Source organism: Oreochromis aureus, linkage group 17 (genome assembly GCF_013358895.1).
Source record: "Oreochromis aureus strain Israel breed Guangdong linkage group 17, ZZ_aureus, whole genome shotgun sequence".
Classification (NCBI taxonomy): Eukaryota; Metazoa; Chordata; class Actinopteri; order Cichliformes; family Cichlidae; genus Oreochromis; species Oreochromis aureus.
The window spans coordinates 24,404,188-24,476,082 of record NC_052958.1 but is presented as its reverse complement, the minus strand read 5'-3'; the positions used below and the strand labels follow the sequence as shown (position 1 = coordinate 24,476,082).

The following is a 71,895-nucleotide window of genomic DNA, read 5'->3' as shown; positions in this document are numbered from 1 at the left end:
AAAACAGACAAACTCCACAGAGAAAAGCCCCAGAACCTTCCTGTTGAGTGCTAACCACCACACCAACATGCCACCCCACTGTATAAATAAATCAAAAGCTGTCTGAACTTCACTAACTGGAGTGCATGTGTATAGCCACTTCAGTTTCTGCTCAGTGAACCAAATATAAATAAGATATGTTTGATATATAGATCTATTACATAAAATATATATCAGTATGTTTGTTGTTTCTCTAGGCAGACGGCTGCCCCTCACTGAACCTGGTTATGCTGAAGGTTCTTATAAAGTGTTTGCTCACAGGAGATCATCAGATTGTTGTTGGGGTGCTATCTGTTTTAATTCAGTGTTCTTATATAAATGTATAAAGCACATTGAGATGAATGGTGCTGTGAATTGGAGCTATATAAATAAAACCAAATTGAATTGTATATCCCAGCTATGCTGATTATATATAAGTATTGTGTTTAATGTGAATCATAAGATTACATTTTGTTGGACAGCGATCACGAATGCAAGAAAGTAGAGCAGATTTTGAAGTCAAGAAAAGAGAGGCTTGTTCTGCTCTGTCATTCAGTAAGTGTGAGGTCTGTTCCGGGGTTTGGGTACTGGACTGTGTGTGTGTTTGTGTGTGTGTATGTGTGTGTGTGTGCTTATTCTGACCTGTAATTTACTCCCTTTATGTCCTGTTGTTTTTGTGGACCAACAGTGCTGTGTTTATGCCTGATTTGCTGCATGTTTACACCTCTGAGGGAGGTTAATTGTCTAATTAAGTGAGGGGGTGGGAACCTTAGAGATGATTGATTGAACTAGTAATTACAAGATTGTGTTTTAAATTTATGTGCATGTGTGCGGTGGGAGGTGGGCTGTTTCATACTGCTAAACCCTCAGTAAGTTTTCATCCTCTCTAGTATTTGAGGTAGTATTTAGGTATTTAAAGGGAAAAACTACTAAAAAGACCAGGGAAGAACAATAGTACCCTAAATAATAATGCCAGTTTAAGACAAGCCTAAAACAGCAGTTTGACATTTGGTGGAGGAGTATTGACCTTCTCGTCAGTGGGCTGTGGTTGGCCTGATCTGGAGACCTCAAGCCCTCAGCTGTAAGGCTATAACTCTATGGGCTGACATAGACACTAAGTCAACCGCACTGTCACCACACCCTGAAAAACCACCCGTCCTCTAGACAAGGCAGCTCAGCAAAGGGCAGAGGTAGTACTGTAAATTGGTTAATTTACTTTAAAAGAAAATTGCAACATCTTTCGAATACCCTGTGAAGGAAGTATGATTTGAAATGACACAAAGATGTCCACTAACATGTCAGGCAGACTGTGCATACACTGAAATTAAACTTATCAGTAATATTTTCATGTGTTACATACTTTTTTCTACAATACATGTGTTTGCGTATCTATCTATCTATCTATCTATCTATCTATCTATCTATCTATCTATCTATCTATCTATCTATCTATCTATCTATCTATCTATCTATCTATCTATCTATCTATCTATCTATCTATCTATCTATCTATCTATCTATCTATCTATCTATCTATCTATCTATCTATTGAGACTGTGTGTGTGGTTGTAGGTGGGTGGGTGAGTGGCTGTGTACATAAAACTGGTCTCTAGAATGATTAGGCCCCATGCTCCTGGGAAGCCAGAAGCATTCGGTTCAGGTACAATACTGAGCAGTTCAGTTTGGCTCATTTATTTTTAATTGACATAACATTAGTTCATCAACAGTCATCTCAAGATCTGCTATAAAGTAAGATAAAGAAAATGCCAATAACTAAATAAACTTTTATGAGGATGAAGTTCCTTTAACAGGAAGAAGACCTGTAACGGGCTTTACCAAAACTGGTTGGACTTGGTGGACAGATAAAAAAAAAAAGACAAATATATAGACATTACAACTAACAAGCATGGCAACACAAAGGCCCAGGGGAGAGCAGATCAAGACTATTAACACCTAAATGCACATAATTTCCTAAAGGGACAAAAATGCATGGGTGATGAAAAGAAGGGAGTGGAGTAGGAAAACTAATAGTATGGTTTGAATGAACGCTTCAGAACTGGCCCACGTACACTGGCCTCGGTGTGCTGGAATCAAAGCTTCAAAGTCTGAGGGTCTGCTGACTCACCTGGCTACTTAGGTATTGGCCAAAGCTATGTCCATCTGGCTCGATACACACGTTCTCTTTCTTATCAGGGTTGCAGCCCATCCCAGCTATGATAGGGCGAGGGATGGGGTACACCCTGTCACGGGGCTAACACAGAGAGGCAGACAAGCATTCACACCTATGGTTATTTAGAATCACCAGTTAACCTAACCTCACCAATTACATGTCTTTGGACTGTGGGAGGAAACCAGAGCACCTGGATAGCCTACACAAACACGGGGAGAACACGCAAACTCCACAGCAAGGTGGTGGAATCAAACTCAGGACCTTTTAGCTGTGAGGCACCAGATTCTTCCCGTGGTCCTGGCATATAATTTTAACACGTTTTGTCATGCTGACAGAGGAGACACAGAGCAGAATGGGCAGGTGTGAGTTTCCAGCACAACAAACATAACAGAAAACTCACATACTACAAAACAATAGAATCAGAACAAATTTAGGAGTAATTATATAGTTGTGAATTACCCAAATATTTAGGGTATTAACAATCTCAGTATTAGCAGTATTAGTATCCATTTTTTCTTGGGCTTCTCAGAGTCACGCATCATCTTTTCTTCTCACCTTGAGTTTTATCATTTGACTGTGGAATAACTTGAAAGTGGCTCTTCCTAACATAAGAGAGATTTGAAATGATAGGACATTAGAGGATTTCATGTTTCCGTGAACCACTGAAGACGTTAGATTTGAGGATCCTTGTACCAGCCCGTGCTGCTGTGGGGGTGTTGGATAAAAAGAGAGCGAGCGAGTGAGAGACAGAGAAAGGTCAGTGCATTTTTTCAAAATGAGCACTGAGTCACAGTGGACATCTCGACCAAAAGGGTTTTTGGCTCATTTTTCTTTTATTTGCACATTAGTGTTTTTTTAAAGCAATGTGTGTATGTTTTTGTACATGTATGTGATTAGACAGCTGGCAACAAGCATCTGATGTATGTGTGTACCCGCATGTGTGTCTAGTAGTTCTTAATCCGCCTCTTCAAAGTGACAGCCCACTCAGTGGAATAAAGAAAGGGGGTGGCTGGCTTGTCGGTTTGGTTGTTGGCTGCTGTTTTTCCTCCACTTTAAAATTGTCAGAAAGAATGGAGCTTGATTGAACTTTTTGAATGGGACTCTCTGTAGAGATACTGCTGATTTGGACAGGTGCTGAAAGGACCTGGGAAAGCAATACAGGAATATATTCAGTACTTACAAATAACTAATGCCTATTTATTTTTGATTTTCCAAAATGAAGAGACTGTCAGGAGCCACATGAGGGAATGATCAGGGGAAGCATAACTGACAAGAGCACAATATCACGTTGAGTTTTGTTTGGAGTTCAAATTTTGAGGTTTTCCCCGAAGCTGTGGGGGACAGAACGTGACAGGTAAGCAGCTCGGCTTTTGTATGAAGAAAGAAATGCAAGAAGCTGACGACTGGAAATGGACCATGGAGGAGTGGGACTTTTGACATTCTCTGCCTGATAGTTTTTGGATTTAGTAGGAGTCCAGTGGGACAGAGAGGAGAAACGGTGCTGGATCAGGGTTCCTATATAGTTCAAGGCTGTTTTTTTTTTGTGCTTTTATAATGTAGGCTTTATTTAAAACTGCACTAAATATAACTAACTTTTTGTTTTTCTGAGGCTTGACTGATTTGTTGAGCAAGGAGAATATATCATACACAAGCAATACAAAGTGTCGACACATGTCAGAGGATTCTTGAATATGTCAAATGTACATTAATCTTCGTTGCACTGGAAACCAAACATCGAAGCCCTTCATTTTAGATACTGGACGGTTTGGGCATTAGTTTGCCACTTGCTTCTTGCTCTGTTCTTCTCAGGAACTTTGTATAAAGACCCAGAGCTGAACTACAACAACACAGGACTGCATCCGAAAAAGGCTGAGAAATACAGATAAAAGCACGGGAAGCGCAGCTCATCACTTATCATCGAGTCCTCTGTTTTCCTCAAAAGCCATGAACTGATGGTTTGATTGCTCCTTTCTGTTGTCATGGCAATGTCATCTGCACCAGGAGGATGCAGTGAAGCAGACAGCTCGGTGAAGTGGCAGTTGTGTTATGATGTCAGTGCCAAGACATGGTGGATGGTGAGTACAATAATAATGAGCAGTATGGTGCTAATCTGTTTTTATTTTATTTGTCAGATTTATGACTTTGGCATTTTAATTTTAATATGAAATAAAGTTGGAGTTTTTTTCCACGGAAAAAACAACAACGCTAACAGCTTGCAGAGGATTCATTCCTCCTTAAACAAACTTTGGATCTTAATTATGAATTATGAGGGATGAACGTGCAGCGGATTGCTGTTCGGCTCTGCCATTCAGCGAGTGTGAGGTCTACGCTAGAGTTTGGGTGCTGAACTATGTGTGTGTGTGAGAAAGAGAGCGAGAGACAGAGGGCTTGTTGTTCTCTAATCCCTTTTCTGTTTCCACATTGTTTATGAGATGAGTCAGAATAAGAGCTCATGTTTTATGATGAATCATGTTATAATCATATGGCATTAAATTTGCATGTCATTCTGTCCTCATGTTTATATTCAGTCAAATGTGCTGAACACACCATATATTATAAAGAATGACTAAGATCATTTTTTGTCCATTATCTTGGTACTTTAATGTTACTTAATGTCACTTATTTTGATATATTTTTGTAGTTTGAAGCTTTTTTTAAAATAATGTTTCGCTTCATGTGCCTTTTGGATTTGTTCAAATTAGATCAGGAATTATTAAAGACATGGCTAGCATTCAGTCTTTCTACACTTTAATACTGCAGAGATGTGGATATTGTATTGTTTTTACTGTGTGAGATGACAAAACAAAACAAAAGCATGATAATTGTAGTATTTACTCTGCTTCCAGTGTTTTCTTATGCCTCCATCTTATTTGTATTTAAACAACTTACTGGGTGGCAAGTGGTGTGTAGGAGGTCAGCTGGCAGTAATAATCTTTGTAAGAAGGGAAGAAGAGGAGTGGTCGCGGAGCAAGGGCGATAGCATGAGAAGCCTCGAAAACAGACCCAGACAGACAGATGAGAACTATTAAAGAGTGTTCTTTCATGTCTGTCACATACTGCAACTTATATTGTACCGACAGTGTATAAAATAGTAAATGGAAGGAACAGATTTAAAAAAAAAATTTTTTTTGTTTATCTTAAGCACATGCCCACAGATTTGCACATGCATTGAAGGTAACTGTGCTCTAAATGCAGAAATGCAACAAAATATAAATCCCACGCAAATATGTATCAATCACTTAGAGAGTAAGGTTCAAAGCTGTTCTCGTTTACCTCTAAGCAGTGCTCTTGTCAGTTTATCGTAAGTTAAAGTTGTCCCCGTTTCTTCCTTGAAAGATGCCAGGATTATTTCTGATGGAAATGAAAATCTTCCTGTCAGCCAGTTGATTTCTGACTCTCTTATACATTGGGAAGCACCTTTTTCAGTTTCTTAATATCCTCGATACATGTCACAGTCAGTTTGGGATTTATACTTTTCAAGAAATTGTTTGTAGGATTTGGGGTTTTGCGCAGGATAGTCAGACACAGTTATTTCAAAGTGGAATTACAGAACCCTGCTGAGTTGGACCCAAATGGGCCAACTTCAAATTTGGCTTATGCTGTATGAAGAGAGACCCAGATACAGTGTGTCTATCAAATATATCATAAATAAGAGAGTCAGTTGTTTTCTATTTCTATCATTCACATCACAGCAGTAGTTTTTCAGCTATGCCATGTTAATCTGGAGTTTGCTTATTAACGAAATTTAAAAAGTTTGCTTTTTTCAGGTAAAATGTGAATAGATGAAAATTTTATAGCTAACAGAATCTGTTGCAATTGCTTTTGAAAAACTGAGAAATCTCAAGGTTGAGAAATTTCAAATTTCTTTTTGCCTATGATGGTCTGCTCCTGGGCTGAATTTGCTGAGCCGATCAGTTCTTGAAAGAACAGACGTTTGTTTGAAATGTACACAACTTGTAGATAATTTTAAGTTTTATTTTAAATAATTTTTCAGTCCATTGCAGATTCATAGGCAACCAAAACCTTTTTCCTAAAGTCTGAAAGAGATTTTTTACACCTTGTCATGACATTAAATGCTTCAATGCAGGCTCAAAGTCAGGGCTTTAAGTATAATAGGTTTCACTTTACACTGTCTAAGAAAATTCACCTAGTATCCTTGATCCTAATTGAATAGAACTGCTGATTCTATAAAATTCTATATAAAAACTACAAACCAAATTCAAAAAAAGTTAAGTGCTGTATAAAAATAAGAGAATGTAATGATTCCCAAATCTCACAATTTAATATTTTATTCACAATAAATCATACAAAATAACAATAAAATATTTGAAATGAGGAACTCTAAAAAGAAAACTCATTTTGAATTTGATGCACAGTGGCGTCTTAAAAAATTAAGAAGAGTGACAAAAGGCAGAGTTTCTTAGAAGTAAAGACGGGCAGAGGTGCATCAGTCAGTAAAAAGACTGGATCTGTGGTCCACAACGTAAAATTGAGAATTCTTTGAATTCCTTAGTATAACTTATAGTACATAACACCATTGAAAGAGTGAAAGAATCTGAGGAAATCTCTGTGCCCATGGGACACTGATGAAAATAATTGTTGGACAAACGCGCTCACCAGGTCCTCAGGCAGCACTGCTATAAGACCAGGTATGATAATGTAATGGAAAGCAGTGCATGGTCTCAGAAATACTTCCAGAAATCAGTATGTGAACACAGCTCACAGTGCAGGTCAGAGCTGTGTCATACAAAGAAGCTGAACACAATTCACCACTGAGTGCTGCATCATCCAGTGCTGAAAGGAATACACAACATGTGCTTCACTGCAGAAAATATCTTTTTCAGGGAAGGCCTTGCATATTTAGAGACTCTGTCTTCACCGACACTACCAAAAAACAAACCAAACATCAGAGAAAAATGATTTAAACATCAAAAATCACAAAGAAAAAACAGCATAGTATCCACAACTTCATCAAAGAGTAAAAATGTGAAATGTGGATTATTAACCTTAAATTGTCATGATTTCATAAATTTCTTCAAAAATGCAAAATAAACATTAGAGAAAAAATTACTTATAATCATCTCAAGGACGTATTATTACCTACAGCTACTTTCAGTTCTATTGATAAAATTTTTAGACTGTTTCTCTCTGATTGATTTTTCAGTGTTAACTTCAGTAATTACTTCCTCCAAATCATTAACATGTCTTTTAGACCCCATTCCTACAAGACTGCTCAAAGAAGTCCTACCATTAATTAATACTATAATTTGAAATATGATCAGTCTATTCCTATTACTGGGCTACGTACCACATGCCTATAAGGTGGCAGTGATTAAACCATTACTTAAAAACTCAGCTGTAGTAGTTGTATGCAGTAGTATCACTTAAAAGTGAGTTTTTCCCTCCCACTGGCACTAAAGTGCTTGCTCGGGACTGCTGAGCAACTAGAATCCTAAACCAGATAAGAACGGGAAAGCAAGTGCAGCAGCAGGTCTGTTAAGCACCCAGGTGTTTATGGACTGGTGTTAAAATAAGATGTAAATAAGACTTTCACTAAATGTTACACTTTCTCTGTTTAAAATTTGGTATGTTTTTTTCTCATTGTGAATAAAGTATTGGTGTATAAGATTTGCAAATAGTTGCACTCTGTAAAATTGGATGTATTTGGCAGTTAGACTCCAATGACCCATCGTGGCAGAATGAAATCCCAGCGGTGATAGGATTTAGGACAGGACCCGCCAGATTCTAGACACTGGTGGTGGTGAAGATGACAACTGAGGCTTGGATGGAGCTATGACTGAGGTGACTGTGAGGTGGAGATGGGGAGGAGGTGAGCTGCATGAATGAGTCTGAAAGGGAAAATGACAGAGAGCAAAGATTTACACCATGCAAAGTGAAGGCTGATTGGCTCAAAGAAGGCAGTTGATTGGACTAGAGTAACAATGACAGTACTAGGACTGACACATGGCAAAGTGGTTGAGCAGAAAGTGGCTGAAGACCTGAAAAGCAACCTAACAGAGGAAAGCAGGCAGATGAGGGATTACAGATCCTTCTTATTGAACTGACACTGAAGCTTTGCAATATTGAGATGTATACATGGGACGTATCTTTGTTGACTTAAAATGCTGTTTTGGGTTTTTTTTGTTACTGTTTTGTTAAATAAAAATTCTAAGTATTGAAAGTTTGAATTGAAATCAGTTCATTTGGAGACTCATAAAAGTCTAACAAATGTCTTGTACTTGTGTAGTTAAACTCTCTCACAGTGATCAAATTGAATGGAAGCCATTGGTGCTTAGCACTTAGAACATCCCCTCTTAATCCTCTGAGCTGCTCCCATTTCTGCAGGAAGTCTTTTTGCTTGCCAGAACTAATTTCTTTTCATTCTTTAAAAGAGCATTAGGAACGCACATATCACTCAAATGGCATCTTAAAGCTTGGGTAGAGATAGCTTGTAGTAGATGAACAATTCTGATTTTCCATCTACGTTAAAGCAAAATTACAATGTAAATTATACACATTAAAAAATGGATCTCTGGTTATATATATCTTTTATATTACTTCATCAGATTGGTATTGATAAAACATAGGGAATTAATGTGTGTAAGGTTTAGTTAGAATTTTGCTATCCTTTAAAACTATATCATTCATTTAAAAACCCCCAACCTCATATTGCTGGTTTATTTGCTCATCTTACGTGCTGCATCTCTGTGAACTAGCATGAGTGCATGTGTGTTTGTGTATAATGCTCACTGATGTACAGATTAACAGAACAGTTAATTGATGATTCTAAATTGGCCATAGGTGTGAATGTGATGTGTTAGCCCTGCGATAAACTAGTGACCTGTCCTGGGTGTACTTCACCTCTCGTAAGCCAAACCCTACTGGCCTAAAAGTCTTTGTTCTCCTTGTGTACCAAGGGGAAAATGCATTCAGAGGAAAAAGATTAGGAGTTGTCTTGCAATTGGTTAAATCTATCTATTCTAGTTCAGACAGGAACTTGCATATTCTTTGCTCGATACTGCACAACAATTAATATCGTGGATACTTTGTTCGCAAAAGGTCTTCTAACAATTGGAACTACATTGAAGAACCAAGTACCAAAGCCATGCTAGCTAAGAGGAGATAAGCAGCTACGAAAAGAGGGTAGGGGAGCATCTCTAATGATTGTCTGGAGGAGGCCTGAACCATCATTCACCAAATAGTTTGATGGCTTGCTCACGGCAACCAAGTTGCTCTCTGATGCATCCATCAGAGTATGAATGCGTGTGAATGCTAGATAGAAAGCACTTGTGCTGGTGTACATGTGTAAAAGTGCTTTGAGTGCTCAGATAGAGTAGAAAAGCGCTATACAAGAACCAGCCCATTTACCATTACACTATACCAGTACTGGTGGCTTCGACTGTGTCTGGGAAAGCTCCAGAAGATATTTGTAGCAGAAGGCTCATGTCAAGGTTTCTGTGTGACCGAATGCTGAACAAAGAAATGAATGATAGGTGTCATGAGTCATTTGGTTGATGTTGCCATCACAAATGCTCAGATCCAATACAAGTCTGATAGTAAAGTGCTCCATTGACCAGCTAAGAACACCCAATAGTTCCTGGACTTCAAAACTGAACCTGACTAAAGAGCAGTTGGATAGCCCTTTACTAGAGGACAGCAGTGAAGAGGAGTATTAGCTGCAAGTCAAAACAAGACTAGTAGCCAGAGACATGCCACAGATGGTGGATATCAAAGATGCAGGAACAAGGGCTACAATGACAAGACATACATAAGGTCCAACAAACAGATGTTTCTATTAATAAGTAGTAAGATGTTTCTCTGCATCAGAGGAAAACATGCTTCCAGGATTATCACTGGGAAATATCCAACACACACACACACACACACACACACACACACACACACACACACACACACACACACACACACACACACACACATTCATCACCCTGTGGAGAATAAGCAGTTATAGCTAATAGACAGTTTGCGTTACGGTCTACGTTAGTTTACCTTTCGTCACTGATAAACAGACATTTTATGATTGTGGGTCTTAAAAAAGAGTGTCATTATAGCTTGCATTTACAAACCCAACTCTAATTTTATTTACTTTTTACATAGTGTCCCAACCTTTTTAGAATACAGTGATTTTCTAATACTAATCAGTGTCAGATTGCAGATAACTTTGAAGCTGATGGCGAGTCAGCAGACTTTACAGGCTGCAGTTGCCTTGGTTGACCCTCTAACATATTTACTACTATGTCACATGTATTCTTCACTCTTTTTAGTAGTCTCATTATCTCACATCCTGCCCACTTCATCCCAGTAGGTCCAAGGATTTCATGTCAATACCTAATGACAGTCAGGGTGCCATTGTCTAGCCTGTGGAGGTCTTTTTGTCCATCCACTGGATATTTCCTCCCCAGACCATCACTGACCCATCACCAAATCGCTCATACTGAACGATGTTACAGGCAACATAACATTCTCCACAGCTACTCTATACCCCTTTCATGTCTGTCACATGTATGCCTGTGTCCCAGAATATCCTCCATGCTCTTGAGACTGTGCTGAAAGACACAGCAAACCTTCTGTCAGTGGTACATACAGCCAACCTGGAGGAGTTGGACAGGCAGTGCAACTCCTTTAGGGTCATGGTATGATCCTACCAGTGGTGACAATGACCTTTAACCCCAAACCACCACTGTCAACCAAGCTTGTTTGCTTAAAAGTCGAACTCTAACAACACTTGTCTTTTCATTGTTGTGGTTGTGGTTTGTATTTTGAGCCAGTCACCCAGGATTTCTACATGTTTATAGCTTACCTGACATTTACAGAAAAAAAGTGCTGAGAGTAGCTGTCCAACATGCTGGACTAAAACTGAGGTTCTGGGCGCTGAAAGTCCAGCTGAGCGGTCTTAAAGCAGATAATGAATTCCCCAGCATCTGTCCCCTGGATGCTAAGAGAGGCATTAGATAGCCTTCCTAAACACAGCTCCAGAAGGTTAGATGGAGAGTGTGCCCACTAAAAAGCACAGCTGCTTTGATTTACAGTGAAAAGGTAAACACTGCCCTCTAGCAGCAACACAAACACACAAAAAAGATGGGGGGGGGGAGCGTAATGATGATTCACATGACTTTGCAGACAGCAGTTAACAATTTCAGCATGTTTCAGTAAGTCCGGTTAATGTGTCTGAAATCAGTCGCCGCTTTGAGGTGAAAGTGGCCATGGCATATATTGCTTTCTGTTAGCAATCCCAGAGTGCAATACATAACATTTCAGAAATGTAAAAATGACAACTGCTACTTGAATAAGTCATCTGTCATGGAACTGTAGGTGGTCAAATTTCGGAGGACTTCTATCCATGATGAAAACTTTGACTTTAAGCTTTTCATCCATTAGTCATGGGATAGAATAATATCACTCAATACAAGGTGGGGGGCATATGAGATGTACAGCAAGAAAAGATACTGGGCATCAAGTGTGATAGTGGGCAGACAATTAAAACAAGTCCAATCAAACCCATTTGCAATCCTGTTCCTGCTCACTCTGCAGTCATGCAGATCCAGCCTGGGGCCAAAACATCTCATTTGGTCTGCTGACTCCATGAAATTATAAACTGCTGGGGATTATGCAAAGATTACCTTTCCTCTCTGCTTTGTGTTACTACTATTCATATTTCAGCACTATGACCAACTTTTAAGTTGTGTATGTAAAAAGACCTTCAGGCAGTGAGTTTATGCATCTGTGTTAGTGAACGTGTATGCCTCCAGCAGGGGGCACTATGCAGATTGGAGTAAGCTGAGTCAGCAACTACTCTTTTTTTTTTTCTAGGACACGTTCACATATAATGATACTCGTTTGGTCAAATAGTCAGTTATGTGGGAGGATCAGTTATTTAAACACAAAGCAGATCCCAACGTGGATGCTGTTTGAAGCTAACAGAGTCTCTACTGACAACTGAAGACACTTCTAAAAGGAAATTGTCTTCATGTTTTGGTGCATATCAATCATAATTTCCTTGGAGATTAATAAAGTATTCTGTTTCTGATTCTGAATAATAATGCAAAAAACATGAAAAACAGGAAAGTGAGAGCAACCATTGTCAAAGAACAAATTAGAAAAGATATATAGTAAAGCTACAGGAGAAAAAAATCTGCAAAGATTATTTTAAATATGCTTTAAATTATGTAGTTCAACAGTTTGTAAAGAGATGACGAAAATAAGAACCATGAAATATGCATAGGATGTGCAAAGACAACACTTCACAAAAATATGTGTTAATGTGATGTACTAAAATGTATGCATACACCTTAGCAGTACAGGGTATTAGGAGTATAGCAGTACAAGATGCTATAGGTCGGCATAATAATTCATAGTGTTGCAGTTTTACAGTTTACAAAGTGTTGTCTCACCATGTGCCACCATAGATGAGACTCATTAGACTCAAATAGGATCAAAATGCATGTATCCATTATAGACGGCTGCATTGACTAGAACTCTGAGTCCTATACATAAGCAGTCTGTGTGGGCCGTGTTTCCTTCTTGTAATGTACACAACAATCTGTAGTGGCCATTAGAGTAGCCAGTAATTACTGGTCATATACCACATGTAATAAAAAATGTATATATCTACAAGTCTGCATGGTTTAAAATCTTATGACATTTTAACCTTCATTTCTCAGCCTTACTCTATGCATTTGCAGTGTGGGAGAAAGCAAGAGAACACGTAGGCATGGGGAGAACATACGAACTCCACACAGAAAGGCCTCAGTCAGCCAGAGGATTCAAATCCAACACACTGGCTTCTTCAAAAAGCCTTGCCCTGCTGTTGATTCAAATGATTGCTCGGGATTATCTTTAGTTGCCACTATCTAAGCTCACCTTGTGTCATATGGTTTGGAGATGGAACTAATGCTGTTTCACTCTCTGTGAGTGATGAGTTTAATGGTATTCATTTGTGCTGGGTTATTCTGATGGATACGTTTCGCATGTGACACTGGCTCATTGTATTTAACTTCTGTTCATACCTAAACTTGTTAGTTGCATTTTGTTTTAACAGCTGATTTGACTCACTTCACTTTCTCTCCATCTCCTTTCTTTCTTTTCTTTACTGATAACACAGTTTGCTTCCCTGACGAAAGACACGAGTCACACTGTCAGTCACCTAGATAAAATAAATTAGTTGTGCTGTAAAAGGTCAGCCTAAACAGTTTTCTCTCATTTGTAAGGGGCAAAAATAATATCAGAGAGCCAGTCACCCAGCCAATTTATGTTGGGGAATTTATTTATGATACCACTTACTCAAATAAAAAACTGCAAACCAAAAACCAACTTTTCATTGCAGGCTTCCAAGGTCACCTCCCAGCCCACGTTTTGTGCTTAGAGGAAGCTTCATAAAGATAAAACCTCTAGAGATCCAAGTTTTAAGGGTTACGTTGTAACAGGGAAGCTGGAAGAAGAACCTGAATGCTGATGAAACAGGCAAATCACATGATGTGGCATGATGTGCATGACACGTTTCTAATTTTCCTGACCATTTAGAGCACCTTACACAAGAAGCCAGACTAATTGGTAACAAATTAACCTAACATGCATTCCTTTGGACTGTGGGAGGAAACCAGAGGAAACTGGAGAAAACCCATACAGACACAGGAAGAGCCTAAGAGGGCTAGGATCCACAACCATTCTGCAAACCAGCAAAATGTCTCTTTAAAGGCAGTTATACGCCTCTAAGTTTATTTACGTAAATTCATGTTTCCATCACATAACACATATTAGCACAGCATATATAAAAAATATTAATTCATGTGTGCAACAAATGTGTTGTAAACTTGAGAAATATGCATGGTAGTGGAAGTTTAGCATTAGTGCATTGTATCATAAATTGCATTCATGACTGAATGAATGAACTGAAATCATTATGCATGCTTTTCACAAGATACATGAAAGATGCTTTGAATTAATAATAAAGATAAAAGAAATACTTTATTCATCCCACTTTGGGAAATGCTTTGGTTTTGCTGTTAGTGGTTATTCAGTTCACACAGACTGCTTAATGTGAAGTCATAGACTGACTATTAATAACTGGTCTGTATTGTTGATCATCTAGAAAGGCACACTGTCAGGACCCAGATGGGAAATCCGACATCTGGTGACCAGCAGCAGATCTATCAGTACTTTGATGCTTTCAATATGTATATATCCTCAGTCTGCATAAAGATTTCACAAAGCAACACCTTACTATGTGCATTATTACTAATTTATTATTTTTAGTGAACGCTAAACAAAGGCAAACAAAAACAGGAATAAAATATGGCACGTTTTACCAAAAGATTCAGATTTTTGCGTTTTTTAGTACCAGCAATAGATTGACCGAATCCATGGAGGTCAAAAACATAAGATACCATAGCACAGGCACAAGAGCCTTGTCTGATCACGGTTAAATCTTCACACGCTTACATTGTTACCACTGTTTATGTAGTTTAGTTGGAACTGCAGAACAGCAGCAACAGCAGATGGATTCATTAATTGTTCAGCTTTTAATTTAATAATAAAATCACAGCTCTGGTCTCAAAAGCACTGCATTTCACTTTATGGAGTGTGCCCCAAGGAAAAAAAGACAAATGAAGCTCAAAACATGGCAGAAAGTGAATATTTAAACTTTATAAAGCAAAGGATTTCTGACTACTGTAGATGAAGCCTCACCCTTAATTCTCTCTAAGGACGGAATCTGCTCATTTATGATCTTAGAAAAGGGGACATGAGGAGTGAAGAGACATGAAGACAAAGCAGTCCAACAAAGTGAGAAAGGAAAAAGTGAAAAAATAAAGGAAGGAATAAAACGGTCCACAGTATCAGGAAGAAGAGCCAACATGAGGAAGACAGAAGCGAGGAGAACGCTGAACAGAAGAGAGGTGGAAGGTTAATGTAACACTGTTCTGTTCTGCCGCAGCCTTCCAGGCGGTGTGTGTGTGTGTATATAAATGTGTGTGTGTGTGCGCGCGCGCGCGCGTGCGGTGGGGGGGTTATTGCCGTGGAGCTCGAAGCTTGACGCGGGACGTTTCTGGTCTCGAGCACCGCGGTTTTACTCCAGCTGGCACGCGCACAATGGTAGAAATGAATATGGAATGGTAACGAACGACAGCGCGAGATGGGCAGGCACTGATATCAGCTTTAACTTTCCCCGGTGGCGGCTCAGCTTCGACATGGTAGGACAAAACCTGTTCCGGTACAACAATGTAGCAGTGTGTCCCTTCCCACTGGTGTGCTGTTTCGTGTTTTCCGAAAAAGACGCAATGCGAGGAGTTGACTGAGTAACGCAGGCTACGCAGCTGAAAGTGGAGCAGAAAGCGGTGCGATAGTTCCGTCCAAATGTCAGGAAGCCTGCGTCTGTATTTCTCATTTTCTCTTTTAGTTTGTTTCAGCATCTGAACACAGTCCGATCCCTGACGTTTTCCTGGAGAGATTCTGCCCGCTAAATCACATTCAAAATATGGCAAAATGAAATGTCCTGCGCATGACAACAAATATACACGCAGTCAAAACATAAGTGGGAACAAGGTTGAACTGTCAGGGCCCACCCTTGAATTCGGCACACATATGATACACACAAAAGCCCATCCTTCAATAAAATCTTAACTTTGCCTGTCGGGTTGCCCTTTTATCCAGCTGACGTTTTCCGTCAAACGCTGAGTGCAAGGCGGAAGCCAGCAGCTATTACGATTATGAAAGTGGATATTTCGTTGCCGTAAAGCTATTTCTGAGTATTTTATGCGCACCGAATTTGCCAAAAATGTATTTAGACACGAAAAGATTTCATGTTACACACGGAATGTTAGGCAGGCCCGCGATAAAACAAAAAATATTTTAACTGTTGTAATTTTGAATGAAGTTTTGAACGTGGCGTATTAGCGTTACACAGGCTTCTTCCCACAGGCGGTGGGTTACGGGCCCTGACTTCGACCGATTAAGCGGAAAATATGCCCTGCTGTGTGCGTATCGGGTGTGGAGTCGGGGGTGAAAGTTGTTGAGCTAGGGGCTTTGTTGAAGCGCGTGCAGCAGCAGGCCCTCCGCCACCGCTCCGCTCGTCACGCGGGACGGTGGAAGGCCAAGTTGAAGTTCAGCTCAAGCCTCCTCCTACTCCTCCTCCTCCTCTCGGTCTGTGGATGTGTGGATGTTTCTGGGCATTTGTGTTAGTCAGCAGAAAATGGCCGCAGTTAGAGCCAGCGGGCTGAGTTAGAATGACAGGCCGACAGAGGGCCTCCTGCCCCGGCTTAAAGCCCAGTCAGAGAGCTGCCTGAAAGAGAGAGGAAAAATGTAGTTAGTGGAGGCAGTCCTCCTGAACCACATCAGGTGGAAACACTCAAAGAGTCATGTTCAACTTGCAAGGTGAGCAAACATCCGAGAATCCGCTCAAGAGTAGAAAAGAGTCAGATGTTGCCCCTCATCAATCCCTCTAAATGCGCTACATGACCCAGAGGAATGTCTGCCTGAGGAAAAGCTTTAGTCTATTCAACCGACTGAGCTGGCATGCCCCTGCTCACACAGTACGTGACTCTTGTGTCTTGGGACTTTATGTGAAGGTATTCACATCTTGTAAATCCAGTGTTGAAAACGACTACTGTAAACTGTGCACCGCTCTAAACGACTAAAACCAATCATTATGGAAGCACATGCGTGTTATACAAATATATTATGAAAGTACAAATGTATGATTTTAGGCTATAAGTGGAACTTATTGTTGGTTGAATGTGTTTCAACCAACAGATATTTTATAAACGTATATAAAAACATTTGTAAATACCCTGACTTATAATTATGACTATCGATATAATTCAATAAAAAGTACTTAGTAATTGCAGGAAATATGGGATAAAGTTTAATAGTAGGCACAACAATGTGTCTCAGTGTGGAGAAATGGACAATAACTTTTTAATGTGCTTTGTTTAACCACTAAGGTTAAAGGTGCTATGGTGATGCAGACAAATGCAACATTTAAAGCAGAATGGAACAGAAATAGGCTTATCTACCCTGAGAGTACTCAGTCTTGCTGCCATGGTTTGGAAAGTTTGGTCAACCGTCACCTTAGAGGGTCGAGTAAAGCCAAACAAACTTATTCTGAGTAATCACTTTTACTGTGATGAAATATTTCCAAGTGTCCCCATCCACAGGATAGGATGACTCACATGGTTTGAGAAGCAGGAAAATACTGTGAAACACATGTCGTGCCTGTTGATGATATTGCTGAACACCTATTAAGGTTCTGGGTGCACATGGTTGGATACTAACACATTAATAGGACACTTATTGGTGTTGGTGTCTCTAAATGACCATTTGCCTGCATATCGCGGACCCACTGTGCCGATTTGTGTATGAGATATCCATTTATAATATAAACGTGTAACCTTGGTCAGGTTTTTGATGCTTCGTCATTTTACTAGAGTGTAGTCGGTCAGGACTTTGAACATCTAGTTTGAATCCATGATTTTTAAGACTGCAGGACGGAGGTGCAGCTGTTATTGAGATAAAGTGCTGTGCGTGTTATAGGGCAGCTGGGCAGTGAGAGCGCAGCTGCAGCTTTAAGCTCATAGTTTGGGATGGGCTGAATTCATAACGTCATTTCAGCTCTCTGTCTTTTATTCTTCGCCCCCTCATCTCCTTCCCTCTCTAAATGACACAACTCCCATGTTCCGTTAAACCTCTGGCCATATTTTCCGAACAACTTTCTTTTTTCCCCCCGCGGGACATTTTTCTGGGGCCGAAACTTTTCTGGCGTGTGTTCGTTTCTGGAGTTGACACAGCAGTCGTTCGCTCTCATATGTGGATTCTTTGAAAAAGCCCATTTTAACAGCCCAGGAAATGCAGCGTTTTCTCCCGCCCAGAGGGATCGCTGCTTAACTGAATCCCGACATGGAAGAACATACAGATATCTCCAAAAACAAATAAGTACGCTATGAGGATTTAAATGTTTGTGTTAACGCACAGCCTGCTGTGATTCAGCTCCATCTCGTCAAAATGATGTTTTCGTCCCTCTCGCTGTCTCAGGTAAAACTACACCACAGTTGTTACACTTCAGCTGTTAAAGGAAAGCTTTCCCACTTTGAAAGGAGGCTTTAGTCTAGACAGCCTCTGTTGATTTGACAGTCCTGGTTATATGTGACCTAACACTGTTTGGTGACTGACATTATTAATCAAACAGTGTCGTAATATCAATTCGGATTTGTTAAAAAGCAGGCACATATGTGGAGGCTGAGACAAATCCTGCAGACTGCAGCAAACCTGCTGATCAGGGGCTGGAATTAACATGGGGTTTGTAGCTGGAATGCATTGAAGTTACTCGTTAACAGACTTCAGTTTCTCTACAGTAACTTTTTGAGATTTGTTTGTCTACATATACTTGTGTGTGCATCTGCAAATGCGTATCTGTACTCAAGTGTGCTCCCAGTATCTGTGGACAAGACTAGTGGTATCATTTCTGGAAAAAAACCTTTTTTAACAACCAAGTTTAAAAATTGTATTTTAATTGCTGCTTCCTGATTCTTAGTGTTTTCCATATTTTTCACACTTGCATCTTCCAGATTATCAAAGATAACTTGAGTAAATACACAATGCATTTTTTAAACAAGGATTTCATTTATTAAGCAAACAGAGTTATCCCAAACTATCTGGGTTTGTGTGAAAGAGAAATTGTGTCCTAAATCTAATAACTGGTTGTGGCACCTTTGGCAGCAATAAGTGCAAAGGTTTTTCATCATGAACGGCCTGTTTAAACTCCCAAAGCATCGCAATCAGGTTTGATTCTGGACTTTAACTAGACAACTTCAAAACCTTCATTTTTTTCATCTTTTTTGAGCTATTCACAGGTGGGCTTGTTGATGTGTTTTGGATTATTCTCCTGCTGCATAACCCAAACGCAGTTGAGCTTCAGCGCACAAACCTACACCATGTCTGGCCACGGTATGATGTCTTTATGAAATGCTGTGTTAGTTTTATGGCAGATGTAATAGGAATCAAACTTTCCCTGAAGTTCAGCATTTGTCCCATCAGGCCACAGAATATTTTCCCAAAGGTCTTGGAGATCAGCAGGATGTTTTGTGTGTGTTTTTTTTTTTCATGTTTAAGCTTTAGAAATGGCTTTGCAACTCTTTCTAGACTATTAGATGTCAACGACCTCGTTTCTCATCTGTTTATTTAGATTGTGGCATGATGTGTTGCTTTCTGAACTCTTTTAGCCTACTACACTTTTTCAGAAAGGTTCTATTTAAGTGACTTATTGATTCAGCAGGCCTGGAAGAATCAGCCCTGAGTGTGGTTAGTGAAATTGAACTTAGCTTTCCAAATTAAAAAAAAAAATTAAATTAAAAGATTCATCACAGTTAACCTCAGTTAAGGTCAGGTTTCGTGGTAAGAAACGTAAGTAAGAAAGAGACTTGACAAAAACGGCATGGAGGAGTTTCAAGGGGAAATCCACTGCTGACCAAAAAGAGCACAAAGACTCATCTCACATTTGCCAAAAACCTTGATGATCCCCAAGACCTTTGGAAAACTATTCGGCATAAAACTAACAGCCTTTCATAAAAAGAACCTCATATCAGCAGAAGCCTGTTGGTATGGTGATGGTAGTATGATGGCCTTCGGTTGCTTTGCTGCTTGCTGCAGTTGATGAAACCGCAAATTCTGCTCTCTACCAGAAAACCATGTAGGAGAATGTCTGGCCAGTAGTTCAAACCTTAAAACTCAGGCACACTCAGTTTGGGTTTGGGTCATTGTCCCAAAACACACAGGCAAGTTCACTTCTGAATGCCGCCACAACCACTTACTAGGTTTAGGGGGCAATTACTTTTTTGTGTAGCATAGGATAACTTTTTTGTTTAATAAATGAAAATTTGTATTTACTCAGGTTATCTTTGTCTAATATTCAAATTTGTTTGATGATGTGAAATATGTGACTGTGACAAATATGCAAAAACAAAACAAATCAGGAAGGATTGTGATACTTTTTTACATTGCATCTTTCTAGTTTTACGGTCCAGTCAATGCACTCTACAAACACAGCAGGTGTTTTTAACTCTTCAAAAATGCTATATTTCCATAAAACTGCGCTGTCTAATGCTGCCTGCTATGTGTGGAAATCAGACAGAGATTCAGTTTTATTTTATTTACATAGCACTAAAAACAGCAGCTGTCGCATCAAGGTACTTAATATTGCCAGGTAAAGATCCTACAATAATACAGAGAAAACACCAACAATAAAGCAACCCCCTATGAACAAGCACTTAATGAAAGTGCTTCTGCCAGAACCCTGCTCAGGGAAGAGCAGCCAACTGCCATGACCGGTTGGAAGGGAAGGGGAAGAAGACAGGACAAAAGATATAGTGTGGAAGAGATCCAGAGATTAATAATAATAATGATTAAATACAAAGTGACTTAAAAACACATAGTGAGTGTCAAAAGAAGAAGAAACACTCAGTGAGGATTCAGGGTCACCTGATCCCTAACTATATGCTTTAACAAAAAGGAAAGTTTTAAGCCTAATCTTACAAGTAGAGAGGTTGTCTGAGGGGCCTCGGAGTTGAAGGCTCTGCCTCCCATTCTACTTTTATATACTCTAGGAACCACAAGTAAGCCTGCAGTCTGAGAGTGAAGTGCTCTCATGGGGTGATATGGTACTATGAGGTCTTTAAGATGAGATACGATCTAATTATTCAAGACCTTGTATATGAGGAGAATGATTTTAAATTTAATTTCAGATTTAACAGTAAAACTATGGAACGATGCAACTATTGGAGAAATATGAAGAAATACAGAACTTTTCCTGCAGCATTTTGGATCAACTGAGGGCTTTTCAGGTGTTGTTATGACAGCCTTATAATAACGAATTCCAATAATCCAGCCTAGGTAAGCATGTTTTTCAGTTTTATAAATAGTTTCAAGAATTTTTGAGATGAAAGGATAATAGGAGATTGGCCTAGAGTTTGCCAAGACAGCTGCGTTAAGTGATGGATTAAGTTTTTATAATTTTTTAACTCATAATATGAATTCATTTTTATTTCTTGCAAGCAGCCAACATTAAGTTAAATTATTACAATACACACACACGCACGCATGCACACTGACACACACACACTGTATATTGAGTCAGGAAATCATTTCACAGTAAACTTGTAAACAGCTCTCTAAGACAGTTTTTTGATATTTTGTTAATTATATAGAGAGATGGAGAGTGGATTTAATTTGATGTCTGTCTGACATCTACTGATAAAGCTGTGGCTGCTGCTCTGAATTAGGAACATTCAAAAAAGTACTCAGACCCATGCTAACTGTATCCTGACACATGCTGCACTTCCTCAGAGAATGATGCTGTATTTCAGCGGCCCCCAACCTTTTTTGCGCCACGGACCGGTTTAATGTCCGACAATATTTTGCACGTCCTCCTGAAATGCACCAACAACATTGAGAGTAGCATCTTCCTTTCTGTCCCTTAATGCTCTCTGGTTGCTATGGTAATGTGTAAATATTTCTTTCAAAATAAGACACACAACTACAACACGGGAAAAGACCAAGTTAACAATAAAAACCCTGAAAACCATAAATTTCATACCCGAGCCTCAGCTTCTCGAGGACCGGTACCAAATGACTCACGGACCAGTACCGGTCCATGACCCGGGGGTTGGGGACCACTGCTGATGAACACAGAGGAACTTCAAACACAATTGCTTAACACCAGCTTCATCATAAGCTGTTCAGTAGGGCAGACTTAAAACAAAATCATTTATAAAACTGCAAATTTGTCATAATAGATTGTAGACATCATAGTAGTGGTGTCATCAATCATGCTACACATAATAAAGGAAATTGTTAATTAAGCTCAGAGTATCCAACCCTGAAGGTAAAACATCCAAGGAAACTAACCCCATTTTTGTTCAGTCAACTAACAGCATCCAACTAATACAGTGCATTTACATAAGAACATCATACCAACAGTCAAAGATGGTGGTGGTAGTGTGATGGTCTGGGGTTGCTTTGCTTCGTCACGACCTTTACGACTTGCTGTACTTGATGAAACCATAAATTCTGCTCTCTACCAGGAAATCTTGAAGGAGCAGCCATTAGTTCAGGCCCCGATCGTCAAGCACAATTATGCAACAGAACAATGATCCAAAACACACACACGAGTGAGTTCACTTCTAAGTTGCTCAAAAAACAAAATGAAATGGAGTGAAAATAAAGTGGCCTAGTCAAAGTCCAGGCTTAAATCAGATTGAGATGGTATTAGCCTAAGCGGGCCTTTCGTACTGGAAAACCTTCTAATGTGCCTGAATTAAAACACTTGACCCACTCGTCTTTGCAGAAGAAGAGTGGGTCAAATTCTTCCATAGTGACGTGGAAGAGTCATTGCGAGTCATTGCAATGCTTATTTGCAGTTTTTGTTATCAAGGGTGACATAGCCAGTTATTAGGTTTAGCGGGCAATTATTTTTTTACATGGGGCCAGGTAGGTTTACATAACTTTTGTTTCGTTAGTCAATTCAATAATAATTTTAAAACTGCCTTTCAAATTTAATATCATCACATCAGAAACTCTGACTTCACCATCAAGGTCCAGAAACTTACACTGGATCTGGATGAAACCATAGTGTCCTTTGATGTGGTCTCACGCTTTCCTTGCATACCTACAACTGAGGCAGTGGAAACTGTCAGGAAATGACTACAGCAAAAAAACAGAACAGACTCCGTAGAAAACAGAACCGGCTTTACCCCCAAACAAATTTGCAAGCTCTTAGATCTCGGCCTTACCACAGCATATTTTAAATACAACAAGGGTTTCTACAGACAAAAACATCGATGTGTCATGTGCTTCCCAGTGTCATCCATTGTAGTCAACCTTCACATGGAGAAAGTAGAAAGTAAAGCTCTTGACTCTTTCAAAAAGGACAGCATCTAGCCACTGCCCAAGAAGTTGAGTCCTTCACTGCTCGCATCAGCTCAGTGGAAAAAAACATAAAGTTCACCAGGGAGGACACAAAGGTAATAGTTTGCCATTTCTGGACTGTGCTGTGTGCAGAAGGGAAAGAAAAGAACATACATGTAAAGAAAGCTCTTAAAACATTTGGTTATCCTAAATGGGCTTTCATCAAATCAGCAAAGATGAACTGGAAAGAAGGTCACACACAAACTAGGGAGAATCAGAAGGACAAACAGAACAACATGGTCATCCCTTATGTAGCAGGTTTATCAGAGAAACTCAGGAGAATTTTCTACAAGCATGACCTCCTAAGTTACTTCATACAAAAACTGGTTCATCCTGAGGACAAAACTTCAGTGCAGTGAGGAGAAACCAAACAGCCACTCCATACACGCATGGCAAAACATAGAAGAGCCACCTTGGCAGGACAAGACTCAGCTTTACACCTGCATCTAAAGGTTAAAGGTCATTTATTCGAGGATTCACATTTTGGACAGAGGAGACAGTCGGTTTGAAAGAGGAGTGAAAGAAGCCATCTCTGTCCACTGTGAACGACCATCCTTGAAAAGAGGGGGTGGCTAAGGACACGAACTGTCTGCCACCTGCAATCCAGTTTTCAGATCCCTTCTCAGGCACCATAACGCCCACTCACATCTCATAAGTTCGCACAATGGTTTCACCTGAAACCTCTTCTAATAATGATCCACACCCTTTTTGACACCTTGGCTCATGTGATGAGGGACATGATCAATAGTTGGTTTAATGACCCTCTTAAGGGACACTACCACTAGGTTTTAAATACCTGTGACTCGGCACCATTTGGTTTTAGAACTGAAGAAGCTTCTTAGATGGGAGGTGAAACGTCTTCAAGAAAGTCCAGTCGCCATTCTTTCCAAACTCCTTAGATTACCATGACCTGGATGATTGAGAACTTACGTGGACATGGAATAATGTAACTTTTGTCGAATTAAAGTGAGCTTGAATGTGTCCAAAATCTCATGGACCTAACTATAAATTTGAATTTAATAATAGCAATAACTTTGCAACTTTGTGTTGTCTTTTAGCAATCTGGATTAACTACAGCAAACCATTTGGCTCGCTAGAAGACCATGTGAACCAACTGTGGTAGGAATGTAGGAATGCCTTGGTATCAAGGTATCACTGAGAACTTTCACAGACATGATACCTTGGTATCAAGTCACTTTGGTATCCAAAAAAAAGCAAAAAAAAGATAAAATGATTTATGCAAACTACAGTCATGGTTAAATGTAGACACAGTTATAAAAGTGCAAAAATATCTGCCTTATAGGCAAAGCAGGAGGCAGACAACAAAGACATTTTCTCTAAGTACTGAAGTAAATCAATGAAATCACCACACATTAGGGACAGCTCTTTGTGAGTGCACAAAATCCTCAACATATTTCCATTTGTTTTTTTAGTTTTTTATTGGTGTCATGCTTTGAAATTAGCCGCACAAGATTAAATGACCTCCTTTTAGTTTCATAGAGACATGCTGGTACTGTGCAAACTGTGCACATTAGGGTCAACTGCTTAGTGTTCTCCTCAGTCATGCTGGTTACTACGATTGGTGCAGAAGGACTAAACTACTGTGAATTATACAATTAAACTGAGGTTGCACTGCAGTAACTTATTGGCAGTAGTAGTGTTTAAGTCTTTCATGATCAAATTGTATGAATTAATAAGCAGAATTCAGCTGGGTGGAAGCAGTGACCTTGCTGGCAGCCCTGGACCCCCAAGACCTGACCATATTGTTGATGCTGTATAGTTATAAAGGCCTAATACTCACTGAGTACTTGGTCGAGAACTTGCTGTTGGCAAGGACACCAGTACGAAGTTTCTTGGTCATCAGGTTTACACACATCTCAGGAGGGATTTTGACCGACTCCACTTTACAGAATCTCTCTAAATCTTTCAGGTTTCTTGGCTGCTGCTTGGAAATTTGAAACTTCAGCTTCCTCCACAGATTTTCTATAGGACTGAGGTGTAGAGACAGGCTATGCCTGGCTGAGGTATGACTTTAGTGTGCTTCATCTTTCGCCCTTTGTGTGTTTTTTGTAATTGTCAAGACTGGTCCATAACCCATCTTAACTATTCTGACTGAGGGAAGAAGGTTCTTGTCCCAAAATTTATGGTACATGGTCTTGTTCAAAGGTCTCTCCCGCTGGTCTTCTCGTACTCTTAGCACAAAAATGGTTAGTGTTCCTTGGGTCATGCTTAGCATTTCTCTTCCTCTAAAAGTGGCGGGTCAAGTTAAGGTCAAAGAGTTCGATTTTGGTTTTATCTGACTGGAGTGCTTTCTTCCATGCCTGAAGATCATCCTCACTCATGAGGCCAGATCTTCCATGAAACTCCAAATTGATTGATTTGATATTTTTCCAATTTTCAAGAATTGCACCAGCAGCTGCCATCTTTTCACCACATTTCTTGTAGTTGCTCTTTTAGCTCATTCCAGCCTTGTGCACATCAACAGTTTTCTTCCTGATGTCCTTTGACAGCCTTTGTCTTGCTCATAGTGGTGAATCGTTTGGAATAGAAGAAATTGATTCTGCGGACAGGTGTGCTTTATGCACATAATGAGTTGAAACTAGGAGTATTTGTTATTGATACAAGGTCTTGAATAATCAGGCCTTATCTTATCTTAAAGACCTTATAGTACCGTATTACCCCATTAGAGCACTTCTCTCATAGACTGAAGGCTTACTTGTTCCTAGAGTATTTAAAAGTAGAATGGGAGGCAGAGCCTTCAGTTTTCAGGCACCTCTTCCATGGAACCAGCTCCCAGTTTGGATTTGGGAGACCGACACTATCTCTACTTTTAAGATTAGGCTTCAAACTTTCCTTTTTGCTAAATTATATAGTTAGGGTAGGATCAGGTGACTCTGAGTCCTCCCTTAGTTATGCTGCAATAGATGTAGGCTGCTGAGGGATTCCCATGAATAATTGAGTTTTTCTTCTTCAGTCACCTTTTTTCACTCACTGTGTGTTCATACACCTCTCTGCATTTAATTATTAGTTATTATTAAAATCTGGCTCTCTTTCATCGCATGTTTTTGGCCTGTCTTCATCTGCTCACTTCCAGATCCCTGAGCCTGTTTCTGCTGAAAGTTTCTTCCTGTTTAAAGGGAGTTTTTCTTTCCCACAAAGAGCTTGTTGGGGTTTTCTCTCTTTTTCTTGTATTACTGTAGGGTCATTACCTTACAATATAAAGCACTTTGAGGCAAGTGTTGTTTTTATTTGGCGCTATATAAGTAAAATTTAATTGACTGCATGTGGCACACAGACAATCTTTGGATGCCAGAATGCTGGCTGGGTTGTAAGGGAAAAATACTTTTTTCACTCAATGATGTGAAACTCAACTTATAATTTTTATTGAATGTGTTTGTTTTCTGAATTTTTGGTAGAAATTCTGTCTCTTTCCATTAAAATGAAATGTTTACTTGTGGAAGACTGTCACCTAGTGTGAGTGTTCTGCTTGCTGAGTTGTATTATTTGTGTTCATGATGGTAGCATGGCTTGCTGCTGTCTTAGCAATTTGTGATGATCATAATGATCTGCATCATAGCCACACAGAGGCAGAGTAACTCCAAAGGAGTATGTAGGCCAATAACTTCCGTGCAGTCCAGATCTGAGCAAGCACATTTTACATTTAGCAGTGAGACGTACACTTGGTGGAAATTTACTAGTAATTACAGTGCCAGCTTTTGTTCCAAAATTTGGAATGAATGGCCACTTTTACCGTTGTGTGCATTCCAAGAGTTACATGGTTACCCTTACAGGTCTGTATTAGTTTAGAGTGAATAGCTTTGAAATGTGTAGATATGCAAAAGATTCTTTTTCTAAGTATTTAAATTGAAGTGGAGCTATTAAATTGCCATAAACACACTGTTACAATGAAACATGACCAAAGTTTCAAATAAAATGGTTAGTGTATTTAAAAGAGATCATTTTGAGTCAAAAGCTCAGGCTTGAGACGGTTCTAAACACTATGGAACATTTTTTAAATTCTTAATTCTTGATGCTGTAGTTTGGTGGGGACAATGCCATCTTTGCTGTTTCTGAATAGGAATTTGGTGTCCCATTATTTTTATTCACTTTTATTTTTATTCAGTATTTTTATTCTGGTTACATTCGAAACAGTGGAGCTGTTTCACACAAGTCTCATGCATGCTCTTTTTTGACCCTGTTTTTTTCACTGTTTTAAGATTTAGAACAGTTGTCCTGAAAACATCTATTTCTTTACCTTTTAAAAAAAGCAAAACACAATTACTACTCTCCGATGCATTGAACAGAAAGCAGTAAGGGTATTAAAGAAGAATCAGACCTGTAGGCTTGGTCATCTGTGGTACTGGTATCAGTACAATCTTATCATCCGTAGCCATCCTTTGACTTGACCTGACATGACTTGGAGAGTGCAGAGTCTTCTACTGTGAAGTGTGCTGCTTGTGCTCTGGGATATTGCGGTAGAATGACTGTTGCAACTGCCACATTCTGTTCATGTGAAATAGGATCTCTTAACTTTTTAATAGCACTTAGTATATGTCTGCATCTGATACACTTAATTTCTCAGAAAACAATATTATCTTCCTTCTTTTTTCATATAAAATTAGCTTATATATCATAGAGACTGTTAGTATGTGTGTCTTATCCAGATGTGTAAAATGTCAGTGTTCTGTCTTGCTGCTGATGCCCAAGTCAAATTTAAACAGTGTAGGCAAAATATTCAAGAACCAGATTCATTGTTAAAGGTTTCATTACCAGTATATCGTTAGTCTCTAAAGCTACATGTCCTACTCTTTGTGTTTGAGTTTTAGTGGTTTAGTTACTGATTACTGAGTCTGTACTGTGTGTCTCTATCATCCAGGATGAGTTCCATCCGTTCATTGAGGCTCTGCTGCCCCAGGTTCGTGCCTTTGCCTACACGTGGTTTAACCTCCAGGCCAGGAAAAGGAAGTACTTCAAAAAACATGAGAAGAGGATGACTAAAGAAGAAGAGAGAGCTGTCAAAGATGAACTACTTGGGGAGAAGGCAGAGGTGGTATAACTATGAAGTATATTGGATAACTGAAATGAGCATTACTTTTTTATTTTAAAAAGTTTTTAAAAAATTCTAATAATTTTAATTCCAAATCACACAACAGTTGCCTCAAGGTGTTTTATATTGAAAGGTAAAGACCCTGCAATAACACAAAGAAAACAGAAAACAAAAGTCACAACAATCAGACGACCCCCTATGAGCAAGCACTTACTGGTGACAGGGGGGAGTTTGGACACACTGATAATAATGAATTACAGTGGTCTGATTTTTATATTTAGCAATCAGTGTTTTATATCATACCCATATTATATTGCATTTTCCCAAATTACAGTAGGAATATGCTAGAACAAGGCTGTACTTATTCAGTTAGACTTTCTGTTTCTTATTCTGTTCCTAGGTGAAACAAAAGTGGGCCAGTCGTCTTTTGGCTAAGCTAAGAAAGGATATTAGACCTGAATGCAGGGAAGACTTTGTCCTATCAATCACCGGGAAGAAAGCTGCATGTTGTGTCTTGTCAAACCCTGACCAGAAAGGCAAAATGAGACGCATAGACTGTCTCCGACAAGCTGACAAGGTAAAGTTAAAAGTTGGTTTGTATTTTCTTTTGGCTGAAGAGATAGAAATGCAGATAGTTTTTCTAACCCCAGATTAAAATTGCTGTCAAAGATGTGAAATATCAAGCAGTTTTTAATTAATTAAACTAATTCAGTCTGACTCAGACTAGCAGTGACATCAACTTTGCAGTCGAAGGTAAGTTTATTTACCTGCTGTTTGTACTCGTAGCCGGCTTGTTTCTGCCTGAACGGCACAATCGCTGCTGGGAGTGGGTTTAACAGCTGATTTCCTTGTCTTATGAATGCTATTTTCCATGACTTTTTCATAAAAAAGTTTTTGTGACTATACAAGCTTGTATCAGGTTTTTGTTTTTCAGGAATTTACATCAAACATGAGGCTAGCAAGAAAAATATATGAACTAACAACAGTGACCTTCAGCAGAACCAGGCTTAGACAGGGAGATTTGCTTCATGTGTTAATTAAAGGAGGTCAAACAACTCACAGTAGCTGAAAATTGGTGCTTAAACATTATAACCTTTCTACTTTTTAAAGAATCTGATTTTCAGTTGAGAAAATGTCTTATAAAGTCAATATACCATCACCATATTGTCCGTGGCCCTGAACCCTCTGTTCCACCTCTGCCCGTACGTCCTTAAATTTAGTTACAGCTTTTTTTTGTTTATTTGTATATTGTAATGAATTGTATCACCCGTGTGTAATCATTTATCTTAAACGTAAACGTTGTTAAGAAATGATCATGCAAAAGAGGGTTTTCAGGGAATACTCTTAAATGTACAGTTTCTATAACATGTGTCAGAACAAGATGCAGAGTGGGATTAAAGTGGTGGGTGGGTTTATTTCCATTTTCAAAGAAGCCAGTTGAGTTTAATAACAGATGAAGTCAGAGCAAGTCAGTGTGTTAAAAAGTTAGATTGCCAGTTGTTGATCATCGTTATTTTAATGGTAGGAAAAGCTAGTGAAGTTTTTAGGCTCTGATCTTTAACTGTTTTTGTGATCTTCCTGTTCAAACATTGCCTCAAAAAAAAGCCTGAAAGTGGGTTCATGGACCATTTTATATCTTGAAAAGTATTTGATATATGAAGCTAAAATCAGAGACAGTCAAGCAGAATAGCGAATTAAAATCATAGCCTTTAAGAAACTTGTAATACAATTTTAGTTAACCCTGAAGTTGGCTTAATAAAATTAGGAAATGCTAAATTTATTAAGCCAACTGTTTGCTTCATTGCCTGTGGCTGTATTGGTTCTCTCTGGGTATTATGGCTTCCTTACACAATCCAAAGACATGCTTGTAAAGTTAATTAGTGATTCTAAATTGGTTACAATTCTGAATCTGTTCGCCCTGTGATACAATGGGGACCTGTATGTACCCTGCCTGTCAGTCTCTGATAGTCCGTAACTCTGTGTCTTAAGCGGTCAAGGAAATGGATGGATGCTTGGCCCATTCAGGGGACCGGTATCACACTAAACATAGCAAGAGTGAGACTCATGTTTTTAGTCAGACATAAGTGGGTTTTTTTTTGTTTTGTTTTTCCAAGGTGTGGAGATTAGACCTGGTGATGGTTATCCTTTTTAAAGGAATCCCACTGGAGAGCACAGATGGCGAACGGCTGGTGAAAGGAGGCCAGTGCTCCAATCCAGTCCTCTGTGTCCAGCCTCGACACATCTCTGTCTCTGTCAAGGAGCTCGACCTCTACCTTGCTTACTATGTGCAAGAGAGAGGTATGCACTACATGCTACTTACTTCAACATTGCTGTTCATTTATACACTTTCATGTATAAATTTAAATATAGTAGACCTCTGGTAAAATTAGATCAAATATGAGATTGCTACATGGCGATGGTGCATCTTGCATCTTGTTGTAAAGAAAAAAAACATCTTTCTTTCAAGATTCTCTGTTCTAGATTTCTATTATATCAAAATGTGTTCTTGTGATTTCAGGATATCCTGGAAAGTTTAACTTTTCTCACTTTAAAATGCCGTTCTGTATTCTCTATGTGTGCGTTTGATATTAGCGTCAGAACATTGTTCACCTGTTAGGCCACAGGTGTTGAATAATTTGTGTTAAATACAAACACATGTTAACCATTGTCAGAGCCTGTACCGCTGTGGAATTTAACATTAGTCCCCAAATGGGAAAAAAACCCTTAAATTAACATTAAACACATATGTTTTGCAAGTCTTAAGAGGCTTTTTTTATGTTGCACTATAATGTATGACAAATGCTATAATTTCTAATATGAAGAAAATAGTTATAGTAATTGAGTTTGAATAAATAAAAAATTTAATGTATGAATAAAAATGCAAAATGGTGACTTTCATTAATAAACAGAGTATAAAAGATGGATGGTGATCGCATGCCTGTTTGCCTGGTGTATTTGAATAAAACTGTTGTGTTGCTAAATAGAAAATGAACATCAGTAATCTTATTTAACACACTGAACAAATAAAGAAAATCTGCCACGAAAATGGTTTTCAGTCACAAAATATGCAGTTATGCCCTGCCCTCTGCTGGTTTTGGATGAGCATGTCAGTTAAGAACAAACAAACAAACAACAACAAAAAATATATATATTTATGTGTGTTTGTGTCATATATGTCATAATTGCCTGCAGCAGTTTTCCATTCTGTGTTTTTACTGCACTTTTGAACCTTTTTTGAGGATAGAATAAATAGCTAACTGTATTTAAATATAGTTTTCTTATATTTTCCTATACGAAAAAATATATTGGCTGACCTACTTTGCTTGTTGCTGAAATCTTGTTCTGTTCTCTCCCTTATTCACAAACACTGTGTCACTCTCGCTCTCTCCTTTCAGAGGCCGAGCAGAGCAGCAGTCCCAGTCGCACCGGTGTGGGTTCTGATCAGGAGGACAGTCGAACTGCCACCATGGGTAATGTAAAGTATATTTCTTTAATTTTCTTTAATCTGTTTACATATCTCTATATGTCTCTATCAGGTAATATGATCAGATAAAATAAATATCTTGTACATAAACAGTCTCATTTGCCAAATCATGGGTTGACTTCTTAGACACAAAGTAACAACAAATCTGCAAGGATTCAGATTTTTGGGCAGACTGCAGTAATCTGAGCTGTGCCTTATATTTACAAGTTTTAAATGCTGTTATTAATATTTATTACAAGTGGAAACATGTACCTGTATAAATTAAGAAAACTATACCCAATCTATTAGTTATATTTTTGCTTTGGCTATTTAAACATATCTGTTTAATTAAACATCAAGATTCAAAGTATAAATAGATAGATACCATCTTATTGGAATGATAACTGGCATATAGATGAGACTGTGAGAGTGAAAGAAATAAAAACTGACTTATACCAACAAAGAGAGGGCAGTACAGTGCTCCACACTACAGCAGAAATTTCCCATTTTGTCTATCGTTCTCAGGCTTTATCTATTTTCTTAGTGTGTAACTGCTGCTGTTTCATTTTTGCAGACGGTCCAGAGTTCCAGGAGAGTTTTGTGACATCAGGAGTTTTTAGTGTTACTGAGCTTGTTCAGGTCTCGAGAAGTAAGCCTGCTTTACCATTATGTTTTTCCTTTACATAGCTATGCTACCTTTGGCAGTGTTCTTACAGAGACTAGTATTGTCATTGTAACACCAACCCTTCTTTAGCTCTGTCTTGACAGATTTGGTTTAAATATTTGAATTTGAAAAATTGTTGAATGGCATGTTATTCTTGGACTAGTTATATAAGAAGAAAATGCAATTTCAAGTAGTTTTTATGATGTCGATTGAGAGCACTGGTGGAGGCTGTAGCTCAGGCAGTAGTGCAGGTTATTAATCAGAAGGTTGGTGGTTTGATCCCTGACTGCTCCAGTCTGTATACCAAATGTCCTTGGGCAAGGTGCTGAACCCCAAGTTGCTTTCTGATGCATTCCTCAGAGTGTGAATGTTCGATAGGAAGCACTTATGTGTAGAAGGGGGAGTGAGATGCTGTATGAAGTGCTTTGAGTGCTCAAGTAGAGTAGAAAAGCACAGCATTTCTAATTTGTTGGCCTTATTTTTTGGTAAGATATGGTAACAACAGGATATCCATATCCAATTTTCACACTCATTTAGATGTTTAGAGAGCCTTTGTCTCCTGGGGGTGGAGAACATGTCATGGTGGAATACACCAATCCTATCAGGATAGTTTGATCTCAGGATAAACGTGGTCCCACAGAACAACTCAAGTCATTTCCTCTAAATGGACTTGAATTTCTAAACATGTGGAATCAAACCACACTGTCTCTTTTATTAACCATGTAAAATATTAAAACAGAAAACAGTTACAGCCTTTTGTTTTCTTTTGTTTTTACTCGTGACCTTTAAAAGTAAACTGATCTGGCATGACTGGTGGTCTGAACTAAGTGGTGTAGGCCATAGCAAAATCTTAAGCTTTGACTGTGAAAATCTAGTAAATTACATGTACCTGATTAACAAAGGTTTCCTTGCTGCTTTGTGAGTAGATATAATGAGATCTAGATAGGAAATTAAAGACTAGTCAATAAACACAGTATTGTGCTTTGCCACACACTTTGTGTACCTGATATTCTGTTTTAAGTGCGTAACTCATAAACACAATCTGTCTTTTTCCCATGTAGCTCCCGTTGTAACAGGAGTAGGGCCTGGTTTCTCTGTGGGGGAGCTCCAGGGTCATCTGGCCTATGATCTCAACCAGTCTGTTAACCAGCCAGTCAGTCTCAGACGATCACTGGCCAGCACCTCATCCAGCGGGTATTTTACACACACACACACACACACACACACACACACACACACACACACACACACACACACACACACACTAGTTTTCATGTCTTAGTGAGGACATCTAATTGACATAATGCTTTCCCTAGCCGCTTGCCCTAACCATGAAAAATGAATGCCTAAACCTAATTGTAACACTGATACTTAAACCACATTTTGAGCCTCAAAAATGTCTTCAAACCCGCGGGGATGGGCATTTTGTCCCCATAAGGGACTATTGGTCACAAGTGTAGCAGCATACCAGTTTTCTGTCCTCACAAAGATGTCTAATCATGCACACACAAACACAAATATACACATGCACACACAAAAATCAGGGTTGTAAATGGAGACTTTAATGTCTGGTGAATGTTCAAGCACATAAAAGGCTAAATGCAAGTGCACATTAAAATATAGGAGAACGAAAACAAATACATAGAAATATAATAAAGGGACAACCAGGAGGCGTGTACTCTGAGAGCATAAGATGGCCTCTATGCCTAAAACTGCTCAGTCAGATGTTTTGACATGTGAAGAATGACGCCTATATACTGTACAATTCTCTGGCATCGAGAGCCAGATAAGCATCCGCAGATGCAAATTATTTTATGTATGCCTGCAGGTAAGGCTAGGAACTGAAAGCTGATTGAAAATTTTCAGAAATATTATCAAAAAGATTGGACCGACTTACTGAAATATAAGTCTTTTCAACTTTTAAAAATTTTGAATAGAAGGTGGCTGATAAATATTTAGAGCAACTGCACTTCTGCAAGGTGATAACAAGTGATATGTAAGAGTTGTAGGTTTTTGAGGTTTACCTTTTTAATTCTTTGGAAAAAAAAGATGGAAAAGGGGAATCCATTTGTCAAATAATCCTGTCTATTTTAAAACTGATTCACTGGGAAGGATGAGCAGCAAAGAAATGGTACAGAGACTCATCCCCTGACTGCAGTTACTATAGGCTCTGATGTCCGTTTGCAGTAAGATTCAGAAAGAATGTAAACAGTGCTGTGAGGTAAGGCAGGATACCCCTGAGAAAAATACCTCAATGATCATCTTGTTTAGCCCACTGCTGCTTTAGTTTTCCTGTCCTCGTTTAACCTTTCTAACCCTTCAGCCTTTGTTTTATTGGAGAGCACAGTTTTCTGAATTGCTCATTTAAATCACATTTAATAGGATAAAGTAGCTTTGAGAATTTATTCAAACAAAAGTCTCTTTCTTTAAGGCCGTGTTTTGCTCTTTGCTCTCTTACTATTTTCTTACTTTTTTCACTGTAGGTACAGAAACACCTTTAGTCATTGATCCCAATATGAAAATAAACTTTCTATAGTACTTTTGTGCCAAAAATAAGATAAAACTAAGTTCAGACAAGCCTGTATCTGTGCTGAAGGGTTAATGTTAGGCAGTAATGAGCGACTACCACAGGAAAAACTGGCAGAATTTCTTCTTTGTCACAGTGAAGAATTAGTTACCCTCTCACTGGGGTCAGCTTTTCATTCAGTCGGCCTGGTAAACACACAACTGTGGCAAACTTTTGATTTCCCCGGCCATATCACACACACATATCTGCACAATTTGTAGGTTTGCTCACTTACAAAGAAATGAACAGTCTTGCTTTTTTTCTGGTAGTTTCATTTTAGTGAAGAGAGACAGAATTTCAACCACAAATACAAGAAAAAGTTATGAACTGATTTTTAATGTCTTTAAGTGAAATAAGTTTTTTATCCTGGACAAGCCAGTCAGAAATCTGGCTCCCACAGATTTTTCTGAGATTATAGTCAATCAGTTTCCAATCTCAACTCATTATGTGTGCTTCATGGGTGAAGCTGATCATGAGAGAAGTGCTGCTTGTTAATGTTCAGAAAGTTGGTGGTTCGATGCCTGGCTCGCCCCAGTTTGCATGCTAAATGTCCTTGAGCAAAATACTAACCCCAAGTTGCTCTCCGATGCATCCATTGGAGCATGATTGTGTGTGAATGTTAGTTAGTAAGCACTTAAAAGCGTAGAAGAAAGTGCTTGTATGATTGGGTGAATGTAGCATGTTGTATAGAGCGCTTTGAGTGCTCTGGGAGAGTAGAAAAGTGCTATATAAGAATCAGTCCATTTACCATTCTTACTGGTTTACTCATCAACAAACGGGTTCTCCACTAAGTACTACGTCATGTTGTTCTTGAGAATCAAATACTTTTTTCACAAAATCTGTTCAGAACTTTCATGTATTGTGGTTTCCCGGTTCACGTTCTGTCGCTCTCCATCAGAAAGAAACTATCATAAAAATGAGAAACCGTTCTTTTCTTTCTAAGTGAGCAGACTTGCAAATTCAGCAGGAGATGAAATAATTATTTCCTCCACTGTATCCAGTTGAATGTTTTTACTCAGTAGGCATCTTAAGTTTGCAACAAGTATTGGTTGGAAAATCAATTGCACTTATGAGGAACATTAAGTGTGCAGTGTGTTATTGTGCGGACTAAAATCAGTATATGGTTGGAAAGGTAAGAAACACCACTTATTCTTTACAGAATTTATCTGACATGATAACAGTACACGATAGTTTACAGGGTTGGATTGTAAGTGATTTGGCTCTCTGAATGAAATGGGAAACAGTTGTCAGTTTTTGCTAATGCTGCTAAATAGCAGCTTCAGCTTGCACACAGGCCCTTATGGCCTCAGAGTAATCTTACCTTATGCATTTTAACACTGGACTAGGCTTTATCTCCTCACACGGTGCCCAGTGAAACCAGGATCCTAAATGTGTGAGCATCTCTCTATGTGTCTTCAGGAGTAAACGTCATAAGTCTGGCTCTATAGAGGAAGAGGCTGATAGTCCAGGTGGGGAGTATTACCATTCACCTTCCTCACCAGCCAGCAGCTCCAGGAACTGGACTGATGACATGGAAGGAGGTAAGACTATTATATCAACTTTCCTATTTACAGTCATGCTGCTGAACAGATTAGGGCCAGGTTTACTAATACATTGCACCATCACAAACTGGTTTTTGGCATTTAAAAAAAATATTGTTGGTATTTACAAAGAGAGCACAGTGACATAATTGAATGGAAGAGGCGTGATTTTTTTGCGACTGACTGTGTTGTATATCTATTTCTGTGAGGAGAATATTTGAATCAAGTATGCAAGCTAATTTATTAACATTTGTCTTAGTACATTTGTGCAATTTACTGCAAATTCATCAAAACTAACCACTAAATCTATTAACTAAAACTAACCTATTTGGGTATTGTGCTTAGATGCTAATTTGCCCTGTTTATTAAATCTGGCCCTAAAGCTTCTGATGCACTTATTTGGATTATTATATTTAAGATTAGCATATAGGAAAATCCTGTTATTTACCAAAACGATACTAGCTAGTCAGTAGTATAATTAAATAATAACGAATTCATATATTTTATCAGTATTTGTCTGAGGAGGCAGGGTCAGAGATTCTGGACAGTTGTTATGCATAAGCATATAGGATTTGCTCAGGCAGCCTGTATCAGCTGCTGGCTCAGCAGATACCTTCTATACACTGCAATAAAGGGCATGCATTTTAATCTGCTTTAGCTTTTGCATCCCACCACATTTCATGCTATGTGACTCAGTCAGTCCATATTCTGTGACTGTTGTCTACTCTGGGGGGCTCTGGAAGGGGCTCTTACTGTTATTCTCATTACCAGCTTCCCACGTATGCACATGGAAGGGCACAGCTGTCTGCACTCTTTGCCTTATACTTTCCAAATACCAAAGAAGAACAGCAGACCACATCTGACATTTAAGAATGACAGGATCCTCATGCCACTCTAACAAAGTTCTAATCACCGGCGCCTAACCTGGAAATTCTGATTCTAATTTGATGGAGCTGAGTATCACTTACATACAATGTCTTACTTTTTTGGTTAGGTGCCAGAAAACACTTTAAAATGCAACATCAGCACAAAGGGAAACAGTTGGAAAACCTTTCCATAATAAGCCATGCAAATACCTGTGGTCTACTACACAACTGGTTTCTGCTGAGTCAGGATCGTGTATTTCATGATTATATATTATATTATTCTAAGACCAATTTCTAGAGAAATTGACATAAGTACAAATGACAGAAAATTTTGGGTGCTTCTGTGTGTGTGTGTGTGTGTGTGTGTGTGTGTGTGTGTGTGTGTGTGTGTGTGTGTGTGTGTGTGTGTGTGGATTCATTTAGGGCTGTCTCCTCCAGTGAAGAAGGCAGAACTGGACAGTCCTTCTCCCCAGGAAGACTCACCAAGAATGGGTTCCTTTACTCAGCACCACCGGCCTGTTATAGCTGTCCACAGTGGTCAGTAGCGCACACACACACACACACACACACACACACACACACACACACACACACACACACACACACACACACACACACACACACACACACACACAGATATATATATGATAATTCGTTATTTATTTAAAGGATGCACAGAACAACATATCATTTTTTTTCTCAGGTCTGTCCCGGAGTCCACATCCCTCCTCATCTCTTCACTTCCCATCTTCCTCCTACTTCCCCCATGGAGCGATCCGTTATCCTCCTCATCTTGCCCAAGACCCTCTAAAGGATCTGGTTTCATTAGCCTGTGACCCTGCCAATCAAACCCCTAGCTCAGTGAGTACATCTAGTCAACACAAGCCAACACACTATTCCCTTTCTCCACTGCACCTCAAGCTACTACCTAGTATTACATGTATGCTGCAAAAATGAATACAAATGTTTTTGAAGACAGATATTTCTTGTGCAACCAATTCAATCACCATATTAGCAGTTCCTCCAGACCTGCAGCAGTTTGTAACTATAGATGGAGAGTGACAATATCCCCACATGTATAAACAAAAAAGTAAAAAAAGACACAAAGAGAAGAAACAGGTTTGGATTCTAGCTTTGATGCAGCAAGTGAATGTGGAGCGGTGGAGGTAGAAGCAAGTCAGAATATGTGTGCGTGAATTAGAGGGAGACAGGAGGAAAGGTGAACATGCAAGGTGTAGAGGTAGTGAAGGTTAGAAATGAGGACATCAGAAGGACAGCTCAGAGCCAGAGAGGCTGAGATAGTTTGGACATGTGCAGAGGAGGGAGAGTGGATATAGCAGACAAAGGATGATGATGAAGATGGAGCTGAGAGGCAGGAGGAAAAGAGGAAGACCTCAGAAGATTCATGGATACATTGAAGGAGCACATGTAGAGGGCTGGTGTGACCGAGGAGGATGCTGGGATAGGGTGAGATGGACGCCGATGATCTGTAGTAGCGACCCCTAAAGGCAGCAACCAAAAGAAGGACAAATTTGCATCTAGTTTTTTATTCCACACTGAATATCCACAGTGCAATGTATAAATTAGACCACTTCCTGTGAGTTCCAGTCTCCACCCTAAGGACAAAACCCACAGAGGCACATGACATCACCTCTGTCCGTAACACTAGGATATTTCATACTACTGTGGGTTTAATGCTTCTTTAATGAACTTTTTCTTCATTTTCAAGAAACTTAAGGGACACAGTAGCTGATTTAAATGTTTTCCAGGCTCTTGCTTTAAGTATTCAATGAGATTTATTAACCAAAACAGCATCATTAGGATAAGACTAAAAAAATGATTAAATAAATTCCACATATAAACACAGCATATTCTACCATCCCTCTGATTTCATTCAAATCAGAGGGATGCTTGTTTATTGTAATGGTTGGTTGCTCTTTCCATGCACATTTTACTACCTTTTTGCAAATGTTTGAGAAGTACTGTTTTAGTCCATGTATCTGTGATGCCTGTTTGACATGTACCTAAAATAAATAATGCTATGGATAGATTTTAACACTTGCATTAGTTGAGCTGCCCTGTTAACGCAAACTGTACATGTTGACACTCAAATACAGTCATTGCAGTATTTTGATCTCTGTTCTGACACAATGTGTCAATTTTTGTGAGAAATAAAATTCATAATATTCCCAAAATATTCCAGCTGAATGGGAGTAACCAGGTCAAAGTGCCCAGTCACTACATCTCATCACAAATGTTGGCACCCCCTGGACCTGCACCCTCCCTGGCGAGTCCCCCATCCTCCCTTTCTAGGCCGACCCTTCCTACAGAGTCAAAAGCTACTACCACGTCCTCTGATGCAGGAGCAAACTCCCCCACATCACCCAGTAAGTGGCCATAAATAATCTTATACAGAAAATGCTACATGAATCTTTCAAAAACGACACTGTTAGGAGATGGTCATTATTATTCAAACACAATATGAAATGAATTAACTATGCCTTTTGAGATACTGTTTTCTGTAATCACTTGGTTGAGCAGGTGATCCGTTTACACCTTCTTGTAAAAAAAAAATGTCTGAGAATAGACTGGCAGGTCCAGACGGAGGAGGTGGACTGATGTTAATACCTGATAAAGACAGTGTTGCTACAATTTCGTTGTTAGTTTGCAGTTAATTGAATATTATGTTTACGTTGCTGTTCCAAACCTTTTCTGCTCATTTCTGTGTAAACATCTGAATGTGTGTCAGTTATATATGATATACAGTGGACACTTAAAGTCATAGCCCAGATCTATGCTGGGCGACATTTGTGGAGTTTGGGGTTTTATTCCAACTTCCAACCTGCAATACACCGAATAAAGACAGAATAAATATAATATATTTATATAATATAGAATAAAGAGGAGATGGGCAATACTCTGCCCAGTTCACATCAATTTCTCAGACAATTCTGAAGGAAAAGACGAACAATAAGCAAACTTAATTCCGCCAAATATTCTACAGTGAGCAGAGTTGGCGCAGTCCCTCATTAAAGCGACTGACTTCAGGGCATTTGATGCTGTACTATGCTGTAGTTGTTGCTGTTGCTGTCGACAGAACTCGTTGTGTAAGGTGTTGCATTGTTCAACTAATTGTGAGTTCTGGGAGACAGAGTAAGAATGATGTTGTTAACCCTCAGCATACTCTGCCCCGGGGACCCCTCCAGCTAATCGATCATCCTTCGTGGGAGTCACCCCTCGAGACCCAGGTGGACTCTACCAAGCTCAGGTCAGTATGGTTCACTTGACATTGTAAAAGTCGTTTTAGGAAGAATTCAGATGACAACAGAAATTTAGAGATTTCACTGTTCAATATCTGGAAAATTCTGGTATTTTTTAGTTCTTTGCCCTGTATTCCCAAATGGAAGTTTCAGAGGTTGAGTTGTAGCTGCTGCTGGCAAACATCTCTCTAATACTGCACATAGATGTTTTCAGTAACAGTGTTTAGTTCAACATGATCAAGAAAGTCTTGGATTATACTTGTGTGTGAGAGGAACTCTCACTTTGTACATTTCTAGGCTGAGTCATTTTAAGTATGCTATTTATTTGTGTTTTAATTGTGTGTGTGTCTCCTTTCCAGTCTTGGTATTTGGGCAACTGAGGGAACTTTGGAGGAAACGTGATTGTCATGACAGTAAACTTCTGGGGGAAAAAAATAATGTTGTGAAGACATTTCCAGAGGAAAAATATATTAACCTCTGGTCATACATATATATAAATATACTTTGCAATATATTTATATATGTGTAAAGAGACGTCCTGGATGGAAGAAGGATGCTGGGCTCACTCAGCCGTTTTATATCCCCAGAATGAACTATGCTTTATGACATTACATGTTTGTCACAAATGGCATATTTTCAAAGAAAAGTAACGACTTAATGCAGAGGTTTCATTGGTCCAAATGAACTACAGACCAGAACCAGGCATCAACACATCAGATTCTCAGACGCCTGAAACTTAACTGTGTCCCCAGGATGAGTCCTGTTTCCCTGGGATGGATGTCAGCCTTGACCCCTGTACCCTGGATCTCGACACTAAGTCAACTACAAGGCCTGTGTAGACCTCATCCCTCCCTCAACACTTAAAATGCCCCACTCTCCGCTGCAGGTGCTGCTTATAATATATGCAAATAAGCCTCCTTTAATTTCTGAACCGACCAGAAGAGGTCCTCTTGTTAATATTTAATGTTTATTTGCACTTTTTAAGTATGTTATTGATACGTCTGAAGAAAATTACAAGCTGAATAGCGCAGTTTATTTCACTCTTCCCAACAAAACACAGAGGCTTCATCTTTTTTATTGACAATCATCCACCTGAAATTATTTAGTTGCTTTGCAAGGCTCATGTTTGTAAGACTGTTTGATTGTGCTCTTTGGTAGAAAACAACGAGTAATAGTGGAATATAAGAGCTATATTCATGCCTCCTCCACAGCACACAATGCTACAGCTGAAAGCAAGTGTGGAGCAAGGCCCAGTTTTACTATGCCATGTTAGAGTGCATGAGTGGGCCGTGACCTCAGTTCCAACGTACAGTGTTTTGACATTGACGTGAATTCCTCAGTAGAATTATCAAAAGGCAAACACATACCTGGATCATGTGGCAGCACAGCCAGCAGTACATTGGCTGCTGAATGTGGCTGAACTGTAGCCTGGTTGTGTAATGTAGTGTGCGTGTGTGTCTGTAGATGATTGTGTATGAGAATGTGATGGTTCCTGCATTTCCACACTCATTCCTGCTTTGAAGAGATGTCCTGTAGTTTCTGTTTGTCTCAATATGACAGGATCTGTGTTTGTGTGTGGGTGGGTTAGAAAGAGATAAAGCAGGTGCTGCACTATGATTACAGTAAAATATGTTTTTTTCAAAAGGTATGATGCGGTATGTTGCCAAGCTGGAGGGTTAGCAGACTGTTTTTGTTTTTGATGAAGTTGTTGATGCTGATGAGCATGTTATGCATATATGACTTGAACTGTGGACAAAATCTGGGTGTGTCGTCTAGCTGTAGAATAACTGGTGGCCCCTGAGAAGTTCTGCTCTGTGTAGTTCAACCCCAACCCAATCTGAACAACATGTGTGATGGAACAGCAGCAGTAGAGTTTGATTTGGGACTGGGCTGGGTGACACAGGTGAACAGAAGAACGGAGCTAGAGTTGTTTTCCAGTTTGAAGTGCCAACATCAACAAATTAAGCATTTTAAGGTAGGTCGCGCCCTTGGTTTTCTGTGTAAATGTTGACACAGAGTTTGCATTATTGCTAGTGAGGCAAAGCAGTGTTCTGTTATCGCTGACGTTTCACAGCTTCAGTTATCAAATACATTTCTATAGTGATCTATTGAAAGGCTTACAAGCTGCATTTTAACATTGACTGAAATCTTCAGAAACATTTAAATAAGGTGAAAAAACAAAACATAATGATGAAAGAATGAACAAAATTGAGGATCAGATTCTTAAATGCACCTTAAACAGCATCAGTTCTGGCAAGTAAAATTCATTGTAAACTCTAAAAGAAACAGTAGTAGAAATGTGCACCATGGCCCTTTGATAAATCTTACACAACATCATTTGTGTAAGATAATGTGACATGTTGACGATGTCAAAATTTTTAAGAAGTAATACATTACAGTCTGTGCCATACTTTATCTCTAAGGACTGGTGACTCTAAAGCACTCTGTTAACACTTGTCGACGTATTATTTGTCCGTGGATGTAACGAGGTAAAAATGTGTTTTTGATGGTGCAATCTGATTGGATACCACACGAGAAGAGTTTCCGAGTAACCTGTATTATTCACAGGAAATTTTCTGCTGGATTGTTTCTGCAGTCTGTCATTTTTTTCCACTTGCTTTCTGTGCACAGAGAGTGAGAGAAAACTCCTGACATTGTTCCTTGGTGTAGTTGTTGTAGGCTGTTTCCATGACCCACATTTGTCTCCACCTCCCTGAAAATAAATATTCTTATTGGGAGAAAGTTAAAAAAAAAGTGTCCCCACTGCTGTGGTCTGACCAATGACAGTTTTCTTCAAGCCCTATGCTTCAGCACCTTCAATGTGAAATAATACAATGGATATTGGTTCAAAGAGCCATATATTTTCAGCTTTAACTAGGAAACCCAGGAATGCTCCCTAGGATGTAGGCCTGAATACTTTCTGTCCTCAGAAAAGAAAACAGAATCTTGCAGAGCTTTGTTTCCACGTTCTGTGGAATAATAAAGCAAAACTCACCTGAGGACATTTTATCATTCAGCAGGACAATGATTCAATTCTATAATATTCAGATAGCACCAGTTTACAACAACAGTCTTCTCTTTATATGGTAAGGTAAACATTAGGAAATAATACAGTATTAGAGCCTCCTTTTAAGGGAGTAGACACAAATTAAGAACATGCAACATGTAACTATACATACTTATTGAGTGAGAAAAAGGGGAGAGGAGAAGTGCATGTGCCCCAGCAGCATTTAGCCATTTGAATTTGTCATGTGGCTCAACAGCGCCAAAACTGGCTCAGTAGATAAAATAAATGTTTGCAGTGTGTTCCAATAATAGTATGTAAGGGGCAGGGGCAGGGATAGCTCAGTAGGTAGAGTGTCTGCCCCATGATCGGAAGGTCGGGGGTTTGACTCCACTGAACGGCTACCCTGAGGTACCCCTGAGCAAGGTACCGTCCCTACACACTGCTCCCCGGGCGCTGCATTGGTGGCTGCCCACTGCTTCACTGGGTGAATGGGTTAAATGCAGAGGAGTAATTTCCCTTCGGGGACTAACACAACACACTTTACACTTTACTTTACTTAATGGAACTTCATGACTGACTTTTTTGTGTAGGGAAGACACTTTTTGTTTACGTGATTAATTCTGAACCCCTAAGCTTGTGGCGCTGTGTATTTAAAAGGGTTTATGCTCAAGTTAAAGCAGAGGCCATAAAGAGAAAGTTCAAGAGCTGAAGAAGATAGAAAATTGCTTCACTGGGCTTCCAGTGAACCGTTAGGAAAGCAGGTGGTATAGTCACTGGAAATATTGGACCCAGGATTTCCAGTGATATTTCCAGTTTTGGTCATTCTGCACAGGAAGCAAACATCTGTGGGATCATGCAAACACCTTGCACCAAAATGCACCAAGCAGCAGAAAGAGACAGCAGTTCACAGATATGGACAGGCTTCACGTGTGTGTTTGTACAGCAATTCGGACAAAAACCAGAATTTCCATTTTAACATTTTCCTTCTGTTTCTCCTGCCTCCTCTTGTCTTTACATTTATAAATGCTTGTGTGAGTTACTATGGGAATGAGCATGAATTTTCTATTTCTAAGGAATCTTACTTGGACGTGTCCCCATATAATTTGAATCTTATATCTTGAAATTTGATTTGATCTTGTCTGTTTTCTGTCAGGCCACACCTAAAATGTACTTTACCTTGCATTAGAGCAGAGATGTTGGTGAATTTCCTTTTTCTTTCCCGTGGTTTGGGGGCTATAGCTAAGTTAATTTAGTGCCTACAAGGGATCAATGACATGGACAGAAAGTGTTGATATGAACTGGATTTCAGTTTAAGGTTCAGTTAAAGTTGTCTTAAAGCTGATGTATATTGCATGGTGCTGTCCTGGTCGCTGTGCTGACCTAACCAATGCATGGCTCAACTTGATAATACCTCTCCATCTCTGTCCTGCTCTTCCTCCTCCTTCTTTTCCTCCCTCTGTTCTGCAGACTACATCAGAGGGAAGTGGATGGAAGGCTATATGTTTCTTTGAATTTAATAATAGCTCTGTTGTTAAACTTTTGCACGATATTTCGTAAAACACATTATGTGCCTTGCCTTTAGTTAAAGAACAGTAATATTTTATGGAAACATGATCATATGTTTCACGGTACAAAAAAGCTGCATGTGTGATTACTCGACATTAACCAGTGTAGCAAGTGCACATTTTTTGGTTGTGGTGGTGCGCCACCTGAGATAGTAACTTACGGCTAAGCTCTATGAAAGCTTTCACTAGCTGTTTATCATCTACTCTGTTATCCTAAAGATAGAGCAATTTTTACAGTGTGAAAGGAAGAGTGTGAAACTCTTTTTACTGTTGTATGAAGAAAACAACTTTATTCCCTAAATAATATACATTTGGTTGCCATTAACGTAGCTCAGCTGTTATATCATGACCTACTGAAAGTGTGAACTTGTTCTGTAAGGCCCCAGTGACGCAGGCCTGGAGATCAGTTGACTACCATCTGGCAACTACACATGAGAAAAACGTGTCCTCGGCTACTCCGAGTGGTAGTGAAACTGTGAAAAGTGCCACACAAACCGGAAATGGACAACCTGTGCCGTCCAACTAAAGGTTTTGCCCTTTACAGCTGGTTGGCTGAAGCAGTGAGGCTTAACTTTTACTTTGAAGGCAAATGTCCTGTTGTTTCACTTTGCATAGCAAGTTTTGCTCTTGCAGGTGTAGTGTTTGGAGACAACTTGGCATCTTCCATGCAAACTACTGTGGCAGTCTGCTCGCATCTAAAGCAATCACAAGGAAGTTTTTGATGCAGCACCATCTGTGTGAGCAATTTCACCCAGATACTGCCAGCAACCACTCGCCATCTGGTTGGGAAATATCCATATTTCACTGGGAGGTTCCCAGAAGTTGACAGGTCTCTAGGCTAGTGTGACTGAGGCCTAAGTGTGAGAACATGTAGACTGTGATCCAGCCTCCAAATATATACACCTGCTGTCATATCACTTAGGTCCCATGCTTGATTTATTGCAACAAAAACACGTGAACACATGGAAAAGACTGCAGTTCCCAGTATTTTAGGCTGTTCCTTTAGACTCTGTGGATTTTTCTGGTGTTATCTGAGATACTCAGGTGTTGACTGCACTCATATAGCTGATTGGATTCGGTGGCTGTGCTGTTTAAGGCTGGCGTGTAGGCTGAGGTGTCTGTGGGCTAATGTAAGTGAACATTATTGGTGTTGCTATGTGTAAAGTCACATGCACACATTGTTTGATATTTGCTTAGATGTGTGTTATATGAAAATGTGGACACCATTGTGTTGTAGTAAAATGTTTTTCTGGGCGTGGTTAAATATGGATGGAAGCTTTGATTTGAATATGACTCAGAGGCTAAAACACGGGCTGAGAAAGTCAAGTCCTGCCTAAATGTTCGCAATACAAACAAAAGCCATCTTCAGAGGCACTGCTCAGCTCTATCTACGTAACGTTTTATTGTCCCATGTTAGATGCATATAGACACATTTAAAGGTACTTATTGCAGGGAAAAATCTTGTTGGGCTTTAGCTAGTATGGCCACGTATGGTTGCCATGTAATGGAAGCATGTTAAACATGTACAGGTTTAGATTTCAGGGCTTTGCAGCTTTATGACTGGTGATGAGAACACCGTCCAATTGCCTATATGACGACTTTGATCCTGTTACTCAGCATGTGATAAGATACTAGAAAAGGCCATAAATGACTTTGAGTTACATTATTTTTACTCATCTTTGCTTTAGGTTATTTTTAGGTTTTCCTTGGGTTATTATTACTTTACTTTAGAATTATAGTTTTAAACACATCAGTGTGTATAAAAATATATACAAAATGCACTTATTAGTTATCAAGATGTATAGAATGTTTAAATCATTTGTGGCTGTCTTATACAGTAAGTGGAAACCATGAAATGGGGAAAATTCTGTCTCTTAGAGAAAAATGTGGACAACAAAGCTGTAGTGGGTGAGAGACAGGTGAAATGACACAATGCACATACGGAGTTCACCCAACTGCTAAGACTTCACAATCTCCTAAATGTGTCATTGTGATAAAAAACGTTGACTGTGATGTCACATGTAGCAATGTTTTTGTAATACATAAATTATGTCCTGAAATATTGAAACTTTTTTATAGGATCGAGCTGTTTGAAATTACACATTGGGCTTGACTAATGAAATGCTTCTTCTTACTGTAGCACCACACTTATAAGAATATGGCCTTATTTTTGCAAGCGTCAATGAAGGTTGACTCAGCAGTTAAAAATGTTTAGGTCAAGTATTTGTGTGCAGAAATGCTATACATAGAAAAACAAGGAATAATTTATCCAAATATTTTGGTGAAAGTTAAACGAAATAGGGGAGTGGTTAAAAAAAGCATTCAGTCTTGGACTATACTGGTCCATCACTGCTTCAAAAATAAAGGTCTTCACCACTGACACGTCATCCGTAATGGGGCAAACACTGACAGAGGCAGCAACGTGACGCTCTAGCAAGTTAGAAATGAGCAATATCTGGTGATTTCATTGCGCATCAGTTGCACAAACACTTTTACCCGCTGAGGATGGTGATGGTATGGGAGCTTATAGGGTGTGCCCTCAGGTATTAGTTACTTCACACGCAGACCTAAGACTTGTAGCAATACAGCAAGAACCCACCAATCCTGGTCAGGTGTACAACTTTAGCAAATCAGAGGATCCTCAGAGACCTCCTGATGGGAGTTCCATCAGAAATTATGAGCCAAAGTGGAAAGTGTAATTGATGCTGCAAGATCATAAATAGAAGCTGAGTGGTAGAAGCTTTAATTCAGAGCTTTGGACTTTGATAGTGGCTGTGATTATAAACCTTAAATAACATGTATTTTGGCTTGAATGATATCTATTAACCTGACTATGGCGATATATCCAAAACTGTACGAAGGCAGACTGTGTTGCTTGTACGGTTACCAAATCTTTATGTACTTTACTTAATGTTAAAACGATGAAGCAGAGTATTAACCTATGATGGGTCTGATTGCGGTTAAGTTGCGATGAAGCCCGCTATTTGCAAACATGTTTTTTCTTCACGTGCATAGGAAATATAGAACTTCCTTTTAGATTTAGTTGCTTTAAAAGTTTCAAATACATTTTTAACAAACACTACAGCCAAAAATGCCCATGCAAAATGTGCAAGCGGTTTGCAAAAAACTGTACAAGCTTTGTAGTTGTTCCTTCTCCTCCAGCTGACGACCACAATAGAAACTCCCGTAAACCTTCACCTGTGGAAAGAATGTACGCACAGTTTACTGGCACGTGACTTAAAATCTACATTTTGGATGCAATGCTGTCAGGAAACAGTGTGAACTGTTGATGTGCGTCTTCATTTCTGTTTCCCACCAAACGAAAACCTGACAACAGGATGCCTAAGTAACACACTCACCCTGCTGAGTGGAAGACACATGCGCAGTACTGTTTAGGTGATAGCGTTTCAAGCTTGTGCAGTATGTTTACACAATGTTTGAAATAGAGGTCTATCATTATCATATCATCATATCATAAAATACTGAAATCAAGATCAAATTTATCAGGAATTACAGCTATTAATTAATCATAATTGGCATGTCAATTGTCTTGATATTATGATCTTTTTTTTTTGCTATAAAATTCAACTTTAAAGAAAGCGACACACCAGTTCAGGCTCTCATGCAGACACTGTCCTCTTACCGAAAGTGTACAGACATGCAAACTCATCATGTTCCTCGCTCTATTCAAATAAACCAGCAGGGCAGCAGCAACTGAAAAGTTCTACCAAAAACAATGTCAATAAGCAGTGCCTATCACTTTACTGTTGGAGGTATTTTGTAAGCCGTAGGTGTTGTTTTCAGACCCTACATGGTTTGGTGACAAACAGTGTTGCCCTCACCGGTGCGGGTCCTGAAGTGACAAGCCATACAACAAACCAAAGAGTTGAAGGAAATCTAGAGCTAACACTGAGTGTGCATTTTGGGGGACACTAAAGTTCAGAGGTTTTACAGTTTATGGTACTTCATTTTACGCTGTACTATGTTCGGGGCCTACAGCTGTGTTCTATTTTCAGCTTTTATAGGTCACGCGTGAAAATCATTATAAATGCAGCACAAATGTGATGCCACATTACAAAAGGAGCATCTGTATCAGTTGATTTATCCACTGCAGTGTGCTGTCAGTGCATGGAGGTCTGTATTATCATTATTATTCAGTTATAATAATGTGTCAGTTGTAGTAATCAGCTCTCTGATTTGCTTTCACCCACTGTCTACTATTTCCCCCTGTAGGCTAGTTCGCTTCACCCTCTTTTGTAAGACCCCACCCCCGCGAACACACACAAACACACACACACACACACACACACAGTGCAGTAAATACACGCATATTTATTGTGTGCCACAGATACAGACTGGCGTTAACTGAGCGGTTGACTTGGTTCCCTCTAGATTTTTTTGAAACTCTGTGGTTTAAAGACAAACAAGTGCTGTTTAGGCGGCCACTGTTATTATAGTTCAAATTCTGATAATCAATGTATGTGTCCATATATTTCATGTTACACTGCATCACACCAGAGTCCAAACTGCTTGATGATTGTGATTAGCAGGTCATGTTCAGTATTGTGAACAGCTGTTTCTGAGTAAACAGTCGTACTGCAGGTGGTACTTCCTATTTTTTAGTTTCACGGCTGCAGATGATCAGATGTTGAACTGTCTGCTGTATGAGGAACAAAGGGACTGCAGAGGGCTCTTTTCTATGAACTATCAATGATATTCAATGCTCTACCCTACTGCTGCTGTTTCCTGGAACAACTCCATTGATTTGGTGACTCCAATATGTGTTTCTTTTTTTTTGCTGTTACTTGAAATGCATGTTTGCTTTTTAATTTTTTTAATGGCCTTTGAAAACCTTTCCTGTAATTCAGACTTACAGCAGGAAACCACACTTGGTTACTAAAAATGGGATTGTAGAGCTGCAGGTTTTCCTCTGACAGTGATGCCATATTGATTTGTTTCTGTAACTGAAAGTACATTGCTACTGCACAGTTTACTCCATGTGCTCAAGAAGGTATGTAATGAATGAAAGTTTGTTTTCTCAGAGAATATTTGAATGCATATTTGAACATTTTTTTCCATCATAACTTTTCCAGATATTATATTAAAAGACTGCTTGCTTGCTTCCAGACATATATCCCTTACATCAGAGAAAGCATAGGCATTAAAACTTGTCATCAGTTATTGCATGACTGCAATTCACATAGACTGTCGTCCTTTTCACATTAACTCTATAGTTGGATTTGAGTTAGCTATGTGATAACAACAACAAAATCTTTTTATCACTTAAAATGGTCATGCATGATGCACACTGAGGTACGCTGGTACCTAAAAATAACAAAGCTGCAGTGAAGCAGAGAGCGGTCCCCTGTTATAGCGATATGGGAACGCCTCTGTGTTCATTATTGTGTACTTTGGTCACAGTTTTAACATCTGGATAGAGCTGAGTCCATTCCATTCCATATTGGAAAGCTGAAGTGCTGACATTAATCCTGACCTCGAGATTTACTGTGGAAAGGGCTGCTGCTTCAAGCAGAAAGTAGTTTCGTGGCAGCTTTACCAAGCCTTTTAAGTACTTTTTACTATGTGGATTTTTTGTTTTTTTGTTTGTTTTCCAGCTGAAATTATTGTCAGTCATATATTTTTGCATGGCATAAACTAAAGTCTCGCACTTACCGGTCTGATCCTCTTTGAATGTATAATGTTTGCGTGAAAGCCGTCTGAACCAGTGTTTATGACCTTATGTTATTCATCTGTTGTGGGGGATATTCAACCTTTAGAACCACATTTAGACATTGCTATTGACAGATTCTAATGAAGTCATTTCTGGAAATGAGTATGTTTCCCTATGCAAAAATATACCATTAATAAACATGCTATTCTAAAACTCAGCCAGCAGGCTCTGTGTTTCTTCATTCATTCATATCTGCTGTTATTATAATGAGCTGTATTGTGAAGAATGATTTATTAGCAGACCTCCAACAGAAAACACAGGAAGATGCACTGGTTATTGTCAGTGAGAAATGAAATGTGAAGATCTCTTTTGAAGAGAAATTTGAAATGATCATCCCATTTCCAAAGAAGTTGTGACACTGTGTAAAGTGTAAATAAAACCATGCTATAAATTGCAGTTCTCATAAACACACTCTGCATTTACAATAGAGCATAAAACACACATCAAAGGAAACAAAAAGGTTATTTTGGATGTCTGAGAACTGAGGAGAACAGTTGCTGGACATTTGTGAGAGCAATGCTGCCCCATGCTGTGGAAGAGCGCCAGAGATTAATAATAACAAATAGTTAAATGCAGAGAGGTGTATAAACACATGGTGATGAAAAGGGGTGAGAGAAGGAGAAATACTCAGTGCATCATGGGAATGCCCCAGCAGCCTACGTCTATTGCAGCATAACTAAGGGTGGACTCAGGGTCACCTGGTCCAGCCATATGCTTGATCACAAAAGAGCGTTTTAAGTCTAATCTTAAAAGTAGATAGTGTCTGTCTCCTGAACCCAAACTGGAAGCTGGTTCCACAGAAGACGACCCTGAAAACTGAAGGCTCTGCCTCCCATTCTACTTTTAAATACTCTGGGAACGACAGGTAAGTCTGAGAGCTGTGTTGGAGTGCTGCCGTACTATAAGGTCTTTAAGAAGACAAAACGGGGCCTGATTATTCAAGATTACTCAAGCTAGGACTTACCTGAAAGCAATTTCTCTCAATATAACATATGGCTTTTTTAAATAAACTAAATTAAATGTATCACACTATCACCGTGTGGGTGAACGATTTCTCTGCTCCCATTGATGTTTCACTGTGGTCAGCAGGTGGCGGTGTCGGTACCAGGCTTCATGTCTGCCGTCCACCATTAAAGCGTAGAACAAAAAAAGGACCATATGTTCCGTTTATACGGTTGGCGCCTGAAAAGCGCCAAATTGAAACATACCAAACACTACCGATCCAGCTGACTGATGGAAACCAGCACCACTCAGAACTAGTCTGATATACGAACCTTTAACGTTGATCGATGTGCTAACTTGTCACAGCAGCGTCGCAGGGAAAGCCGGTTTTTGTCATGGAGGAGCTCTTCAACAAAGTGTTGCAGGTTAATCTTAGATGCAGGGACTGCGAGGAAAGGTAAGCCTGTGCACACGGACACGGACGCACTATTTAAACAGCTTGGTCTGAAGTTACACCCGACGAGAAGAATAACTACGGTTATTCTGTCGGCACACGGACAAATATCACACACGAAATCTCCCCGTCCTGACTGCGGCAAACAGCTGTCGGTCCAATCCAACCGGGGAAAACAAACAAACGTGTTGCACAGACTAATGCAAAGCATGTTAATATTAATCAAATGAATGATAACCCAAAGCATACTGCAAATCCAAGAGTTTCTCAAGGCAAAGAAATGTGATATTCTTGAATGGTAAAGTTAGTCGGCTGATCTCAACCCAGCAGCATGTTTTTCAGTTACAGAAGACAACACAGAGATTCAGAGACAAACAGCTGGAGGCAGCTGCAGTAGAGGCCTGGCAGAGCATCTCAGGGCAGCACGTAGTGATGTCCGTGGGTTTGATTTTAGCTTGTCTAATTATGTTTGAGCCTCTGAAAACGGCAGTCTATGTATGCAAACTGCTGTATGTCCTAAGCAGTTACTGCAGGTCAACCCCTGAATTAAAGCTAAATGTCTTGACTTTAGGTGCATCTGGATTGTTTGATTTAAAATCCACCGTGGTGGGTTACAGAGACAAAATCACAAAAAGGTGTCTTTGTCAGAATACTTATTTTTTACTTTTACTTACTTTTTTTGTGCATTTTGGGTTTTGGTAACCATTCAAAATGCTTTTACTGTACAAGTGTGCAAGTACGCTTCACATACACAAACAGTTGTGAGAGAACACAACTATCCATTGAACCAGATGGTGCTCTGACAGCAATGTTCAATGCAGCAATACCGAAGTTCTGATGGTAAATTAGACACACGAAAGGATTACTGGCATAGATGAAAATGAAGGGCGGACACTTTGTGCTAACAGCACAGTGTTTGAATATTTTGGCATACTGAAAGGTAAAGGCAGGTGACGTGCTAATGTTGTTAGCAGCTTGCATAAGTTACTTCACATAAGGGTAAGTGAGCCTTTGTGAAGGCTGCATGGAAAGCATTGCAGAATCAGAAGCAACTGTTGGTGCATTTTGCAAACATTAATGAGAAAATGAAACATTTTCATATTCTGACACGTTGAAACTGGCTCTCCTCGCCGGATGCCTGTCTTTATTCTGTTTGTGGATTTTTGAAATGAGCTGAACACTGAAATACAAGTTAACATAGGAATTATTGAGTCACCAAACATAATGTTTAATTGCTTCATTTTACAGAAAGACAAATGTTCGTGTCACAATTGAACTTCAGGTGACAACGAGTCCAGTGCACAAAAGAGTGAGTGGGACATTTTATTTGGAATTTGTATCGTTGTAAAATAAAGAGAGAACTATACTATATACTGCACTACACTTACACTATATACTTTAACATTTCCTGTTATTGTTTTTTACATATTATATTAGGATCTTCTAGTACGGATAACAGATGACATAGATCCATATTTTCTCTTCAACCTTGCAATATCAGAAGAGGATTTCCAAAGGTAAGTGTAAAAAGATTTGTATGAAGTAGTGTTTTGGGTTAGAGTTAAGGGACAAAGCATCTTCAATGTTAACTAATGTCATTTGCGTTTGAATTGTTGTGTAGCTTGAAAGTCCAGCAGGGTCTACTGATAGATTTTGCATCATTTCCTCAGAAGTTTATTGACCTGCTTAACCTGTGCATTTCCGAACAAACGTCAGAGAGTCCAAGGTATGAAGAAAACCGACACATGACATCACACTGTTTCAATAAGGAAAGCAAATATATGCCAGAGTACCTGGTAAAACACTCCACGCCGCCTGACTAACTGTTGTCCTTTCCACAGATTTCTTCTTCATTTGTCATGTCAGTCTCCAGTGCTAGAAGGTCCCGCCAACTTCAGCGTCATAGAGACAAACGCGTTTAAGCACCTTAACCACTTGTCTTTACGGCTTTCTCAAGCTTCTGACAAAGAGGTTAAAGATTACCTGGCAGTTTGTCTCTCCTCTCTGAAGGTTGGTTCCATTTAGCTTCTTCATACTTTATGCCACTCATCAAAAAACAACCCTTTAAATAAATACCAAATTTTAATGTTAGTTCATGTAAGTAAAACGTTGTCATGTACGTGTTAAGTGTCGTTGTTAATCCCAAAGATGGGAGCTTGTATTGCTTGGGTGGGTTTCATGTTTTCAAGCTTACTTATATTTTAGTTTTAGTTTAGTTTAATCAGCTGAAGGCAACAGCTTTATAAAAATATTCGTTTGAATATAATTGTCTAGTCAAATAATTAATTTTGTTTTAAAATTGAGTTTTTGTCATTTTTTTTTGTTGTTTTTTCAGGCAGAGAAGCATGTCCTAGAAATGAAGCTCAAGACGACTGAAGACGATCTGACCAGGCAGCTGAATTATGCTCAACAGGTGTGCATTATTTTTATTTTTTAAGATATGATACAGCTTACTTGCTTACTCACGGTTTAGTAGTTCTTGCGTTACAGCAATTAATGTTAAGTGAAACTTAACCATTGTGATTTTTTCTTTAATAGAAATTTCAGTTTGTTTATTAATAAACTGCCCATTTATTAATTTTTTAATGTAATTTTTTTTTATTAAACAAAAGTTAAATAATTATTTTGTATGCGGTCAAACATAGCAAGGAAAACTGGAATCTGCAAAGTTGTAATTATCAGATCAACCTTTAAAAAGAGTTCCACAAAGAGTTGTCCACAGTGTGTTCTATGTAACAATAACATGGAGCTAAAAAAGATGCATTTAACAGTGATCATATGTGGATCATAGACGCTGTCTGAGAAGACCAAAGAGTTGGACAAACTGCGCTCAGAGTGGACGACTCAGACCAGCTCGCTGTCCAGCCTTCATTCTCAGGAGCTGCAGCTGGAGAGGGACAAGGCTCTGGAGGCAAGACTTCTCTTTTAATCAGCACAAATTCATCAGCTACGTTTTTAATATGGTTATTAATGTCAAAACAAGCTGTGCACAGCGCCGTATCTAAGGAAGCTCGGCGGGATAGAAGTTATTTTACCTGACTTGGAGAAAAGAGCAGCTAAAAAACATGTTTTGGAGAGAGAACATCTCCATCTGTTTAAAAAAAAAAATGTAGTAAAAGTAAAATGTTATTTCATAAAAGTTCACAAGGTTTTGTTTAGAGTCCAGGTTTTCAGTTTAGAGTTGTAGAGTACTATGGTGTCTACATTACTCAGTGCTTTATTGTACTTCTTTATGCCAACATATCAAACTTTATTAGTTTAAATCATCATAATTCATGAAATTACTTAAAAATAATTGTTCAAAGCAAGTCAAGTCATATTTTAGATGGCAAGTGCTTAAAAAGCATGCGCTTAAATATTTATGTGGTCATTGTAGGGCTCGAGGTTGACCTAGTCAGGGTCACATTACTGTGATATTAACGTGGAACTTCAGATTAGCTCCCTTATGCTACATTTTTGTTAGTTGTGTTTTGCATTTACTACCTTCTTGTATGTAAAGTGGGAGAAATTAACCTTTAAAAGTGTTACAAACGCGTATGTTGTGATCCACGAGTATAAACTAAGATTTACAAGTGTGTGCAATGATTTGTTTGCATTGTTAATTTTGACAGCAAATTTTAAACTAGTTTTAATCAGTCTTTTGAATAAAGCGTCAATTAGTCGTAGTAGATTTAATCTGATGTTGATTCAGCGACTAAAATATAAAGTGTAGAAGTCGCTTTTTCATCGCTCTACACAGTTTTTAAAAAGCATATTATATTCATTGACATCTTATGTTGTAAATTTGCCCTCTTTAGTCTCTTATTTCTCGTTCTTTATTTAAGCTCTATCTGCCTGCCACTTCCACGCTGCTGAAACACATGAATTTCCCCAATGAGGGACAATAAAGTATATTTCTGTCTGTCTGTTTCTTTGTATCTGTTTGTGGATCGGATCACACATTTGTTAGTTGCACACAAATCACTGCACACAGTTGTAAATCTTAGTCTGTGCTTTTGGGTCATACCATATGCAACACTAACACTATCCTCTGCATAGTTAACAAGACTTAAAACCCTGTAAACCCTGTCTCACAGTATTAACCATGTGTGGGTTTGTTCTTAGCTCAGTCTCTTGGAAGCAGTCATTTATTTGGAACCTTTGAAACTACAGGGATCAAAAGCAAAGCTAAGGATTGCCCTGCAGAAATGGTTGGAGATTGTCTGTCTGTCTTCCAGTTACAGACCAGGTTACAGCAGCAGACAGAGCAGCTTCGCCAGGAGCTGGAGAGTGCTCATAAAAAGAGCAGCCATCAGCTTAACAGTAGACTGACAGAGTTGGAGGCCTCGTGCAGAGAACTGACTGAGAAGAAATACAAGAACGAGTCTGCCATCCGAGACCTGAAGATTAAACTAGTTGGTGCAGATGAGGTAAGTGAATGTTTAGGATGAGAAATTATTGCGTCCAGGTGACTTGCTCTTAATGTTTAAAACTTTATTATAATTTGTGTATGGGCAGCAGATATACATTTCATCCATCCATCTTCTGTAGATTATCCTGTCATGGGGGCAGCAAAGCTGTGCTGAAAGCTCCCCACAACAAGAGAATTGTTGCTGTTGATTATTTTCTTTCTCTTTCATACAGGAATGCCAGCATTTAAAGCAGCAGGTCCTGTCTCTCAGGAGGGAAAACAGCACCCTGGACACAGAAGTCCATGAGAAGGACCGTTTGGTGAGCCAGATGCAGATGAGAGTGGCTGTTCTGGAACAGGAGGTCAAAGATAAGGATCAGTTGATGAACCGCACCAAAGAAGTATTGGAAGCCACTCAACAGCAGAAGGTAGGGAAACCTTCTGCATCAGGGACAGGGGGGCACTAAGGATTCAGAATGAGAGAAATTATATGACGTTATGAATAGGAAGTCACCAGGAGTCACCGTGTACAGACGAATGGTTAGACACAGGATGCTAGTGTTTTACAATTCAATTTCAATTCAGTTTAACTCATAAATCCTTCTGTCTTGATGCATGCTCAATCATCCAGGTAAGCCAATCCCAAAAGGTTGATTCTGTTTCTGGACGTTGTGTTTTCAGTGGGAGAAACAGAGAAATGTTTCATCACTCATCTGTTACCAACTCTGCTGCTAACTAACTGTTATGCAGAGAATAAACATTAACATCTGTGGTTATGGGGTTGTGAGTTAAATAAAGAAACATTTTTTGATCGAACATTTTTAACCAGCTTGCTTTTTGTTATAGGAATCGGTGGAAGAAAATGCAGAAAGTAAGGAACTTCAGATTCGAAAACTTGAAGCTACAGTGAAATCACTTTCTGAGGAGCTGATAAAGGTTTGTCTGTGTGTGTGTTCAAATCCACACTTTTTATCCTTCAAGCTCGAGTCCTTGGGCCTTGGAGCACAGTATCTTTGCTATATCTTCTAGACAGATCTTTGATGTTGTTTAGGGATCTGCTGGAGCCACTGGCACAGTTTGGGGTCACTGCCCCAAGTGCCTCCTCGGTTAGCACGGGGACCAGTGCTGCCTTGACCTTCCACATCTTGGGGTCTTGGCAGTGCATAGGTTGGCCAGTCTAGTCTTACATTCTCGAGTGACTTCTCTGTCTACCAGTCGCTGTTTTTTTGCCCCTTGGTATTTGGTACTGAGGCAGGTTATTGACCAATAGTTGGATGGGACCGGTCCATTCTGGGGATCCTTGGGATCAGGATATTCCAGCCTTCGGGTTGCCATTCTGGGTGTCTCTAGCCATTGTTTTGTATTTTATTTTTCCAGCACTCAAGACTTTCATATAGAAGGTTTTGGAGAAGATTTCAGACATGCATCTGAAGGGAGGTTTTAAGGGTTTTTGTTTTTAAAATTTCACATATGTAAATATAAATAATGAAATGTATTTTAAACAGGAAACAAAGTAGAAAAAAATCAAATTGCTACAAATATCTCTGATATATATGTGCTCAAAAAGGAGTAGGATGACGTTTACACTTTTTTTTAGTCCTTCCCCGCTCACATTCACACCTGTGGGGAATTCAAAATCACCGATTGACCTGTGCATGTCTTTGGACTGTGGGAGGAAGCCGGAGTACCCGGAGAAAACCCATGCAGACATGAGGCAAACATGCAAACTCCACTCCAGTAAGGCAGTGGCCAGATGGTGGATTTAAACCCAGGAATGTGAGGCAGCAGTGCTAACCACTGCGCCACCGTGCTAGCCCTGCGTCAGACTGGCACCTGTCCAGGGTGTACCCTACCTTCTACCCTATGGTAGCTTGGATAGAGAATGGATGATGGATAATTTTATATAATAATGCTATTTAATAAATGATAACTCAGTCTTCTTTGATATAACATATAATCAGAAAATATACATAAATAACTATTTATGAGTCATAGTACAAAGTCGGAGAACCTCCCTTTGACTTTGACCTTTGGCTGTAATTGAGAGTATTTGTGTATTTTCCATGTAATTTTACGTGCCATATTAAATTTAATTAAAAATTAATTGCTAATTTTTTATTTTTTGACAGATGAATACAGTTAAACTTTAAAACACTGGTTTTCATTTTAGAAATTGCAATCAGCAGTTCATCTTCAAAGACCTGTGTTTTTTCTTTTTTAAATATTTATTGTTGCTTATTAATAAGACAAAAGTATTTTTTATCCAGTTAATCGATGCAGTAATTGATAGAATACTTAAATACTAAAATAAATGGTAGTTCCAGCCCTTGGCAGTACTTTTGCAGTCTGTAGGGAGCAATGAATAGCCCATCTACCTGCAGTGAGCTTTTGCCAGTTGGAGGCAGTGGTTGTATCTATGGGCCACTCTTGCTTGTGCTGTTGATGGTCTTCCAGCCAGCTGCATAGAAGAGCAAAGTTATAACAGATGAAGTGCTGAAAAGAATGAAAAAGTGTCCCCTGCAGCTGTTATGTGTGCTTTTCATGATCTATTTTCTGGTCTTAGAGCAATATGCAGGAATGCACTACACAGTGAACTACATCACTGTTTTATAGGGTGTTGTTTATACTAATATTGGTTGCTTTGGAAAGAAAGTGACCGGACTGCGTCTCTGTTATAGGGAAAGAAGAAGTTGTGAGTTTTGTTGAAAATGATCAACTCCTGTTTTTGATGTATCCTTTTTTTTCTTTTATATATACAGGCTAACGGTATCATTAAGAAGCTGCAAGGAGAAGTTCGAACCTTAGTTGGAAAAATAAAAGTCAAAAACACTGTGACAGTGTCACAGGAAAAGATTCTCCAGGAAACTTCAGAGAAACTTCAGAGTGTTGAAAAGGATCTACAAAGCGCTCAGCAGCAGCTCATCACTAAGGAAGAGCAGGTATGTCACAGACTGAGGCCTTTTCTATTGGTAAAGCGGTAAAGGAGATCTCATCAGTCAAAGCACAACTTCATCACTGAAAGCTGAACCAGTAAATCAGTACAATTACTTTAAAAAAGTACAGTACTGAGCATAAAATAACAACCTAAACTACTGATACTAGGCAAGATGGATCCATCCTTTCATGTTGTTATAACATGTAAACTGACTCTGCCATCGAAATGTCAGAGCAGAAATTGAGACTCATTAGACCAGGTGTTGCTTTTCCAATATTCTGTTGTCCAGTTTTGGTGAGCATGTGTGAATTGTAGCCTCAGGTTCCTGCTCTCAGCTGACAAGAATAACACTCAAAGCAAAATATTCTTTGTATTTTTCAGATTTCAAAGTTAAAGGAGCAGTTGGAGGCCACGGTACAGAAGCTAAATGAAACCAAAGAAGTGCTGAAAACAAATGAGAATGGTAAGGAAGCTAGTCCTGTTCAATGGACCCTCTGAAAACTGACTTTCATGTCTTAAAAACTGTTAAGGTTTACAAATCCAGCAAAGCTTCTCAATCCTTCAGTGTTTATAGAGTCCACTTCCATATGCCGACGTACACTACAACTACATTTTATTTATATAGTGCTCGTTAACAGAGACAGTTGTGATTTGGCAATATTAGAAACACCAACAATCACACAACCATTAGCAAGAAATTGATGACAGTGGAAAGGAATAAGTCCCTTTTACGGGACCTCCGGAAGAACCAGGCTCAGCCATCTGCAGAGAGATGGGTGTGGGAACTATAGATGGGTGAAGAAGAAACACTATGTCTTTGCTTAGCCAGATTAATTAAATAGCGTCTTATTTCATAGTGTAAACTTTGCGAGCTTTATCCAAAGCACAATCTGTTGATTCACCCGCTAATTGTATTCACAGTGATTTGCCTGCCTAGCCTAGCTTAGCTTGTAGCCAACTCGCTAGCAGCATGGCCTCTATACCTGTCCCTCCTGCACTTTCCTGCTCAGTGTGTCAGATATTTAGTTACTCCTCTGACTATTTTTGTAATAACAGTACTTGTAGTAAATGTAGCCTTTTTGCAGCTCAGGCTGACCTGGCTTCAGACCCTTGAACAGACATAGTCAGTTGTCTTCCAGGGGCCAGAGCAGGGACATTCAGGGAAATTTAAAACTGCTGGTTAAAGTTAAATGTACATTTTGTAAAATTATAATTCACGTCAACAGTAACGACACCTGGTTACATCAATCGGAGGTCACTAAAATGAGTATCGAATTGGGGACTAACTTTACCAAAACAATCTTGGACTTGGTCATTTTGGTCCCCTCCCCAATTGGACCAGGAGTGACATTCTTAGACACTTATTTCCCTTTAATTGCTGGCTGTCTGAGTAGTAAAAAAATCAGTGGGCTCTATAGATGATTGGGAAACTTTCAAGTCAAGTCATCTTTATTTATATAGCACATTTAAAAGACATCAAGCGTCGGCCAAAGGGCTGAACAGAGGGATAATATGATAGAAAGAATTAAAAATGTACACATTCACACACAAGCACACATACGTGAACATAAAATACATGTATACGTATACACATGCAAACATCATCCAATGAGAAGACCAGAATAGCTAAAACAGAATAAAAGTGATGACAGAGTGATCCGAAAGCCTTGGAAAATAGGTAGGTCTTCAGATTCTATTTGAAGACTTCCAAGGACGAAGAGGATTCAGGGGAAAATCTGGTCTTGTTAGGAGGGACAGCATCCACCCCATTGTGGATGGAGGAGCTCTCATTTCTAGAAATCTGGGCAAATTTATTAAAACCCCCAGAACAAGCAACAGAGATGAGTTTGTCTTACACGCCTCTCTGCAGCTTCTCTCCAAAACCCCACCTCCTTAGATACTGCGTCTGCCTCCTTCTGAGTCCCTGTTTATACATGAATCAACAAATTGATTTACATTTGGTCATTATGGAATATTGTCTGTAGAATTTTGAGGTGAAAAATGAATTAATTCCATTATTGAATAAGACTGTAACATAACAAACATTCTTTCCAGATGCACTATAAGTATCTGTTGCCTGGGCTGCCTTGAGAATGAATGAGAAATAATTTGTATTGTGAATGGCAATCACATTCACATTATGAAAGTTGCCATTTAAGTCTAGCACATTTACTGGTGTGTTTATTTTCATTTTACCACAGTTATAAATTGGCTTAACAAGCAGCTAAATGAAAAGCAGCTGTCCAGAAAAGCACAGGGTCTGGAATCACTGGAGAATCCTGCAGTCTCAACCACAACAGCAGGACTTGGGGTAGGTGACAACATACTGATGATGTTTATTCTTCATCCTTCCTCTTAGATATTACTACAAGCTTCATTCCTATTGTGCCGTTCAGCTCAATATAAATATCACTGAGTGAGAGATTATGGCAGTAAGAGACGGCAAAGTAAGAAAATTTCAGTTTGGTCAGTTTCTTTCTTGAAGCATTGCTTGTTGGCAATAAATGAGCTCCGTGAGAGTGTCAGGAGTGACAGATGGGTTCAACGTGGAAGTGGGAATTCATCAGGGATCTGCTTTGAGCCCCTTCTTGTTTGCAGTGGTCATGGACAAAGTGACAGACAGAAGTCTCTGTGGACTGTGATGTTTGCACACAACATCCAGATCTCTGGAGAGAGCAGGGAGAACGTAGAGGGGAGCCTGGAGAGGTGAACGTATGAACTGGAGAGAAGAGGAAGGACAGAATGCTTGTGTGTGAATTAGAGGGAGACAGGTGAAAAGGTAAAAGTACAAGGAGTAGAGGTAGCGAAGGTAGATGAGTTTAACTAGCTGTGAACGACCATCCAGTGCAATGGACAGTACACAAGAGAGACAAAGAAGAGAGTGCAGGCAGGTTGTAGTGAGAACCTTTACAAGATGGTAGTGAGACCTGCTGTGATACATGGTTTGGGGATGGTGGCCCTGACACCAAGACAGGAGGCAGAGCTGAAGGTGTTTAGATCTTTATTAGGAGTGAGCAGGATTAGAAAAGAGTCCATCAGAGGGACAGCTCAGCCTGAGCAGTTTGGAGACAAAGTGAGAGAGAGACGAGGTTGAGATGGTTTGGACATGTGCAGAGGAGGGGTAGGACCTGCAAGGCAAGAAAACAGCCACAGAGAAGGTTCATGGATGTAGTATATGTAAAGGGTTGATGTGACAGAGCATGGAGGCTGACGAGCCAGTCTAATTAAAGGGAGCACACAAAAGACGATGATCGTTATCAGTGTTTTTGAAGAGTAATGCCACGTTTGAAAAGCAAACAGTCTTATGTTTGCACATTATAGCAGATCAACAGCACTAACACCTCCTGAAGATATCTCTGTTTCTGGCACTTCAGTTTTATCCTCAGACAGCCAAACCTGTTGTATCTCCCATGGCGGCTGCTGGGATCAATCTTACTGATGAGCACCTCGGGAAGTCATCAAACAGACAGATGTGAGTTTGTTGACTTTCACTTTATGCCCATTCAGTTATAAATTACTGAGTATACATTACACTCAAACGCACAAAATCTCACTAACTTTCTTGTAAAGGTTTGCTATGGATACCATCTGGTCCAGGACCCTTACTGTTTTTACTTGAGGCAGTTGCCCTCTTGATTTCTTCTATTGTTATTTTAGCTTTAGTTTAGCTGTTCAAGTTCATCCTCCTCTAGGTTTGGAAAGGTGCATTTTTTTCTGATTTTTGCTAAGAGTAAATTTTTATATTCATATTTTAAAGACAGTATTTTCTTATACAGCGTAGTGGATGGCGTTTAGGCGTTCTCTTTATCCAAATCTTTATTTTGTTTGTCCAAGTCAAGGAGCCCAGTTTCTCTTCCTTCTGGCTGATTCAAAAGAGATAATCACACCCTTAAATAGGTCTTAAAGGCCTCCCAAAGTGTAGCAGGCATAGTTTCTAAGTTATCATTTAAATCAAAATACAGAGAGATCCGTGTTTTCAAGTATTCATGAAAATCCTTCTCACCCAACAGTAGAGGGTTAAGTCTCCATATATGCTGTGGTCTAGTTGCATTTTGAATGTTTAAGGTGCATGTGACAGGGGAGTGATCAGAAATGACAATATTATGATATTTTGTGTCAATGACATAAGGTTTTAATTTGGCATCCAAAAGAAAGTAATCAAATCTAGTATATGAATTATGCCTAGTTGAAAAGAAGGAGTAATCTTTACCAGTAGGGTTTGCAATTCTCCAGACATCAGGCACATTCAAATTATCAGTAAAGGTATTAAGAAATGCACTAGAGTAGTTTCTAACCTGCTTAGTTAAAGAAGCTCTGTTAAGGTAGGGGTCTAGCACACAGTTAAAATCCCCGCCAATATTAGGTTTGTTTGGGACATGTCTGGTGAGAGTGAGAGGGGAAAAAAACAACTCCCGGACCACAATCAGAGTCCATTTCTGTCTGATATTATACTGTTATGTATACATGAAATACCCTTCTTTATCACTGTAGCTGTCCCTCTCGCTTTAGCATGGAAGGAAAAAAGATACACATTCTTGAAAGACCTACATTTTAATCAGCTCTTTTTCTTTTTTAAGTTCTCTATCCAGGCTGATAAATGTGTTTCTTCACAGCAGTTGTATATTTAGAATGATTTTGATTCCATGACAATAGCAATGGTAGAAGAACAAACTCAGGCTGTTCCTCAGGCTTGTGTTTTCTCTTTGTCCTTAGTGGAGACTCTGCAGGTCTGGATTCTAAGTACTTTGAGAAGAGAGATGATTGCATCTCGATCTATGGTCTTTCATCTAATCCACGCCAAAGAGGTAAAAGCACTCATCTTTTAAAGATCTGCATTTACCACATATTAGTTTCAGTGCATATTTTTTTCATTTCATGACTTAGTAGTGTTTCTCTTTTTTGGGATGCAGGTGTAAATCTGTGGGGCAACAAAGCTAGTTTGTTAAACATAATGTAATGCTAATTTGGGTGCCTTTAAAGAAAAAATATATGCAAAAACGAAGAAAAAATGGGTTTTTAATTGAGGCACTGAATGCGTGTGATAATAATGTAACAGTAATTTGATTCTGTTTGCTTGTTTTGTGTTCAGAGTTTCCTCAGAGTACAAAGCCATCTATAGCTTCAGCTTACTTCTCTGCATAAAACAGAAGTTTCAGGATCTAATAAGCTGCCACTGCAGAAAGATCACAATGGAAATGGACTTAAAATCATCAAGCCATGTCTTCAGCTCTTGTACAGAACTGTTACTGTTGCATTAAATACATTTGTTTTAATGAGTGATTCTTATGGTTAATTCTAGTGATCACTGAGATGTAATATTGTATTTGAAATAAAATTGTTCTGTTTTTCTTATGTTTCGGCCCCTAACTGTGTTTTACTGTATACAGTGTACTCTTGAATAAACAACTTTTCCAGTCTCACTTCATTTCTGGATATCTTAAAATTGATCCAGTGTCGGATTTAGTATAATAAAATGTCCAAAATAAAAATATGTGCTTTCTGTTGGTTTTTTGTGTTTAGTAATATTCTATTCTGAAATCAGTTCACCTTCAATTTACAAAATGTGAACCATACACCAACCATTGTACATATAGATTTGCATTTGATACCTTTGCCTACAGCTGAGTGCATCATTGCTGCTGCCAGCATCATAATGTAATTAAATAGATGCCAAATCAAACCAAACTTCAGAACTGCTGTTCTGAGTCTGCTGAATCTCAGAAATAACAATCACAGTGCTTACTCCAGTTTCAAGTAATCAACACCTAGATGGTTTATTTTGTATGCACTATATTTTGGCACATTGTACGCAAAACAACCATGTTCTTTATTTGGCAATGCTCGGCTAATTCTGGATTAGTTGTGTGTGCGGTGAGGAAGAGGCCAGGGGCAAATAGGGTGGAGAGCTGGGTCAGGATTGACTAGGAATCCGTGACATGGATGAAAGCGCCGTAGGGGATGAAATGACCCTTTACCATGATGGCCTCCCTTGCCACCAGGAGGAGGAGGGCCATGACCATGTTCATGATCATGTGGAGGGGGGCCATGACCATGGTCGTGAGCATGTGGAGGGGGGCCACCATGACTATGTGGAAGGCGTCTTCCATGATGTCTACAGTCAGGCTCCTTCTCACCAGGCCCAAGGGCAGTAGTGTTCTGTTAAGAACAAAGACAACAAATGTAAGAGGTTTTTTTTTTTTTTTTTTTTTTTTTAATAAGTTGCCATAAAAAAAGGAAATTTATTGCAAAACTGCTGTTGGACTCACCTCTGCAGGATAGAAATCACAGTCATTGGACAGGAGTCCATTTTCACTGGAGTAAGATGACTTGCAGAAAGCATGACGCTTTAAAAAAGGAAGAATATACACAATGAGCAAACTAACAGGAATAAGCCATAAAAACGTATTTGACATTTAGGGATTAGAAATGCTGGAAGATCTGTAATGTTTGTATTTGATTTAATACTACTTACAACTGTGCAGTAAATCTCTTGTTACTCTTTAACATTGTGATATAATTTTAATGGGATGTGGTACTCCTGATCTCACTGAATACACACAGTAAAACTCCTTCCTAATTAATTACTTTGCAACTGATCCTAATTTTAGTACACAGCATATCAAAATGTGGCTCAGGATTTTCTGAAGTGTATGAGTTGTACTTACAGCTCTGTCAGGACAGAGCGGAGTGCATGCCTCAATTACGATTCTAGAGCCCATTGGGCAATGAGTCTCCACAAGGGCAAACTCAGCATAGTAGTTCATTCCAGATGTCATTATATACTACAAGAAAAGAAGGTGTAAGGTTAAACAATGACTGATCTTATGAGTTCACAAAGACAGGGAGGAAGAAAAGGATCCTCTGTACCCCAGATGATATCCGTCCCACTTCCTTCAAGATGTAGTAGTGCTGGTTACTGGTGTTCTTGTTGAATTCTGTTGTTGCTTCATGAACAGACTTGAGACCTTCAGAGTCGTTGAGAGGCAGCAGCACGGGACAGTCAGGGCAGATGCGTACCATCTCCGAGTTAGTATTTACTGCAAATGCAAAGAATTGTAGTGAGTGTACGTTCAGAGGATTCCAAAAATCACTGAGGCTCTTTAGCATTTTCTTTCAAATATTCTCCTTGCAATCTTTCACAAGATAATGAACTTCTCCCCATGTTTACTTCTTAAAGACTCCTCTTCACTAGGATGCTTGTTTGCAATCATTTTGCATTCGTGAGTTTCTTCATTGGATTTTTTAGTGTTACACACTTTGGAAGTATTTTGTCACCCTTGTCCCAACTTTTTGTGAGACATGTTAAATGCTTTAAATTCTAAATAAGCATTTTTATACTAAACATAATGCCACAGTTTTAATATTTGATATTAGTGTACTGCTTTTACAAATTCTGTTTTTATCTGCAGTCAAACCACAAATTATGAAAAACAGGGAATTTTTTTTTCTTTCTTTTGTTTTTACTGATACCTGCTTTAAGGATTAAACCATCTATTATGGGTCCTTACAGTGAGTCTGTCTTTGGCCACATCCAATGTGTTTTTGAACAGGCAGACCAACAGCTTTGGAGTAACAAGTAATCAAAATGATTGTAGATGCCTTGATCGTATCTACAGTAGCATCTTCTCAGTGAAATGGTGAACAGCTATGATGCAGAGAGAGCCCACCTTGTCGTGTGTCACATTCATATTTGGTTATGGTGGCATCACCATCTTTTATAGTCATCAACACAGTGCAGTTGGCCTTCACTGCCTTCAGAGAAACACAGAGAATGCAGTTTTATTTCATAACATCACTGAAGTAACTTTGCATAATTTGGCCAGATTAGCACGTCCACCTTCTGACCAGAGGTGAATGTTACATGAAGTCAGTGCGGGCAATGGATTAAGCAAACAGCTGCTTTGCATTTACCCGCGCTGTCTCTTCACGGATTTCACAGTCCTCAAAGGGTTTCGGGTTGGTAGTGTGGCATTTTGTCTCCCGAAGATCCAGCTGCAACTTTACATTACATCCACCATCAACCTGGAAAGAGCAGAGAGTAAGACTGTCATTCATATTTACTGATGCAGTTTCCTATATCACCACAGTAACGCCATGACAGACATTAAGGATTTTTTGTCATGAAAAGCTGATGTAATGGAAAACTACAATAAGCATTAATGATAATTTTAAAAAAGAAAAACATTTCAAAAGAATTGTGGACTTGGATTTGTCACTCACCATGCTTTTATAGAACTGCTACTGCTACTGTACCGGCCTGCTTCAAATCCACCTCCATCGTCCCGATACCCAAAAACTCCAACCCATCTAGCCTCAATGACTACCGCCCAGTAGCACTCACCCCCATCATCACTAAGTGCTTAGAGCAGCTGGTCTTAGCACACTTCAAATCCTGTCTCCCCCCCACCCTGGACCCCCACCAATTTGCATACCGCCAGAACAGGAGCACAGAGGATGCAGTCTCCATTGCACTGCACTCCGTCCTCTCACACCTGGACAACAACAACACCTACGCCAGAATGCTGTTTACAGACTTCAGTTCAGCATTCAATACAATCCACCCCTCACAACTCATCAGGAAACTGACAGACCTGGGCATCAGTTCCCTCATCTGCAAATGGTTACTGGACTTCCTGACCAACCGCCCCCAACATGTCCGGCTGGATAACCGCTGCTCATCAACAATCACAATGAACACCGGTGTACCACAAGGCTGTGTGATGAGCCCTTTCCTCTACTCCCTCTTCACCCATGACTGCAGACCTGCTGATGGTTCCAACACCATCATTAAGTTTGCAGATGACACCACGGTGACTGGCCTCATCAGTGACAACGATGAGGCCGCCTACAGGGAGGAGGTGGATCGTCTGGCTGAGTGGTGCGACACAAACAACCTGCTGCTTAACACCGAGAAGACTAAGGAGCTCATCGTGGACTACAGGAGGAATGCTGACCCACATCCACCCATCCACACTAAGGGGACGGCTGTGGAGCGTGTGAACAGCTTCAAGTTCCTGGGAGTCCACATCTCCGAGGATCTCATCTGGACGAACAAGTGCTCCAAGCTGGTCAAGAAGGCTCACCAGCGCCTCTTCTTCTTGAGGACTCTGAGGAAGAACCACCTGTCCTCAGACATCCTGGTGAACTTCTACCGCTGCACCATCAAGAGCATCGTGACCAACTGTATAACAGTCTGGTACGGGAACTGCTCTGCCTCAGACCGGAAGGCGTTGCAGAGGGTCGTGAAAACTGCCCAGCGCATCGCTGGAGCACCGCTTCATGGTACCGGAACAGCTTCTTCCCCACAGCTGTCAGACTCCTGAACTCTGCCTCCTGACATTTGACCCACATTAAACTCATGGACTGAACATACACACACCCACAACCACCTACACACACACACACAATGGACAACTGTACCCTCAAACACACAATAATAACATGGACTGAACCACCACTCACAACCACTAGCACTTTATATAGCCTCTGTAGAAATTATCCACATATCTCACTTATCTTAACTGCACTACTGTATAGTTCTGTGTAAATAATCATTCTGTACATACAATAATTTTTAATCCTACAACTGTTTATAACTTGCATAGTTCACATTTCTGTATAGCTGTATATCTCATATTCTGTATAGTTTTTTATATTTATATCCTGTTCATAGCCTGTACATAGCTTGTACTCACTACAGCCTGTACATACCTATAGTTATAGCATATTCATAACATACTTCATACCATGTACATTATAACATACCATAATAGACCCATTTCTGTAATATGCTTACATATCTATATTATTGCTAATATATATTGTAATATATCTATATCACGGCTAAAGCACTTCTGGATGGATGCAAACTGCATTTCGTTGCCCTGTACCTGTGACATGTGCAATGACAATAAAGTTGAATTCTATTCTATTCTATTCTATTCTATTCTATTTTTCTACTCTCTTCTATTGTTTAAGTTTTGTCCAGTTTGCTGTTTGTCTCTTTGCTCCTCTTGCCAAAGTGGAAATACTCACAATTCCCAAATCTCAAATGTGAACTGCAAATGTGCACATTTACTGCTACTATCATACCTGTTCCACACTGTTTCCTTGAACTTCATGCAGTCTGAATTTGTAGCCATGGTCGTGATACTCATTGATGTGATGCACTGCCTTATCTGCTGCCGCCGGACCGTTACCTTCACTGCATGTTAGTGGCGCCAAACCTGGGGCAGCGCTGCAAAGCAGGACTGCTGCCGAAAGAAGTGTCAGGACTCGTAACGTCCTCATGGTACAGAGGAGAAGACTGGAGCAGGCCACTATTACGGGGCTGTTATATAGAGTGGATTGGTTAACATATGTCAGTGGGTTAGACAGACAGTGACAAACAAGATCAGAATCAGAATCAGAATCAGAATCGTGTTTATTGGCCAAGTATATGTGCAGACAAATACAAGGAATTTGGTTCCGGTAGATGGTGGCTATCAAGCACAGCAATGTAAAACACACACACACACACACACACACACACGTCTATATATACATTACACATGCATACACATACATACACAAAGCTGTGTAAACCAACTATAAATAACTAAACTTATGTACATAAAATACAGAAATGAAATGAGGTGGAATGAATACTACAAAATGTACATAAGGTGCAGTTGCAGTCTGGCAGTGGGGAGCAGTGTGACAGGTCAACTGTTTAGAAGGGAGATGGCGAGGGGAAAGAAACTGTTCCTGTGTCGGGTGGTCCTGGTCTGCAGGCTTCTGTACCGTCTGCCAGAGGGCAGCAGGTCAAAAAGTCTGTGTCCAGGGTGTGAGGGGTCTGTGATGATTTTCCCTGCCCGTTTCCTGGTTCTTGAGAGGTACAGATCCTGGATGGAGGGCAGGGGGGCGCCGATGATCCTTTCTGCTGCCCGTACAGTCCGCTGCAGTCTGCTCCTGTCCTGTTTAGTGGCTGCACCATACCAGACTGTGATGGAGGAGCACAGGACAGACTCAATGACTGCAGTGTAGAACTGGGTCAGCAGCTCCTGTGGAAGACTGTACTTCCCCAGTTGTCTCAGGAAGTACATCCTCTGCTGGGTCTTTTTGAGGATGGAGTTGATGTTGGTCTCCCACTTCAGGTCCTGGGAGATGGTGGTACCCAGGAACTTGAAGATCTTCACAGTCGACACAGGGCTGTCTGACATGATGAGGGGGGCAGAGTTGGGGATGTCTCCTGAAGTCCACTGTCATCTCTACAGTTTTAAGAGTGTTCAGCTCCAGATTGTGCTGACTGCACCAGAGTACCAGCCGCTCAACTTCCTGCTGGTATGCAGACTCATCACCATCCTGAATGAGGCCAATGACGGTGGTGTCATCTGCAAACTTTAGGAGTTTAACAGCCGAGTTCTTGGAGGTGCAGTCATTAGTGTAGAGGGAGAACAGTAGTGGTGAGAGGACACATCCTTGAGGGGCACCAATACTGAGGGTCCGAGTTTCAGAGGTGATCTCCCCCAGCCTCACTTGTTGCTTTCTGTCTGTCAGGAAGCTGGTGATCCACTGACAGGTAACTGGAGACACGCTGAGCTGGGAGAGTTTGGAAGAGAGAAGTTCAGGCACGATGGTGTTAAAAGCCGAACTAAAGTCCACAAACAGGATCCTGGCATAAGTTCCCGGGCGGTCGAGGTGTTGCAGGATGTAATGCAGCCCCATATTCACTGCATCATCCACCGACCTGTTTGCCCGGTAGGCAAACTGCAGAGGGTCCAGCTGGTGGCCTGTAATGTCCTTCAGATGGGCTAACACCAGTCGTTCGAAGGATTTCATGACCACAGACGTCAAGGCGATAGGTCTGTAGTCGTTCAGTCCTGTGATGGTGGGTTTCTTGGGAACAGGGATGATGGTGGAGCGTTTGAAGCAGGATGGAACTTCACACAGCTCCAGGGATCTGTTGAAGATGCGAGTGAAGATGGGAGCCAGCTGTTCAGCACAGGTCTTGAGGCAGGAGGGTGAGACACCGTCTGGTCCGGGGCTTTCCTGGGCTTCTGTTTCTGGAATAGTCGGCTCACATCCTCAGTGTGTATTCTGAGTTTCAGGGAGGAGGAAGGGGTGGGAGGTGTGATGGAGGTCGTTGAGTCTGGATTGGAGAGGGTGGTGGTGGTCGTTGAGTCTGAAATGGGAAGGGTGGTGGTGGTCGTTGAGTCTGGATTGGGAGGGTGGGGTGGTCGTTGAGACTGGATTGGAGAGGGTGAGGGTAAAGGGGAGAGGTGGAAGGTGTGTTGGGGTCAGTGTCTGAAGCGGTGTCTCTGGGGA

General features: G+C 39.7%; 3 protein-coding genes across 5 annotated transcripts; 2 read left to right on the top strand and 1 right to left on the bottom strand.

Moving 5' to 3' along the window:
- Positions 1-15,169: 15,169 nt before the first annotated feature.
- nfic (nuclear factor I/C) lies at positions 15,170-51,025 on the top strand. Of its 2 annotated transcripts, none has more exons than XM_039601523.1 (13): positions 15,170-15,396; positions 28,035-28,205; positions 28,606-28,782; positions 30,320-30,503; positions 31,601-31,675; positions 32,243-32,317; positions 33,394-33,526; positions 36,318-36,439; positions 37,729-37,842; positions 38,009-38,166; positions 39,509-39,692; positions 40,485-40,573; positions 40,925-51,025. In XM_039601523.1, the coding sequence occupies exons 1-13, from the start codon at positions 15,172-15,174 to the stop codon at positions 40,943-40,945; spliced, it is 1,728 nt and encodes a 575-aa protein (XP_039457457.1). In that variant the 5' UTR covers positions 15,170-15,171; the 3' UTR covers positions 40,946-51,025. The 2 variants fall into 2 exon arrangements, with proteins under 2 accessions (XP_039457457.1, XP_039457458.1); XM_039601524.1 differs by lacking the exon at positions 15,170-15,396 and adding an exon at positions 17,829-18,232.
- Positions 51,026-52,018: 993 nt separating this feature from the next.
- Positions 52,019-65,009, top strand: sass6 (SAS-6 centriolar assembly protein). Its single transcript, XM_031740560.2, has 16 exons — positions 52,019-52,267; positions 53,513-53,573; positions 53,702-53,781; positions 53,886-53,990; positions 54,106-54,274; positions 54,600-54,677; positions 55,056-55,175; positions 56,482-56,673; positions 56,888-57,082; positions 57,501-57,590; positions 59,414-59,593; positions 59,971-60,052; positions 61,791-61,900; positions 62,964-63,061; positions 64,303-64,394; positions 64,679-65,009. The coding sequence occupies exons 1-16, from the start codon at positions 52,206-52,208 to the stop codon at positions 64,729-64,731; spliced, it is 1,767 nt and encodes a 588-aa protein (XP_031596420.1). The 5' UTR covers positions 52,019-52,205; the 3' UTR covers positions 64,732-65,009.
- A 323-nt stretch (positions 65,010-65,332) lies between these two features.
- Positions 65,333-69,934, bottom strand: LOC120433781 (histidine-rich glycoprotein-like). Of its 2 annotated transcripts, XM_039600664.1 has the most exons (8): positions 69,682-69,934; positions 67,501-67,611; positions 67,257-67,341; positions 66,457-66,626; positions 66,255-66,371; positions 65,856-65,933; positions 65,643-65,745; positions 65,333-65,609 (listed from the first exon to the last, which is right to left on the bottom strand). In XM_039600664.1, exons 1-8 carry the CDS (start codon positions 69,877-69,879, stop codon positions 65,446-65,448), a joined length of 1,026 nt encoding a protein of 341 aa, XP_039456598.1. In that variant the 5' UTR covers positions 69,880-69,934; the 3' UTR covers positions 65,333-65,445. The 2 variants fall into 2 exon arrangements, with proteins under 2 accessions (XP_039456598.1, XP_039456597.1); XM_039600663.1 differs by having other exon boundaries at positions 65,333-65,745.
- Between the last annotated feature and the right edge of the window lie 1,961 nt (positions 69,935-71,895).

Excerpts from the sequence above, each read along its gene's own strand:
- nfic (XM_039601523.1), top strand. The coding sequence starts at position 15,172 with ATGTGTGTGTGTGTGCGCGCGCGCGCGCGTGCGGTGGGGGGGTTATTG. Across the intron at positions 28,206-28,605 it reads TACTTGGGGAGAAGGCAGAG|GTGAAACAAAAGTGGGCCAG; the intron begins GTGGTATAACTA and ends TTCTGTTCCTAG. Across the intron at positions 39,693-40,484 it reads AAACTCCCCCACATCACCCA|CATACTCTGCCCCGGGGACC; the intron begins GTAAGTGGCCAT and ends GTTAACCCTCAG.
- sass6 (XM_031740560.2), top strand. The coding sequence starts at position 52,206 with ATGGAGGAGCTCTTCAACAAAGTGTTGCAGGTTAATCTTAGATGCAGG. Across the intron at positions 55,176-56,481 it reads AGAGGGACAAGGCTCTGGAG|TTACAGACCAGGTTACAGCA; the intron begins GCAAGACTTCTC and ends TCTGTCTTCCAG. Across the intron at positions 60,053-61,790 it reads GCTGAAAACAAATGAGAATG|TTATAAATTGGCTTAACAAG; the intron begins GTAAGGAAGCTA and ends ATTTTACCACAG.
- LOC120433781 (XM_039600663.1), bottom strand. The coding sequence starts at position 69,879 with ATGAGGACGTTACGAGTCCTGACACTTCTTTCGGCAGCAGTCCTGCTT. Across the intron at positions 67,612-69,681 it reads AAGGAAACAGTGTGGAACAG|GTTGATGGTGGATGTAATGT; the intron begins GTATGATAGTAG and ends TGCTCTTTCCAG. Across the intron at positions 65,746-65,855 it reads GTGATTTCTATCCTGCAGAG|AACACTACTGCCCTTGGGCC; the intron begins GTGAGTCCAACA and ends TGTTCTTAACAG.